The sequence below is a fragment of the Hordeum vulgare genome, chromosome 5H (genome assembly GCF_904849725.1).
Source record: "Hordeum vulgare subsp. vulgare chromosome 5H, MorexV3_pseudomolecules_assembly, whole genome shotgun sequence".
Lineage (NCBI taxonomy): Eukaryota > Viridiplantae > Streptophyta > Magnoliopsida > Poales > Poaceae > Hordeum > Hordeum vulgare.
The window spans coordinates 542,350,013-542,422,101 of NC_058522.1; the positions used below are offsets into that span (position 1 = coordinate 542,350,013).

At 43.5% G+C, this 72,089-nt stretch overlaps 1 protein-coding gene and 2 pseudogenes across 1 annotated transcript; all 3 read left to right on the forward strand.

The window, feature by feature from the left end:
- The first annotated feature begins 2,113 nt into the window (after nt 1-2,113).
- On the forward strand, nt 2,114-10,452 carry LOC123452590 (cullin-4). Its single transcript, XM_045129265.1, has 17 exons — nt 2,114-2,681; nt 4,024-4,139; nt 4,220-4,566; nt 5,452-5,632; nt 5,735-5,857; nt 6,072-6,359; nt 7,519-7,644; nt 8,115-8,216; nt 8,307-8,360; nt 8,575-8,681; nt 8,911-8,971; nt 9,042-9,173; nt 9,267-9,404; nt 9,475-9,555; nt 9,650-9,730; nt 9,982-10,062; nt 10,156-10,452. Exons 1-17 carry the CDS (start codon nt 2,315-2,317, stop codon nt 10,267-10,269), a joined length of 2,499 nt encoding a protein of 832 aa, XP_044985200.1. The 5' UTR covers nt 2,114-2,314; the 3' UTR covers nt 10,270-10,452.
- Nucleotides 10,453-25,404: 14,952 nt separating this feature from the next.
- On the forward strand, nt 25,405-37,517 carry LOC123397202 (annotated as a pseudogene).
- Nucleotides 37,518-41,836: 4,319 nt separating this feature from the next.
- LOC123452591 lies at nt 41,837-44,223 on the forward strand (annotated as a pseudogene).
- The last annotated feature ends 27,866 nt before the right edge of the window (nt 44,224-72,089 follow it).

Here is a 72,089-nt window from a genome sequence, read left to right on the forward strand (position 1 = left end):
CTTGAGCTTCTTGATAACAGTTATGTTTACCTCGATTTGGAATCCTTTTCTTGATCACGATCATTTGGTGAATACTCTTAATTTTCTTCCCCATATTGCAACATTAAAGCCTTCACTTAAGCACATATTCATATGTTCATTATCACCACATGGACTACAAGCTTCAGGCATATAATCTCATGATGCTTATCTTGAACTTGCACTTCTCAAACTTGATGACTATCACCATCTAATGTCATCTTCACGTGGGCTACTTAAAGAAATCAGTTGTTGCAAGTCCATGAGAAACACCTAACCCATACAGACATACCAAACACACAACACAGATTGGTCAATAAAAGCACAATTCATAATTCCTTACTCGTACCACTATATCACTTGATCCCATAAGGTACATTCTTCATGTTTGTGTGTTAACCATCTAGTATACAATCTTTGAGCTTAATCTTGGCAACCAACATATTTTCATGATCCACATTGGTCCCTTGAAATCCACACCAAACTCTTTATTTCACTTTATTGCTTCAATACTAGATTACAAAATAATCTTTCATGGTCACATCAAGTTTTACCATGAATATCATATTTGTCATCACTTGCTCTTCTAAATGCTCCATCACAACCTCTTGAGAGGCACATTTAATTCTCCACTTTTGTTGCTTGCATCAAGACTTGATCAACCAAAACCCACCACATGAGTTCGCTATGATCTTGTCTTGAAACAATAACTTGAGTTATTCTCTTTAATTACTCTCTCAAGTCCTTGATGCGTACAAGATCAAGCGTGTCAACCTTACAATCCCTCCAACGAACTCTATCTCAACATGGTTGGTTTAGACATTGAACTCAATTTTGATGGCTCGAATAGAGGTCTCCAAATACCAAATAGTATCATCACTAGATAGGATACCCTGGTGGCGCGAATTAACCCAACCAAGGATAACCCCGAGGACCCAGGGGTTAAGAGCCCGTAGCTCTTGTGTGTCCAGAGGTAAAACCATCTAAACCCCCGAGTCCCAAAATCCCAGATCCAGAGCTTCGGGGTATCCAGAGAAGGATACCATTGACCATAACATTTCCTTCTTCTTCGAAGACATATAACTTTGAACTTTTATTGCATTATTACCAAAGCCATCCAAAATCCTTCAAGCGTTGCCAATGGAAAATTTATTCATATAGAGAAAATGTACTTGATGCTCCATAGGATTTGCATTCAATACCAAAGCTCGGAGCATACCTATATCTTTATGGCATTCATCCTTGAACCCACCCAATATTCTTAAGACGCCAGCTATGAAAGCTTCCTTCAAGTATATCCCAATTAAACGTGAAGATTGTCTTGATCACCAAAAGCAAACATAGGGGTTACATGCATTTTTAAACTCGAGTACCTCATCCTTCCATGTCATCTTCTTCCTCTCAGCTCCTTCTCCCCCACATTGTTGAATTGGATGGCATGGGCGAAAATGTTTGAATGTATGATTTTTCACTCCATGTGTTTTCTCGGGTTTTGAATTGGATTCAAATATGGATTACTATAGTAATGAAGCCTAAGAGGTCACACTTGTGCATGAGTTACAAAAAATCCAAACCAAACATAGCATACACTTAAGAAAGATAAGTAAGACCATGCAAGCATACGAAAAAATGTATGAAGGTACCCAAGTTGTGTATGCACATTAAGAAAAAAGCCTTATGTTTTTTTTCATGTAATGTTGAATCACGGAAATTACATATTATATACACCACCATTCGGCTGAAGTGCACACAAGTGATGGAGGAAAACTTATAAGGACTTCACATGTTTTTAAATTGAGTTATGAGAGAATGAAGAAAACAAATCCACAATTTTACAATATTGATGGAGAGTTGTGGGCATGAGAATCATCCTATACATTTATGAACGAGAATATGTAACTTTGGTGCACACTCATCTTTTCAAACAATTAATCACAATCTTTCCGCTCTGTTGCAATCATCTTTCTTTTTTTTCTCTACTGGGTGGCGTAGGAGACTCCAGGCCCACATGTAAGCGCATGCACACTCCAGCCGTCCCGTCCGGCGGTCCAGCCTCACATCCCACCCTCCCCTCGAAAAAATTCCAAAAAGAAAGAAAAATGGAAAGGTAGTCGAGCGAAACCCTCCTCCCCTCCCCTCCCCCAACCCGATCTCCCTCTCCCTCGCCGTTCTCTAGTCCCAGGTCCCCTCCCCGTCGCCCCGGCCCCCAAAACCCTCGCGCCGGCCGCCGCATCCCTCCCCCGCTCGCCGTTGCCGCCGCCGCCGCCGCCGCGCGATGCCCTTGGGCATCTGATTCATGTCTCACCCCCACGCCTCCGCCCCCAAGCGGCCCTTCTCCTCCTCCTCGCCCTCCCCCGCCTCCCCCGCGCCGCCGCACATGAAGAAGGCCAAGCTCCCCGCCTCCTCCTCCTCCACCTCCTCCGCCGGGCCCACCGAGAAGAACGGCCTCCACCTCGACCCGGCCGCCGCCGCCGCCGTCCGCGGCGGTGGCCGCACCAACGGCGAGGAGGATGCGGAGATGCTGCTCGCCGACCAGGACGAGCTCCGCGCCCCCAACGCATCGGCCCCAGGGGGTGGCACGGCCAACCTCTTCCGGAAGAAGGCGACGCTCCCGCAGCCCCCTGCCACCGCCGCCACCCGCAAGCCCCTCCGCATCAAAATAGGTACCACCCCCCCTCCCCCAATGGATTTGTTCTGTAAGATATCATCCAGGGGATTGTAGATTTCTAGTGCCAATTGAAGGGTATCCTGTTATTTCTGTTGTTGAGTTCACTTGCTGACTAACTAACAACCATTTTACTTTGCGAACCTACGTGAGTTTAAATTCCTCTAGTAGCAAGAGACTGGCGGTGTCTCTCGGTTGTTCCCCACAAACGGACCACCAAGTTGTAACTTCACTAGTCTGTATTGGTTTTCCCTGATTGGCGTGCCTATGTATCTAGTTGCCCGCACCAATAAAATTAGCTAGATCTGTGTCTGTGATTTTGGGGAAAATTGTGGTTGCTAGGAGAACGTAAATCCTGTGAGCCAGTACCATGCTCGAGGGGCTCTGCACATGTCTATGTCATGTGAAGTATGCAATGATTGTTTGTATTTGATTCTTGCTTGATGTGAATGTATGACGACGAATTGATGCAGTAAATGCGTCTCTTATGTTGTTCTTGATGCATTTGAAGACCGAGTGTGGCTGGTTGATGCCTGCTTGGTTGTATATGAGCTGGCAGATTTGCTGCAGTAGATGTGGCCTTCTGTTGTTCTTGATGCACCTGAAGGGTGAATGTGACTGGATGATGCCTGCTTGGTTGTATCATACTATGTCAGCTGGCCTTCTAGCTAGATTCTACGTGCAACGCGGACACTCCCTTTAACATTAGTGGGCATGACTGCCAGCGTTCATTTGTAGCTATTCTTGGCATCTCCAGTATTCTCAAGAAGCATCGTGTCTTCTTCCTGTGCATTGAAATAAATTTTAACACTGCCTATCCAACCTTCAACCTTCTTTCTGTCCAGTATTCTCCACCATGGATTTTAGTGGTTCTTCAATCTCTGTTATTTTTCATCTTCTTTCTCAGATGTTCTTTCTGAGATGTTCTTTCTGCAACTTTAGTTCATATAAATGTCACATATTTAAAGTTGTAGTCTGATTTAGGCTTCCCGATGCAATACTTTTCTGTCTTGTCCAACCCCCCCTCCAAAATATAAGCTGTATTTTTTGTAATAGTGACCAAGATTATAGAAAGTTTTTTTTTTCAATATCTACAATATCAAATCAGTATCATCACATCCATCATAAAATAATTTTTCATATTCTATTTATTTGGTATTGGTGTGGGAGCTTCTAGCACTGGTTCTGCCCTTTAATTTATTTATTTGGCATTGTAGATGTTGATATTTCTTCTATAAACTTGGTAAAACATAGGAAAGCTTGACTTTGAAAAAACCAGTACACCTTTACTTTGGAATGGAGGGAGTATGTTATATCATCCATCTGCTTTTCATGTATAGGTCAGCCAAAATTGCCCAAAAACTTTGAGGAAGATACTTGGGCTATTTTGAAGGATGCCATTACAGCCATATTTCTCAAGCAGAAGCTTTCCTGCGATGTTGAGAAACTTTATCAGGTTATTCCTTGTTGTCTACCCCATAAGGTCTGATGCTCCCACATTAATTATTAAGCCTGTATTTTTTTTCTTCACAATAGGCTGCTGGTGATCTCTGTCTACACAAGCTAGGGGCAAATTTATACGAGCGAGTCAAGAAAGAATGTGAAATACATATATCAGCAAAAATCTCAGCATTAGTGGGTCAAAGTCCAGATCTGGTTGTATTTTTGTCGTTGGTCCAAAGAACATGGCAAGATTTTTGTGATCAGATGTTGATTATCCGTGGTATCGCTTTACTTCTTGATGTAAAATATGTCAAGAATGTTGCAAATCTTTGTTCAGTGTGGGATATGGGGTTGCAGCTGTTCCGCAAGCATATATCATTGTCTCCGGAGATTGAACACAAAACCGTCACTGGTCTTTTAAGATTGATTGAGAGCGAGAGGTACGCCTACACTTCTATTGCAACCTCTTGTGCTATATACAAATCGGGTATCAGAGGGGGGCTCTTGTGCTATATACAAATCTGGTATCAGTGTGTGTATGTGTGGAGATGAATTAGATGAACTACTAGAGACCTACACCTGCCATAGGTTCTCGTACATAACCAGATGTCTGTTGCTTTCAAATAAATCCGCAATGTTGCCAGCGTACATATATCTGAAATAGGATTCATCTTATATTTGATTGGTTCTGATTAACTTAACTTCAACTATAGTCAACTTAATAATATATTTATCATATACATACCATATGATTGTGTAGATAACTTTTTTGATGAATCCTAAGCAACAATCCTTTGTGTGATCATTAAATCCTACCATCACCCATTTGATTGGAATTTCTATTCTGTGAAATTTTTGGATCAGGCGAATGATTTGTATCATGGTTCACATTGCTACTAATGCAAGTGAAAAAACGCAAATGCTTAATGAGCATATGTTCAATACGTGAAAATTTCAGATTAACAAATGTGTGGCCTATACTTTTTTATTGTGATCCAAATTCATCTTAATATTAATGCGTAAAGGCTAAATATGGTTACTGAATGTATTATGTCTCGCTCATCGTGTTTTCATGTTTTGATTCACTTGGATTTTTTTCACTGCATCTGTTATATCCATGCTCATCAAATAAACTAACACCAGCCTGTGCAGGAATGTAATTGTCTTCTCTTTCCTATTTATAGAATCTGTGTTGAAATCCATTATTCTATTATATGTAACGGGGATTATGAACATGAAGGATCACTGCAATTAAAATTTCATTTCAATTTATTTTATGTTTCCTTGGAAAACTGTTTATTCAAAGATTATTCTTTCCTGATCAGGCTTGGTGAAGCAATAGATAAGACATTGCTTAGTCATCTTCTGAAGATGTTTACTGATCTTGGAATGTATTCCGAGACATTCGAAAAGCCCTTTCTTGAATGCACCTCTGAGTTTTATGCTACTGAAGGTGTCAAATATTTGCAGCAGTCTGATATTCCAGATTATCTAAAGCATGCGGAGGTAATGATTGGTTTCTTTTTTTCTCCATGTACTTTGTTCATACTGAACCATGAAAGTCAGGTATAGCTTGCAACTGATGGCATTGCATGCGAGTTAATGCAGTCAAGGTTGCAAGAAGAACACGATAGGTGCATTCTGTATTTGGAAGCTAACACGAGGAAGCCACTTATAGCAACTACAGAAAAACAATTGCTACAGCGACACACATCCGCAATTATTGAGAAGGTGAGCATCTGCTTTTAGAATCTTAAGACCTTTTTTGTGGCAAGTAGCCTGAACAAGCATGGTAGAACAGTATTCTTGTTGGCTATAAGACCGATAAACCAATAAGGATGTTCACTTTCTCAGTATTATTTTTATCATGTAACTAATTTATTTTAGCTGTTGCTCCACTTATGAATCTTTTTGTGTTTCTCGGCGTTTATGTGTGGGGTCTCAGGGATTTACAGTTCTTATGGAAGCAAATCGTGTAACGGACCTGTCAAGGATGTACACACTTTTTCAGAGGGTTGATGCCATTGAGATGCTAAAGCAAGCACTTAGTTTATATATCCGAGGCACTGGCCAGGGCATTATCATGGATGAAGAGAAAGACAAAGATCTGGTTCCCTTTCTTCTGGAATTTAAAGCATCCCTTGACAAAATATTGGAAGAAAGTTTTGCCAAAAATGAGGCTTTCTCCAATACTATAAAGGAGTCATTCGAGCATCTTATCAATCTACGCCAGGTGGGCCAGATTTTGCCATTCTGCTTCATTATATGTATTTCTTTTTGTTGAGTACTAAGTGGTATCTTGTCATGCATATAGTTTGATGTAGTAGTTCTTTTTCTTTATTTTTATTGTTTGTTGGTCAAATGTTTATTACTCTCTCCAATCATCATGGGAAGTTGTGGTCAGCATTTTCTTCTCTCTCATAACTATTACTATACGGTTGGGTTCTTGTATGAAAATTGTTCGATGAAATTTGCAATAAATAATGTTTTCTTATATACGTCTTCAATTTTTACAGAAGTAGTAAAATACTGATAAGAAATTGATGGTAAAATTGTATCTCAAACTGAACATCAAGCATAAAAAATCTTTGACAGGAGGGCGTAGTAGCATAGACTTAAAAGACTGTCATCAAGAATTGTGCTCAGTAACCCTGTCGCCAGATATTGGTTGTTATCCGCTGTCAAACATTTGAAACATTGGTAGGTTAATGTATGTAAAATATGTAGTAACCCATATGAAAATAATGCTATTTCATTCATCTTGAAAAAAGATGCTTCCAGATCATTCTAATTTTGCTAATATATTATCATTACGGATAAATTATGGATATAGTGATGTGTTAGTAACTTTTTTTTAGATGGGAGTGTTGTTACACATACAATGCTCTCCCGCACTGCAGCACTTTGTACAAGGCAAAATGGAGCTCCATGGGGTATCTGTTCTTTAATGCAGTGTCACAATGTTTGTGTGCTCTCTTTCCTGTCATATCTTCTCTTTTGTGGCTTGCTAAATCCTACAGTTACTTAATTTAGAAATATGGGTCATACTTTTAGTCTTGTACAGCGCTTTATGTTTCAAGTCCTGGAAACAGCCTCCTGCAGAAGACCCAAAGTGGTCGCTCCCTTCCATGGACCGTGCGCAAGCGGGAGCAACGTGCACCGGGCTGCCCTTTTTTTTCCAGTCAGTCGTGAGATTTCATAGGCATAAAGCATGATTCTGGATTTTATGCGGTGCATCATTTTGATGCACGTGTTCTTTCATCACATTGTTAACTGGGTAAAATTGTATGTTGGTCTTGACTCTTGAGTACCCAAATTAGTGTACTTACAATTTCCGTCTGCTATGTTTCTTCTCAAAAGATTAAGGCTGACAGCTTGTCCCCTAACAACAGAATCGACCGGCTGAATTGATTGCAAAGTTTCTCGATGAGAAACTTCGAGCTGGAAATAAAGGTACTTCAGAAGAAGAATTGGAGGGAATACTCGACAAAGTTTTGGTTCTGTTCCGATTTATACAAGTAAGTCTCTGAGCAATTTGATGCAATTATATCCATGGAACTGGTTGGGCTGAGCATGACTGAAAGCACATTCATATCAATTGACGAAAAATGTAGAGATCATCCCAGTTTCTTTTGACACACATGTCTTCAGAACATATCTTAACTAGGCCGCAGTCTGATGAGCTAGGAGCTCAGAAGATATCTAAGATGCAACATGTACAAATCGATACCTAAATGAGTTTAAGCCCTACCCTCAAAGGTGCTATAATTGAGCCTTCCCAGGCAGGGTGCTTCTAAGCCAAATTCCCAGATGGCCCATAACGTACATTACAGAGCTAGTAAGAGAAGCTAAGGCCCTAAAACTACTAGTACATAATGTGATACTCACTGCACAGAACTGTTAACTGAGAATTAAATGTAACAAATCTAAATGTACATCCCTTTATTCTGTAGTGTAAATAATAGCAGTGTATTTTCATCATGGACAGGGAAAAGATGTATTTGAGGCATTCTACAAGAAGGATCTAGCTAAGAGGTTGCTGTTGGGAAAGAGTGCATCAATAGATGCTGAGAAATCAATGATTACAAAGGTAATAATTTCATTTCCGAGGGTTAAGCTACTATTTTACATGTGATCCAAATTATAATGATATATTTAAGCAACATGTTGCTGTTTGCAGCTTAAAACTGAGTGCGGAAGTCAATTTACCAACAAACTGGAGGGAATGTTCAAGGTAGCGTACTTTTTGTTTACTGATGATTCTCTTGTATCCTGTCTTCTCATGCTTGCTTATATACTACTCCCTCCGTCCCAAAATAAGTGTCTTAACTTTATACTAGCTCTAGTACAAAGTTATACTAAACTTGAGACACTTATTTTGGGACGGAGGGAGTATATCCATTTATACTATATATAATCATTTCTTCATATCTCAATTTGGTTCACAGGACATTGAATTATCCAAAGAAATAAATGATTCTTTCAAGCAATCATCTCAGGCAAGGACAAAGCTTCCAACTGGCATTGAAATGAGTGTACATGTGCTTACAACGGGGTAAGTAACCTTTGTCCTCACATTTACATGCATTCTAAGAAGCATATTCCATTGATATGACAGTTGTCTAAGTTTGAAGTCTGAAACTGTTACTTGTACGGGCTTTATTATAAGAAGAGCATGTAACTGGTATATGGATTAGTGTTACCATTTGCGGAGCATTAACATGCACTCATCGATGCTGTCTTGTTCATATATATGCGTTTCTGATAAATCTGTTGAATTGCAGCTACTGGCCGACATATCCACCGATGGATGTGAAGCTCCCACATGAACTCAATGTCTATCAGGTTAGTCTGGGCTGACTTGAAATGGTTGCAGCAAATTTGATGTCTGTTTTTAAACCCTTCTCTTTGACAGGATATATTTAAAGAGTTCTATTTGAGCAAGTACAGTGGAAGGCGTCTAATGTGGCAGAATTCTTTGGGTCATTGCGTATTAAAAGTAGAGTTCCCCAAAGGTAGAAAGGAACTCGCAGTGTCATTATTTCAGGTTGGATTATTGCCCCCCCCCCTCCTCATGGTTTATCATAATGGTAATTATCTGAGAGCAATAACTAAACTCTGATTTTATTCCTTCTATTAGAGTGTAGTCCTGATGTTGTTCAACGATGCACAAAAGCTAAGCTTTGTCGACATAAAGGAGTCGACTGGTATCGAGGATAAAGAATTGAGAAGAACACTGCAGTCACTTGCATGTGGCAAAGTTAGGGTTCTCCAAAAGGTGTGACTCTTTGGTTTATCTTTGACAAATTTTCAGCATGCAGCTTGGCTAATCATCATTTGTGTTTCAGACACCAAAAGGACGAGATATAGATGATAAGGACGAATTCGTATTTAATGAAGATTTTAGTGCTCCCCTTTATCGCATAAAGGTATATTTCCCCTTAATTTTCTTTGGATGAGAAGGGCAGCTTCAGATGCCATCGAGTTTAAGTGTTTAACTAAGGCGCTGTTCTGCATTTGCAGGTGAATGCAATTCAGATGAAGGAAACAGTAGAAGAAAACACAAGCACCACTGAGAGAGTATTTCAAGATCGTCAGTATCAGGTGACTGAACTTGCATTTTTTCTTTTGGAATTATCCCTGTAAGACTAGTAGTTGCATGGTGGATGTAGCTATTATGCTCTACATTTGCTTGCTCTGCTGATATTATGCTTTATTTATTGTTTATGGTAGAAAAGTTAGTCCTCTGTATACAAAACAATTATAAAAATCTTTCTGTAGAAATCTTTGCCAGCCATGTCTTTGATGTCTTACAATCTCATAGTATAACCTGACCTGGTTCTCTTTATATGCAGGTTGATGCGGCCATAGTTCGAATTATGAAGACGAGGAAAACACTCAGCCACACCCTTCTAATAACTGAGCTTTTCCAGCAGGTAACACACGGAGTGATTGACATGATTTTTCTGCACCCTTTCCCCTGCCCAGCAATTTGACATAGTATCTGGTCTCCATTTTCCCCCTTTCAGCTGAAGTTCCCTATTAAGCCAGCGGATATGAAGAAGAGAATAGAGAGCCTGATCGACAGGGAGTACCTGGAGAGAGACCGGAGTAACCCCCAGATATACAATTATCTGGCTTGACAGCAGCATTTCCGTGAAAGAGATGTCATGTTAATTTTATTTTATTGTCAGAAACACACTGTAAAGTAATTGCGTATTGCTGTTCCTTTGTTCTCTCTCTGGGAGTTGTAGCAGTTGCAACGTTTCTGTATACAAATGAGTTTTGAATATGAATGTTTGGCATCATGAGTGCATGCATCCTTACATTTGTGATATTTATCTCTATTATTCCCCATGTCATGCATTTACGGTGAGAACAAAAAGAGAAAGAGAAAAAATCACAGCGAGAACAAAATGAGTAGCAAGTGGAAAAAATCGCAGGGAGAACAAACTGAAATTGATGTAAGAGCCTAACCTGAAATTCCAAACTATTTTGATTTATGTAAAAACTCATTCTCGTGAAAAAAACATGAAATTGTTGAGAAGCAAGGAGAAATAATTAAGAAAAGAGGATAATAAAAGAAAAAAGTGTGGCATTCTCGTGAAAAAACATGACATTGTTGAGGACCAAGTTTTTTTTTCTATTTTTTTTAAGGAAAGATGGTAGTAAAAGAAAAAATGACAACCCAGGCCTCATGCTTGGCTCTGATCATATATAGAACTGCAGCCACTTTATGTTTTGGTTTCATCCCTGGAGACCTTTAAAATTGTTGAGGAGGAAGGAAATTTTTAAGAAAAGAGGATAATAAAAGAAAAGGTGTGGCTAGAGGGTATTACATTATAAAATTGTCTAGGAGCAAGGATTTTTTTTTAAGAAAATAGGACTTCTGTATTAAAAAAACATCATGAAACTGTTGAGGAGCAAAGATTTTTTTTTAAAGAAAATAGGACAATATAATAAAAGTGCAACAGGAGAGAATCGAACCCCGGATCTCACGGATAAGGGGAGGAATAAGCACAGACCAATTAACCACGAGAACATGCCGAGGACTTGGTGTGCGAACAGACCACGGGTCTTAATATACCTATGCAAACCTCAAATTCAAAATCCTTAGGAAGGCGGCGGCTGGCAACGGTGACGGCCACGGCGAGCAATTCCACTTCAAAATTCAAAAGCCTCGCCACGGAAGCGCGACTCGCTCGGCACCGCAGTTCGCCTCCAATCCCAATCGCGGCCGTGTTGCATCGGCCGCACCGGTGGGATTCCGCTCCCAATCGCGCGCCTATCGGGGCTGGCTGTGTTGCGTCGGCCGCACCGGCGAGGCGGGGCGAGCTTGCTGCGGCCTCGCCCAGCGATGCCAGGAGGTGGGACCGCTTCGAGTGCGCTCCGCGGCTTGCTCCTCCTCTCCGCCCCCTCCCTTCCTTCTCCTCTTCATGCCTTCCCCGCCAGCTGGCGTCTGTTACGGCCTCGCCCCCCCTCCCCGTCCCGGTATAAGTACCGGGCTCCTGCAGCGCCGGCGAGCGCAACCGCCTTATTCTATTCTTCATCTTACTCTTCTCTCATCCCTTCCAATCCCGCCTCCGCACCTCCGCGATCGAGCTCGCCGCCCGCTCCTACCGGCTCTTCGTCCGCCTGGTGACGGACGGGATCGACTACCACACGATCAGGACTATGTGGCAGCGCGTCCAGCACGAGAAGCAGCGTCGCGAGCGCCAGAGGAGGGAGCCGCGGCCGCGGCCGCTTCCGTACGTCGACCCCGAGGACCCCGGCGAGGCGACGAGCGTCACCATCCCCCGCGCACCACCCTTCTCAGCCCACGAGCCTGGGTGAGTCCGAATCCCAGCTCTATGTGCATTGGACTGCAATGCGGGAGGAATTGGGTTTCGGGTTCGATACAATCGATCGTTGCTTCTAGTGACGAATCGGGGCTGCATTGAACTTGCAGCACTGCAGCCGGGGTGTTGCGCATCCGCCGCTGGGTGCTTCTCGGCCCGCTCGCCAGAGTTGGGGAGAGCACTGGCTTCGGAGGGCGCGCTGACTTCGACATCAGCTACCACGCTCCCCCGGGACTGTCCACCCTGCACCTGAGTTCGTCGGTTGCAGATGTCCGTGCCTCGTATGATCTTGCATCCTTCGACGGCGACGGTGGCCTGATCCTCCTTCGCGTCAGGTACGCCGACCCCGACCGCGTGCCTACCCTGTCGTACGTGCTCTGCGACACTGCGACACGCAGGGCCACGCCGGTGACCACTTCATTCGCGCCGCACCCGCAACGCCCCGGCCGCGTGGGTGTCATTCGCTGCGCTAACAGCGTCATGCTGGCCGAGCTGGAGGAGGGGCACGGCGAGTTCAGGCTCCGGGTGATAGTCTTCCCCGACCCGGCGGAGCCGTTCGTCCAAGAGGCGCTGGTACCGATTCCAGAGGGAGCTCCTCACCCTTGGGGCAGCCATGCCGTTCTGACGCATGGCGCGTGCATCTACTTCATTGATCAGACGACGGGATTGCTCAGGTTTGTCGTTTGACCCCAACGCTCCCGCTACCCTCAAGTTAACTTGACGTAGAGCGCAATGATTCCCTTTTGTGGAGAATGCTCAGGTTCAATCCCGACGATCCTGAGACCCTCCTCCTCATCCCCTTCCCGGAGGCGCCGGCTGGACAGCAACATGCGCGCTACGTGGGCTTGACGGACGGGGTCATGATGTTGGCCGAGGTCGACCAGGGGAGTCACCTCCGCATCTGGGCTTTCTCAGGGCAGTGGGAGCAGCGTCATCTGGTGATCCCACTCCCGGTTTGTCATCGGTTCGGCTTCCCACACCCTATCGACCCCAAGACGGTGTACCTCATCACCACCACCGGCATAGGCCAGAGGTTGCTTGTCCGCGCACATCTGGAGACTGGCGCGTGCAGAGTGGAGGGTCAGATCCCAGGCTTCAGCGCGTCCCACTCCCGCCTCATCGCCATGGAGTGGCGCTAGTTCCTCGCCCCGCCGCAAGCGACCGAACGTTCTTCCGGTTTCCACTATTCCTGTTTGATCGAACTCTAGCTCGTCAATCCTTCCCGATCGTTGGCAGACTCCAGCCTGTTTAGTTGTTGTTTGTTTGGTGAGTGCGGAATCTGCTTGCTTGGTACATTTACATGCGTGCAGCTTTAGATGCAGGTCAGAACCGTCAGAACATTATGCTCAATAACCAATCGGATGATGCCATGATGCTTGATAGTTCATTTTTTCTTTGCAAAAACATATCCGATCATTCCATCAAACACCTTGCACGCATGTCTCGCGCAGCCCAGCCCCATGCTTGTCTTGCCGCCATGCCTCACCCCTCCGCATCAGGTCGCGACACCGTGCTCCGGCACCTCTGCAAAGCTCCCTGGCACCCGCTCCTGCCACAACTCAGCTCCACCCCGAGGTCGATTTCTCTCCATGGCCTTTCCCGGCGTCTCAATCCACCTCTGTATTAGAGAAGGCTAGCCGGGAACTTCACCGTCTCCGGGGATCAGCACCCTGTCCAACTCTTCCTGCACCCAAGCAGCCACCGCCCACAGGATCCTCATCCATCAACCTCGGTGGAAGCAGGCGAGCGGGGGTCTTTCGCTCTTCGCGGGATAGAATTTTGCGGAAAAAATACTCTGCATTTGGCACGTTTCCAGTCTTTTTTATCTGAACCCTGGAGCGGGTCAACTGGTCAAAGAGTATGCCAGTCGACAGAATACATAGCAATAAACAGTTTTGCTAGAGCTCGTCAGTACATTTCACCCACGATTCTTCTAATCAGTCCCTCATAGATCGACCTCCAAATTGGATGGATTGCTTCCCACCCCAAATCATACTAGATTAACATTAGTGTATTAACTGGCTTGTACTTCAGGTCCAGTATTCTTACACTTAGGGAATTGAGATCTTGTATCCGTCTTCATCCTTGCCTTAGTATATATAAGAAAGCTAAATTGAATAATTCGATTTTTTTATGGAATTTTTGACAGTGGATGACACTTCTGGTTTGGGTCTTTTTAATATACTTCTTGATGCAATTGAGTATTTTGGCTTAAATATTAATAATGTAAGGGGTCAAGGGTACGATAACGATTCCAACATGAAAGGAAACAAACAAAGGGTACAAAGTCGTTTATTTGAATCCCCCCCCCCCAAGAACTCTATATATGCCATGTGCGTGTCATAACCTCAATCTTACTTTGTGTTATCTCGCAAGTTCTTGTAGTAAAGCTATATCCTTCTTTGGAATTATGCAACAAATTTATGTTTTATTTTCAAGTTCCACTAAAAGATGGAAAGTTTTACTCGATCATATTCCTAGTTTAACCATGAAAGGTTTGTCTAATACTCGATGGAAGAGTCGAATCAAAAGTGTGAAGGCTATTAGATATCAAGCTCCACAATTAAGGCTAGCTTTGTCCGAGTTATGTAAACTTTGTGATGATGCCAAGTCAAAAGTGACGCACAAAAATTATTTGGTGCACTTGGTAGTTTTGAGTTTTACTTGGCATGATGTATTATTTGCTGTAAACATGGCGAGCAAGAAGTTGCAGTCTGCATCTATGTGTTTCGACTCATGTAATGCAATTTTTTGATAAGTACAGAGATGAAGGATTTGCATCTTGTTTGACTATTGCCAAAGGTCTTGCAATTGATATGGGCATAGAACCATCATTTCCAATAGAATGTAATGTTACTAGGAAGAAATAGTTTGATGAACCTGATAACGATGAAGCAGTTCTAAAAGCTGAGAAGGCGTTCAAAGTTGATTACTTCTTAGTTGTTGTTGATATTGCAAAGCTCTCTATGAGAACTAGATTCAAAGAACTCAAAGTGTTCAAAAGTATATTTGGCTTCTTACTTAGCTCAAAAGGCATGAAGTTATTGGATGATGTCGAACTACGCAAATGTTGTGCTAAGTTCGTAGAAACATTTTCACGAAATGGTTCATGCGATGTTGAGTCAAATGGTCATTTTTCTGAATTAAGACTGCTGCAAATGACTTTACCGGAATCAGATTTGCCATTTTATGCTATGGAGATTTTTGAGTTTGTTAGTGATATTGACTGTTTTCCAAATGTTTCAATTGCTTATCGAATTTCGTTCACTGTACCAATGACCGTAGCATCAACCGAGCGTAGCTTTTTCCAAGTTGAAATTGTTAAAGAACTACTTGAGGTCAACAATGTCACAAGAAAGATTAAATGGTCTTGCTACTTTATGTATTGAGAAAGATAAGTTGAATGAAATAAATGTTGATGCAATAATCGATGACTTTGCTTCTAGAAGTGTTAGAAGAATTTCCAAGTTCTAGTATAGACATGGAATGCTCAGTTTGCTTTACTATGCCTTGAGCACGAATGTTTGGAGGAATTGAGTTACTATCCGGGTGAAGAATTTTGGAGTGAAGAACATGGCCGACTCAGGAGGATCCGGAAACAAATGCAAGTTCATGCCTACCTTTGTACATGATGGTAACACAAAAGATCTAGGGATTTTTATTTTTGTGCCCCTGGTTCCTTAGCTCTACTCATTCATCCCCACTCTGTTAACTTTTGCTCACTTTTCCCCACTCCCTTGCCCGAAACCCTGAGAACAGGTTATAACGGACGTTGCCGTCGGGTCAATGCCTTTGACTGTTAGCTGACGAGTGGGGCCGCGTATACGTGGGCGCATGCGAGACCGTGGTCGTGGGGTAGCACGTGTCCATGGACATGCCCGAAACGTCCCATCATATAAAGAGGGCAACCACCTCCATCGCCCCTACCATTTCCCCCAAATCCCCTCCCTGCCGCATCGCCTTCCTCTCCCCCACCGGCGTCGTCTCGCTCTCCTCCACTGACTCCACGGCACCGCCTCGCTGTCCCCCACCGCATCCTCTTCCTCACCTTCATCGCCTCCATCTGTAAGATGGCGGAAGCTCATGGCGACGCCGGCGCAGCGGCCGGACATGTAGTGGAGTTGCAGGGCGCGGTGACCGCGAATGAAGTGAAGGATGTTGGTGGCATCCACGGCGGTGCGGGGAAACTCGCAACCACTGCGGATGTGGAGAAGGAGGTGGCGGTCTCCACCTCAGTGCTGCGGGAGCAGAAGATGACGGCGTCGAGCGGCGCAGTCCATCCCGATACCCCCGATGCGCAACCTGGCAATGAGCTGGAGGTATTTGCACTTGCTTGTTAGTTGCAATATTTAGGATATTAGCTTGTAGAGTTAGTTGCATTGGTTAAATTGTGATTCATATGGTTGTACAGATGGTTAGAGTAGTTGGTTTGACGGATGGGCCGGGGTTTCCTATATGGGGGATGGGGTTTTTTTCGTTGCAAAATGCTAGATAGATCTGTATGAGAGATAGGGATCTGTGTGCTTCAATGCTACACATATGTATGCTTAGTAGATTTGTTTTTAATGCTACACAAATTGGGTTTTTTAATGCTACAGACATGTATGCTTATAAGATTGGGTCCTATTAGATTTGTTTTCGAATGCTACGCAGATTGGGGTTTTGAATGTCATATGCCCAAATGGAATCCATTGATTAAGAAGTTATTTGATTCATTAGTATATAAATTTATCCACAATATGTAGTTATATTAGCTCTGTTGTTCAATGTGTGTGCATGACAATGGAAAATGCAAATATGATCATAGTATATTAGCCCTATGATCAATGTGTCATGTGTGCATCTCTAAATTTTCAATTGGCTTCTGTATTTACTAGTGATGGATGTAACTGTATATTCAGGAGGATGATGGATGGGGAAAAAAGAGGAAGCTGGTCTTTACTGGGTTCGACCCGTACGATCCAGAGTATAGTGACGACGAAGAATATGAGGTAAGCCTACTTGAAATTTAGATTGTTCATTTAGTTCCTTCGACATGGTGTATATGAATCTATAATGTATTAATGCAATTCATTCATGTATGCAATATGATTCTGGAGAAGATGTGTACAAGGGCAACTTCGCGTCCTTCACAACGAAGGAGGTGGAGAAGATCAATGCCAAGGGAGTTGCTTCCTTCTACAACCGCAAGATCAAGAAGTGGCGCTGCCCCTACTGCACCACCAAGCCAAAGCTAAAGGATGGCCACTTCGATCACCTTGTGTCTCATGCAGAGGATGTAGCGATTCGCGGGGAGGACTACATGATCAGGGGGCAGCATGCTGCCCTCGCGAAGGCAGTGACTCCGGTGTGATGCGATGATGTGATGAACTGAATGTGGCAGCATGTTTTATCTTTATCTTTTGGGTTAGTTTTGCTAAACTGAATGTGGCTGGTTATGATGTGATGAACTGAATCTATGGTAGTAATGTATTAGGGTACCCAATGTATTATGCTATCTATATTTGCCTGTCCTTAAGTTTGCCTGTGGTGTATGGTTACTTCTGTTTAGATGTTGTGAGCTATGAGTTTAGGTGTTGCAATGATCACACATGTTGTTTCAGTGTTGCTTCACTGATTAGACATGCTGCAAAAAAAAACCTTGGCAAACTATCTATGTTTGTATAGGAGATCATGTGTGCAAAATTTGAGGTGATTTAGAGGATGTCAAAGAAATTTCAATTTGAGAAATGTGCTCCAAATGAGCTCCGAGGCTAGGGTAAACAACCCCATTTGTAATCAAGTTTTTCTAAACCTACTCTAAATGAGCCAAATGTTTTTATTAACACCTATTGAATCTATATAGTGTAGATTCGAAGTCTCACTATTTTTTAATTAATCTTCATATTTTTACATTTTCTTTTGAAAAATATGCTTTAATATAAAACTATTAAAAACACGTTTAAAATATGAAAATGTAAAACTAAGTTCAGATCCTTCTTATTCACTTTGAAATAAAGCTACTCAGATTGGGGTTTTGAATGTCATATGCCCAAATGAAATTAAGAAGTTATAAATTTGATTCAATGTGTGTAAATTTGTCATATTGGGTTTTTGAATATGTAGTTATATTAGCTCTGTTCTTCAATGTGTGTGCATGACGAATGATCAATGTGTTATTTGAATGTCATATTGTTTTTTTTGATCAATGTGTGTACAAATCTAATACATTGATATACTAGTGATGGATGTGGTTTTTGAATGCATAGAGCTAAGGGGCACAGAAATAAAAAAACCCACTTCTAAAATATTTATAATATTGGGAGTATATTAGCCCTATGATCAATGTGTCATGTGTGCATATCTAAATTTTCAATTGGCTACTAGTGATGGATTCAATCTATATAGTGTAGATTCGAAATATGCTCTAAATGAGCTCCCAGGCTAGGGTAAACAACCCATTTGTAATCAAGTTTTTTTGGACCTACTCTAAATGAGCCAAATGTTTTATATTAACACCTATCCAATCTATATAGTGTAGATTTGAAGTCTCACTATTTTTTGAATTAATCTTCATATTTTTACATTTTCTTTTGAAAAATATGCTTTAATATAAAAACTATTAAAAACACGTTTAAAATATGAAAATGTAAAACTAAGTTCAAATCCTTCTTATTCACTTTAAAATAAAGCTTTGGCGATTTTTTTGATTTTTTGAATTTTTTTCAAAAATAGAAGGTAACCCTACCTCATCTCCTTGAACTCTATGAAATCTTATAGGTGATAGCTGAGATGTGTGAAGGTTTTCTGATGAAAATGACCATAGACCAACTTTATGATTTTTGGTTGGTAACATGTCACATAAGACAACATTGTGCGCAGGTTTCATATTTTTTTGATTTTTTTTAAATTAGTGGTGCTCATTTGACCTCGATCGTGCCAGCTAGGTTTTTTTTCATGAAAATGACCATAGACCAAGGTTAGTATTTTTCCTCGTTAGTGTGTCTTATAAAACAACGAACGGCGAAGGTTTCATATTTTTTAGATTTTTAAAAATTAGTTATGCTGAGTCAAAGCTTTCGTAACCCCGTTGACCAGCTCAAAACCCCTCTAAACCCCGCGGGGTTTCGCCTAACCCTAGCTTCCAACGTCAGCCGTCCGATCACACCCTGGCGCCAAGCGACAACCCTCGGATGTGGTCTTCTAGAAGGAATTCGGTGGGCAGGCTGTGTGCAAGCTCCGGGCTGTTGGATCACAAGGACGGCTCCGCATCGTTGGATCGTGGGGCAATCCTCGAGAGGCGATCCCGTTGGTTTTGCTCGGCTGCTCGCCCACCACTGACTCCGCGAAAAAAAACGATGGTGTTGGGCCCAAAAGGAAACCAAGCTCTAGTTGGGCCGTCGAATCGCGTCATTTTTCGCATCGTTTTTTGCATCGTGTGTGAACGTGCTGGCTCTTTCACATTTTGACCCCGATCACAGTCCACTCATCAAACCAACCACAGTTTCCCACGCGTGTACACTCCTGATGCCGCGGTGGGTGTGAAAATGGGGCGGTTTAGGGTTTAGGTTACAATGGCTATTTAAGTCGGACGAACACTCCCCGCCCCCAGCCGTAGCTCATTTGCGTGCTCCACTTTCCCACCGGGACCCGAGCACTCCCCTCTCCCAGCCCATCAGCCATGCCACCACGCCGCCAGTACTACACGATCGAAGAACTTCTCTACCTCCTTCGGCGGGCCCAAATCTGGAGGCAAGCGAGGATACCTCTAGAGGATTTCGAGGAGCCGGAGGAGGAGGCGCCGCCGCAGGAGCCGGAGGTGGAGGCATCATCGTCGGAGGAGGCGGCATCGCAGGAGCCGGAGGTGGAGGCGCCGCCGCAGGAGCCGGAAGTGGAGGCACCGCCGGTCTACTATCTGTGGCCCGACCAAGTGGTGATCCACAACTCCATCCGCTCGGAAGCAGCTGCGTGGGCCCGACGTCTTCGTCAGCAGCACATGCAGGCAGCGCGGGCGGCGCAGGAGGAGGCACAGGTGGTGGCCCAAGAGGACCAGGCTCCGGCGCAAGCGGATCAAGCCATCTCCGACTACGAAGACACATAGCGCACTATGCAGTACATAGGATATACATCGAAGGCTTCCCTATATTGTATGCTTTCGTTATTATGCTCTCCGAGCTATGTTTGTTGATGCTTCAGCATGTACGCTTTTGTTATTATGCTCTCTGAGCTATGTTTGTTGGTGCTTCAAAATGCTGATGCTTCAAAGCCCTAAACCCTAAAATACCTAAACCCTAACCCTAAACGTAGCACTGCACCCTAGCCTTGGTCTATGGCACTTGGAAGGTGGAGACGCGTGCGAGAAGAGAGGAACCAGTGGCAGCGACTGTCGCTGCGTCCGTGACGGCGCGCATGCAGGCAACCTAGCTCAATCACATGGCATGCACAACAGGCTTCGGTATCATGGCGGCGCACGTCGATCGGTATGCCCTAGAGTTTAATTGCCATGCTGAATTGATGTTGCGGTGGTCAAAGGCTGAGACGGTGTGAACTGTGAATCGATCGAGGAGGCGATAGACTCTACGTCCCGTGGCGGCTCATAGGAAGACTACATCTGTTGCGGGGCGCATCGACGCATGCTGGCAGGCAGGTATGCGGTTCATGTCGCGCATGCATAGCAGGCTTATCGTGGCGGCTAGCGTGCAGAAATTATGGCGGCTCGCCACTTTAATTGCCACGTTGAATAGATGCGAGTGGATGGGGGAGACAAGCGTGTGACATGAGACGAACCAGCAGCAGCGACCGTCCCTGCGTCCGTGGTGGCTAGCATGCAGAAAGAGGCCGGTCAACGTACGTGGCGGCTCGTGTGCAGAAAGAGGGGAGGCAGTGTTGGAAATATGCCCTAGAGGCAATAATAAATTGGTTATTATTATATTTCTTTGTTTGTGATAATCATTTATTATCCATGCTATAATTGTATTGATTGGAAACTCAAATACATGTGCGGATACATAGACAAAATACTGTCCCTTGTAAGCCTCTAGTTGACTAGCTCGTTGATCAAAGATGGTCAAGGTTTCCTAACCATAGACAAGTGGTGTCACTTGATAACGGGATCACATCATTAGGAGAATCATGTGATGGACAAGACCCAAACTATGAACGTAGCATATTGATCGTGTCGTTTTATTGCTATTGTTTTCTGCGTGTCAATTATTTGTTCCTATGACCATGAGATCATATAACTCACTGGCACCGGAGGAATACCTTGTGTGTATCAAACGTCAGAACGTAACTGGGTGACTATAAAGGTACTCTACAGGTATCTCCGAAGGTGTCCGTTGAGTTAGTATGGGTCAAGACTGGGATTTGTCACTCCGTGTGACAGAGATGTATCTCGGGGCCCACTCTGTAATACAACATCACACACAAGCCTTGCAAGCAATGTGACTAAGTGTAAGTCACGGGATCTTGTATTACGGAACGAGTAAAAAGACTTGCTGGTAACGAGATTGAAATAGGTATGCAGATACCGACGATCGAATCTCGGGCAAGTAACATACCGAAGGACAAAGGGAATGGCATACGAGATTATATGAATCCTTGACACTGAGGTTCAACCGATAATATCTTCGAAGAATATGTAGGATCCAATATGGGCATCCAGGTCCCGCTATTGGATATTGACCGAGGAGTGCCTCGGGTCATGTCTACATAGTTCTCGAACCCGTAGGGTCTGCACACTTAAGGTTCGATGATGTTTTAGTATAGTTGAGTTATATGTGTGGTTACCGAATGTTGTTTGGAGTCCCGGATGAGATCACGGATGTCACGAGGGTTTCCGGAATGGTCCGGAAACGAAGATTGATATATAGGATGGTTTCATTTGGTTACCGGAAGGTTTTCGGGCATTACCGGTATTGTACCGAGAGTGACGAATGGGTTCCGGAAGTTCACCGGGAGGGGGGCAACCCACCCGGGGGAAGCCCAATGGCCTTAGGGTGGTGCACCATCCCTTAGTGGGCTTGTGGGACAGCCCAATAAGGCCTTGGGGCCAAGAGAAGAAAAACCAAAGAGAAAGAAAAAAAAGGGGAGGTGGGAAGGAAGAGAAGGACTCCACTTTCCAATCCTAATTGGAGTAGGATTCCTCCTCTCCTCCTGGCCGGCGCACCCTTGAGGGCTTGGCCCTCAAGGAAAGCCTCCTCCCCCTCCCTCCTATATATAGTGGTGATTTAGGGCTGATTTGAGACAACTTTTGCCACGTGCAACTCAGATCTAGACACCATAGTTCTTCCTCTAGATCGTATTTCTGCGGAGCTCGGGCGGAGCCCTGCAGGAGTAGATCGTCACCACCACCGCCGCGCCATCACGCTGCCGGAGAACTCATCTACTTCTCCGTCTTGCTTGCTGGATCAAGAAGGTCGAGATCATCGTCGAGCTTTACGTGTGCTGAACGCGGAGGTGCCGTACGTTCGGCACTAGATCGGAATGGATCGTGGGACGGATCACGGGACGGTTCGTGGGGCGGATCGAGGGACGTGAAGACGTTCCACTACATCGACCGCGTTTCTTAACGCTTCCTGCTGTGCGATCTATAAGGTACGTAGATCTAATCTCCACTCGTAGATGGACATCACCATGATAGGTCTTCGTGTGCGTAGGAATTTTTTTGTTTCCCATGCAACGTTCCCCAACAGTGGCATCATGAGCTAGGTTCATGCATAGATGTTATCTCGAGTAGAACACAAAGGGTTTTGTGGACGGTGATGTTCGATTTGCTGCCCTCCTTAGTCTTTTCTCGATTCGGCGGTATTGTTGGATTGAAGCGGCCCGGACCGATATTATTCGTACGCTTACGAAATACTAGTTTCATCGATTGACATGCAACCTCGTTGCATAAAGATGACTGGCGGGTGTCGGTTTCTTCAACTTTAGTTGAATTGGTTTTGACCGAGGCGATCCTTGGAGAGGTTATATAGCAATTTGCACATCTCCGTTGTGGTTTTTGCGTAAGTAAGGTGCGATCATACTAGATACCCATAGGAAGCCATGTAAAACATGCAACAACAAATTAGAGGACGTCTAACTTGTTTTTGCAGGGTATGCTTGTGATATGATATGACCAATAACGTGATGTGATATATTGGATGTATGAGATGATCATGTTGTAATAGTTAATATCGACTTGCATGTCGATGGTACAGCAACCGGCAGGAGCCATAGGGTTGTCTTTAAACTAACGTTTGTGTTTGCAGATGCGTTTACTATATTGCTAGGATGTAGCTTTAGTAGTAATAGCATAAGTAGCGCGACAACCTCGATGGCGACACATTGAGGAAGATCATGGTGTGACGCCAGTGATAAGAAGATCATGCCGGTGCTTTGGTGATGGAGATCAAGAAGCACAAGATGATGGCGGATCGAGGGACGTGAAGACGTTCCACTACATCAACCGCGTTTGTTAATGCTTCCTGCTGTACGATCTACAAAGATACGTAGATCTAATCTCCACTCGTAGATGGACATCACCATGATAGGTCTTCGTGTGCGTAGGAATTTTTTTGTTTCCCATGCAACGTTCCCCAACAGTCAGCGCATCGTGGCGGCGGGCATCAACGCATGGAGGCAGGCTATCTACGTGCATGCATTGCACACTTATGTCGTTACGGCGCGCGCAGGGCCCAGCAGCGACCGTCCGTGCGTCCGTGGCGGCTAGCATGTAGAAAGAGGCCGGTCAGTGTACGTGGCGGCTCGTGTGCAGAAAGAGGGGAGGTCAGCGCATCGTGGCGGCGGACATCAACGCATGGAGGCAGGCTAGCTACGTGCACGCATAGCAGGCTCATGTCGTTACGGCGCGCGCAGGGCCCAACAATCTAACCACGGCCCAACGAGCGAATAGCGACATCGTTAGACGTGGCCCCAATTGTCAGGTCCAACGGACGACACAGTCCAGCGTGACCCCACTCGTCAGAGTTAACGGTCAAAGCATTGACCCGACGGCAACGTCCGCTGTGACCAGTTCTGAGGGTTTCGGGCAAAGAAATGGGGAAAAATGAGCAAAAGTTAAGAGCGTATGGATGAATGAGTAGAGCTAACGAACGAGGGGTACAGAAATAAAAAACCCAAAGATCTAAGTAGCAACCAGTTTTGACATGAGTTTCTGTTTTGCAAAACTAAATGAAGTCTCCATTCAAATTTAGGAATGCAAGCTTTTGTCGAACAACATCATCTCATTACTATCATGATGTAGTTCACTTGATCGATAAATAAATTATACTGTCAGTTTTTGAGTCCAAATTAAGACCATCGAACTATGCTATGTACTGAATATTACTACTTTGATATTGAAATATAAAATATTTTGAACTTTTGAGTAAACAAGGGCCCCTTATTGCTATCTTGTTCCAGGACCGTATATCTATGGCCCGTTCCTGATCAGACTAGTCAAAATAAATAAATAGTTCAGCATCTCTAACACCCAATTCACGAGCTGATTTGGCTTGCACACGTTCTTTCATGACACCCATGTTGGTTTACGTTGTCCCTTCGTGTCGCCCCACATAATTTCGGAACAATTGAGTAACATGCATACATAGTCCACGTGGTAACTTGAAGCCTTATAGGAACCACCGGCAACAAATTTGATTAGGGCCTCCTTTGTAGCCCCGGACATCATTGTCCCCATCCATCCTTGAAATGGGCATAGACACACCAGGGCACCATCAGAATGTGTAGCTACAAGCTTAAGGGCATATGAAATGCCAATGCTCAAACCATCCCTAACCGTTTGGACCGCACGGTCCAACACGTGTTTTACCATTCTACGCGGTGATGTATCGGTTTACTGATCGGTTCAGATATACCTTTTTCCACAATCTAGAAAAAAATCGGCGTGTGTGTGTACGTGGTGGGGTGGGGTGGGGGATGGGGGTGGGGGAGGGGGAGGGGGCTTTGACGTCATCCGGACCTCTCTCATGTCCGTTCCTGATTAACTTGGACCATCCAAAACACTTCACCCATGCCCCCGCACATTCCCACCGTTGTTAGCTGCCCACATTCATTTTCATTGTAGAGCGTCCGCTCCGCATTGACTCCGATCCAGAGCAAACACGATCTCTTTGCCAGCATTGAAGCAACGCGCCGGTCGAGAGAGCCCCGCCGGCGACGCGCCGCCGGTGTCCACGCGTGTACAATGTAGGAGTGAAATTTACTGGACAAGACGGATATCTACCACACTCGTTCAATGCCCGTCCGTCCACATCGCCATTAAGCAGACTCGCCGGTCAAGAAACCAACTCTGGCGCTGCGCATTAATGCACCCGGTCGCTTGATCTCACGAGAACCCCCTATTTAAAGGCGACCACACCACTTCTGCTCCACATCCTCCTCCCTTGAACCGCATCCATCATGATCACAAGCTCTAGAACTTTGTGGGAGAGCTTCTCATCGAAGTAGAAACACGACATGTCCGCTCTTGCTGCTGTCTGGCAAACCCGCCATTCCTGGCTGATCGAGCACGACATGCTGGCTAGGTTGCCCGAAGTCTTCGACGACAATGCCACGATGGGGATGGGCTCCGACGACGACACTACGTCGGACCACGAGCCTAGGCATGCCGGCTTGATCATGGAGCAGACGCACTTCGACTCCGCCATGATGGAGGACAAGCAACATACGCCGTTTCCTATGTTGGCGTTTCGGTAGGCGTAGGAGGAGCACCGGTACAACCTCTTCCTCCTCAAGCATCACCGACCAGCGGAGGGCCAATATGGCTAGCGCCCAAGCAAGGAGGCCGTGGCCGCCATGGTCGCGACAAACTCGAACTTCATTGCGGAGCAACGGGCGGTCTACGAGGCTGCGTGTGACCAACGGGCCGCTGTTAACGAAGCGGCGGCGCAGCCGAACACAGACACAACAACACACCCACAAGCACGACACAAGTGGCCTAGGACGAGACCGTCGCCAGCCGCGCGTCCTACGCGCTACCATCCAACTTTCGGGGCCACATGTAGAAGGTGGACCATGACGACCCTTCCACGTCAATCATCGACCTCACGTCCACCGACACCAACGACAGACAGGTTGCAAACTCCTTCGAGGATGATTAGGGCATGAGAGGCGAGAGGGCTTGGTGTCCCATGTGGTCCGGTCCGTCTCCCATTGATGGGGAACGTCGCATGGGAAACTAAAATTTTCCTACGCGCACGAAGACCTATCATGGTGATGTCCATCTATGAGAGGGGATGAGTGATCTACGTACCCTTGTAGACCGTACAGCAGAAGCGTTAGAGAACGTGGTTGATGTAGTGGAACGTCCTCACGTCCCTCGATCCGCCCCGCGAACAATCCCGCGATCAGTCCCACGATCTAGTACCGAACGGACGGCACCTCCGCGTTCAGCACACGTACAGCTCGACGATGATCTCGGCCTTCTTGATCCAGCAAGAGAGACGGAGAGGTAGAAGAGTTCTCCGGCAGCGTGACGGCGCTCTGGAGGTTGGTGATGACCTTGTCTCAGCAGGGCTCCGCCCGAGCTCCGCAGAAATGCGATCTAGAGGAAAAACCGTGGAGGTATGTGGTCGGGCTGCCGTGGAAAAGTCGTCTCAAATCAGCCCTAAAACCTCCGTATATATAGGTGGGAGGGAGGGGACCTTGCCTTGGGGCTCAAGGAGCCCCAAGGGGGTCGGCCGAGTCCAAGGGGGGAGGACTCCCCCCCAAACCGAGTTGGACTTGGTTTGGTGGGAGGGAGTCCCCCTTCCTTCCCACCTCCTCCTTTTTTTTCTTTCTCTTTGATTTTTATCTCTATGGCGCATAGGGCACTTGTGGGCTGTCCCACCAGCCCACTAAGGACTGGTGTGCCTCCCTCAAGGCCTATGGGCTTCCCCGGGGTGGGTTGCCCCCCCCCCCGGTGAACTCCCGGAACCCATTCGTCATTCCCGGTACATTCCCGGTAACTCCGAAAACCTTCCGGTAATCAAATGAGGTCATCCTATATATCAATCTTCGTTTCCGGACCATTCCGGAAACCCTCGTGACGTCTGTGATCTCATCCGGGACTCCGAACAACATTCGGTAACCAACCATATAACTCAAATACGCATAAAACAACGTCGGACCTTAAGTGTGCAGACCCTGCGGGTTCGAGAACTATGTAGACATGACCCGAGAGACTCCTCGGTCAATATCCAATAGCGGGACCTGGATGCCCATATTGGATCCTACATATTCTACGAAGATCTTATCGTTTGAACCTCGGTGCCAAGGATTCATATAATCCCGTATGTCATTCCCTTTGTCCTTCCGTATGTTACTTGCCCGAGATTTGATCGTCAGTATCCGCATACCTATTTCAATCTCGTTTACCGGCAAGTCTCTTTACTCGTTCTGTAATACAAGATCCCGCAACTTACACTAAGTCACATTGCTTGCAAGGCTTGTGTATGATGTTGTATTACCGAGTGGGCCCCGAGATACCTCTCCGTCACACGGAGTGACAAATCCCAGTCTTGATCCATACTAACTCAACTAACACCTTCGGAGATACCTGTAGAGCATCTTTATAGTCACCCAGTTACGTTGCGACGTTTGATACACACAAAGTATTCCTCCGGTGTCAGTGAGTTATATGATCTCATGGTCATAGGAATAAATACTTGACACGCAGAAAACAGTAGCAACAAAATGACACGATCAACATGCTACGTCTATTAGTTTGGGTCTAGTCCATCACGTGATTCTCGTAATGACGTGATCCAGTTATCAAGCAACAACACCTTGTTCATAATCAGAAGACACTGACTATCTTTGATCAACTGGCTAGCCAACTAGAGGCTTGCTAGGGATGGTGTTTTGTCTATGTATCCACACATGTAAATGAGTCTTCATTCAATACAATTATAGCATGGATAATAAACGATTATCTTGATACAGGAATTATAATAATAACTATATTTATCATTGCCTCTAGGGCATAATTCCAACAGTCTCCCACTTGCACTAGAGTCAATAATCTAGCCCTCACATCATCATGTGAATTACATTGTAATAAATCTAACACCCATAGAGCTCTGGTGTTGATCATGCTTTGGCCGTGGAAGAGGTTTAGTCAGCGGGTCTGCTACATTCAGATCCGTGTGCACTTTGCATATATTTACGTCCTCTTCCTCGACGTAGTCGCGGATGAGGTTGAAGCGTCGTTTGATGTGTCTGGTCTTCTTGTGAAACCGTGGTTCCTTTGCTAAGGCAATGGCACCCGTGTTGTCACAGAACAAGGATATTGGATTCAGTGCGCTTGGCACCACTCCAAGATCCGTCATGAACTGCTTCATCCAGACACCCTCCTTAGCCGCCTCCGAGGCAGCCATGTACTCCGCTTCACATGTAGAATCTGCTACGACGCTTTGCTTGGAACTGCACCAGCTTACTGCACCCCCATTAAGAATAAATACGTATCCGGTTTGCGACTTAGAGTCGTCCGGATCTGTGTCAAAGCTTGCATCGACGTAACCTTTTACGGCGAGCTCTTCGTCACCTCCATATACGAGAAACATCTCCTTAGTCCTTTTCAGGTACTTCAGGATATTCTTGACCGCTGTCCAGTGATCCACTCCTGGATTACTCTGGAACCTACCTGCCATACTTATGGCCATGCTAACATCCGGTCTAGTGCACAGCATTGCATACATGATAGAACCTATGGCTGAAGCATAGGGGACGGAGCGCATATGCTCTCTATCTTCATCAGTTGCTGGGCACTGAGTCTTACTCAATCTCGTACCTTGTAAAACTGGCAAGAACCCTTTCTTGGACTGTTCCATTTTGAACCTCTTCAAAACTTTATCAAGGTATGTGCTTTGTGAAAGTCCTATCAGGCGTTTTGATCTATCCCTATAGATCTTAATGCCTAGAATGTAAGCAGCTTCTCCTAGGTCCTTCATAGAGAAACTTTTATTCAAGTAACCTTTTATGCTCTCCAAAAACTCTACGTTGTTTCCAATCAGTAATATGTCATCCACATATAATATTAGAAACGCCACAGAGCTCCCACTCACTTTCTTGTAAATACAAGATTCTCCAACCACTTGTATAAACCCAAAAGCTTTGATCACCTCATCAAAGCGTTTGTTCCAACTCCGAGATGCTTGCACGAGTCCATAAATGGATCGCTGGAGCTTGCACACCTTGTTAGCATTCTTAGGATCGACAAACCTTCGGGTTGTATCATATACAACTCTTCCTTAAGGAAACCGTTAAGGAACGCCGTTTTGACATCCATCTGCCAGATTTCATAATCGAAAAATGCAGCTATTGCTAACATGATTCTGACGGACTTAAGCATCGCTACGGGAGAGAATGTCTCATCGTAGTCAATTCCTTGAATTTGTGAAAAACCCTTCGCCACAAGTCGAGCTTTATAAACGGTCACATTGCCGTCAGCGTCAGTCTTTTTCTTAAAGATCCATTTGTTCTGAATAGCCTTGCGGCCCTCAGGTAGTACCTCCAAAGTCCACACTTTGTTCTCATACATGGATCCTATCTCGGACTTCATGGCTTCTAGCCATTTGTTGGAATCTGGGCCCACCATTGCTTCTTCATAATTTGCAGGTTCGTTGTTGTCCAACAACATGATTGACAAGACGGGATTACCTTACCACTCTGGAGCAGCACGTGACCTCGTCGACCTGCGTGGTTCGACAGAAACTTGAACGAGTTTCATGATCATCATCATTAACTTCCTCCTCAACTGGCGTCGCAACGACAGAGGTTTCCCCTTGCCCTGCGCCACCATCCAGAGGGATGAGAGGTTCGACAACCTCGTCAAGTTCTATCTTCCTCCCACTCAATTCTCTTGAGAGAAACTCCTTCTCGAGAAAAGCTCCGTTTTTAGCAACAAACACTTTGCCCTCGGATTTGAGATAGAAGGTGTACCCAACTGTCTCTTTTGGGTAACCTATGAAGACGCACTTTTCCGCTTTGGGTTCCAGCTTTTCAGGCTGAAGCTTTTTGACATAAGCATCACATCCCCAAACTTTAAGAAACGACAACTTTGGTCTTTTGCCATACCACAGTTCATATGGTGTCGTCTCAACGGATTTTGATGGTGCCCTATTTAAAGTGAATGCAGCTGTTTCTAATGCATAACCCCAAAACGATAATGGCAAATCAGTAAGAGACATCATAGATCGCACCATCTCTAATAGAGTACGATTTCGACGTTCGGGCACACCATTACGCTGTGGTGTTCCAGGCGGGGTTAACTGTCAAACAATTCCACATTGTCTTAAGTGAGTACCAAACTCGAAACTCAGATATTCACCCCCACGATCAGACCGTAGGAACTTGATCTTCTTGTTACGATGATTTTCCACTTCACTCTGAAATTGCTTGAATTTTTCAAATGTTTCAGACTTGTGCTTCATTAAGTAGACATAACCATATCTACTCAAATCGTCAGTGAAGGTGAGAAAATAACGATATCCACCGCGTGCCTCCACACTCATCGGACCACACACATCGGTATGTATGATTTCCAACAAGTCACTTGCACGCTCCATTGTTCCGGAGAACGGAGTCTTAGTCATCTTGCCCATGAGGCATGGTTCGCACGTGTCAAGTGAATCAAAGTCAAGTGACTCCAAAAGTCCATCAGCATGGAGTTTCTTCATGCGCTTTACACCAATATGACCTAAGCGGCAGTGCCACAAAAATATGGCGCTATCATTGTTAACTCTAACTCTTTTGGTCTCAATGTTATGTATATGCGTATCGCTATCAAGATTCAATATGAACAATCCTCTCACATTCGGTGCATGACCATAAAAGATGTTACTCATAGAAATAGAACAACCATTATTCTCTGACTTAAAAGAGTAACCGTCTTGCAATAAACAAGATCCAGATATAATGTTCATGCTCAACGCAGGCACTAAATAACAATGATTTAAGTTCATCACCAATCCTGACGGTAACTGAAGTGACACTGTGCCGACGGCGATTGCATCAACCTTGGAACCATTTCCTACGCGCATCGTCACTCATCTTTCGCCAGCCTTCGTCTATTCCGTAGTTCCTGTTTCGAGTTGCAAATATGAGCAACAGAACCGGTATCGAATACCCAGGCACTACTACGAGAGCCGGTTAAGTACACATCAATAACATGTATATCAAATATACCTGATTTTTCTTTGGCCGCCTTCTTATCTGCCACATACTTGGGGCAATTGCGCTTCCAGTGACCCATGCCCTTGCAATAGTAACACTCCGTTTCAGGCTTAGGTCCAGCTTTGGGTTTCTTCGGCGGATTGGCAACAGGCTTGCCGCTCTTCTTCGAATTTCCCTTCTTGCCTTTGCCGTTTCTCTTGAAACTAGTGGTCTTATTCACCATCAACACTTGATGCTCTTTACGGAGTTCAGACTCTGCGACTTTTAGCATCGCAAACAACTCGCCGGGTGACTTGTTCATCCCTTGCATGTTGTAGTTCAACACAAAGCCTTTATAGCTTGGCGGCAGTGATTGAAGGATTCTGTCAGTGATAGCCTCTTGTGGGAGTTCAATCCCCAGCTCAGCTAGACGGTTTGAGTACCCAGACATTTTGAGCACATGTTCACTGACAGACGAGTTTTCCTCCATCTTGCAAGCATAGAATTTATCGGAGGTCTCATACCTCTCGATCCGGGCGTTCTTCTGAAAGATAAACTCCAACTCCTGGAACATCTCAAATGCTCCATGACGCTCAAAGCGACGTTGAAGTCCCGGTTCTAAGCCATACAAGACTGCACATTGAACTATTGAGTAGTCCTCCTTACGTGCTAACCAAGCATTCTTAACATCCTGATCAGCCGTAGCGGGTGGTTCATCTCCTAACGCAGCATTAAGGACATAATCCTTCTTCCCAGCTTGTAAGATTAGCTTAAGATTACGAGCCCAGTCTACAAAGTTGCTTCCATCATCTTTCAACTTAGCTTTCTCTAGGAACGTATTAAAATTCAGGATGACTGTCGCGTGAGCCATGATCTACAACACAAATATATTCAAAGTGGACTTAGACTATGTTCAAGATAATTATAGTTCAACTTAATCGAATTATTTGCTAAACTCCCACTCAAAAAGTACATCTCTCTAGTCATTTGAGTGGTTCATGATCCACCTACACTATCTCAAGTCCGATCATCACGTGAGTTGAGTATAGTTTTAGTGGTAAGCATCCCTATGCTAATCACATCATCTATATGATTCATGATCGACCTTTCGGTCTCATGTGTTCCGAGGCCATGTCTGCACATGCTAGGCTCGTCAAGCTTAACCCGAGTGTTCCGCGTGCGCAACTGTTTTGCACCCGTTGTATGTGAACGTTGAGTCTATCACACCCGATCATCACGTGGTGTCTCGAAACGACGAACTGTAGCAACGGTGCACAGTCGGGGAGAACACAATTTCGTCTTGAAATTTTAGCGAGAGATCACCTCACAATGCTACCGTCGTTCTAAGCAAAATAAGGTGCATAAAAGGATTAACATCACATGCAATTCATAAGTGACATGATATGGCCATCATCACGTGCTTCTTGATCTCCATCGTCAAAGCACCGGCACGATCTTCTTGTCACCGGCGCCACACCATGATCATCCATCAACGTGTTGCCATCGGGGTTGTCGTGCTACTCATGCTATTACTACTAAAGCTACATCCTAGCAAAATAGTAAACGCATCTGCAAGCACAAACGTTAGTATAAAGACAACCCTATGGCTCCTGCCGGTTGCCGTACCATCGACGTGCAAGTCGATATTTCTATTACAACATGATCATCTCATACATCCAATATATCACATCACATCGTTGGCCATATCACATCACAAGCATACCCTACAAAAACAAGTTAGACGTCCTCTAATTTTGTTGTTGCATGTTTTACGTGGTGACCAAGGGTATCTAGTAGGATCGCATCTTACTTACGCAAACACCACAACGGAGATATATGAGTTGCTATTTAACCTCATCCAAGGACCTCCTCGGTCAAATCCGATTCAACTAAAGTTGGAGAAACCGACACTTGCCAGTCATCTTTGAGCAACGGAGTTACTCGTAACGATGAAACCAGTCTCTCGTAAGCGTACGAGTAATGTCGGTCCAAGCCGCTTCAATCCAACAATACCGCGGAATCAAGAAAAGACTAAGGAGGGCAGCAAAACGCACATCACCGCCCACAAAAACTTTTGTGTTCTACTCGAGAAGACATCTACGCATGAACCTAGCTCATGATGCCACTGATGGGGAACGTCGCATGGGAAACTAAAATTTTCCTACGCGCACGAAGACCTATCATGGTGATGTCCATCTACGAGAGGGGATGAGTGATCTACGTACCCTTGTAGACCGTACAGCAGAAGCGTTAGAGAAAGCGGTTGATGTAGTGGAACGTCCTCACGTCCCTCGATCCGCCCCGCGAACAATCCCGCGATCAGTCCCACGATCTAGTACCGAACGGACGGCACCTCCGCGTTCAGCACACGTACAGCTCGACGATGATCTCGGCCTTCTTGATCCAGCAAGAGAGACGGAGAGGTAGAAGAGTTCTCCGGCAGCGTGACGGCGCTCCGGAGGTTGGTGATGACCTTGTCTCAGCAGGGCTCCGCCCGAGCTCCGCAGAAATGCGATCTAGAGGAAAAACCGTGGAGGTATGTGGTCGGGCTGCCGTGGAAAAGTCGTCTCAAATCAGCCCTAAAACCTCCGTATATATAGGTGGGAGGGAGGGGACCTTGCCTTGGGGCTCAAGGAGCCCCAAGGGGGTCGGCCGAGTCCAAGGGGGGAGGACTCCCCCCCAAACCGAGTTGGACTTGGTTTGGTGGGAGGGAGTCCCCCTTCCTTCCCACCTCCTCCTTTTTTTTTCTTTCTCTTTGATTTTTATCTCTATGGCGCATAGGGCACTTGTGGGCTGTCCCACCAGCCCACTAAGGACTGGTGTGCCTCCCTCAAGGCCTATGGGCTTCCCCGGGGTGGGTTGCCCCCCCCGGTGAACTCCCGGAACCCATTCGTCATTCCCGGTACATTCCCGGTAACTCCGAAAACCTTCCGGTAATCAAATGAGGTCATCCTATATATCAATCTTCGTTTCCGGACCATTCCTGAAACCCTCGTGACGTCCGTGATCTCATCCGGGACTCCGAACAACATTCGGTAACCAACCATATAACTCAAATACACATAAAACAACGTCGAACCTTAAGTGTACAGACCCTGCGGGTTCGAGAACTATGTAGACATGACCCGAGAGACTCCTCGGTCAATATCCAATAGCGGGACCTGGATGCCCATATTGGATCCTACATATTCTACGCAGATCTTATCGTTTGAACCTCAGTGCCAAGGATTCATATAATCCCGTATGTCATTCCCTTTGTCCTTCCGTATGTTACTTGCCCGAGATTTGATCGTCAGTATCCGCATACCTATTTCAATCTCGTTTACCGGCAAGTCTCTTTACTCGTTCCGTAATACAAGATCCCGCAACTTACACTAAGTCACATTGCTTGCAAGGCTTGTGTGTGATGTTGTATTACCGAGTGGGCCCCGAGATACCTCTCCGTCACACGGAGTGAAAAATCCCAGTCTTGATCCATACTAACTCAACTAACACCTTCGGAGATACCTGTAGAGCATCTTTATAGTCACCCAGTTACGTTGCGACGTTTGATACACACAAAGTATTCCTCCGGTGTCAGTGAGTTATATGATCTCATGGTCATAGGAATAAATACTTGACACGCAGAAAACAGTAGCAACAAAATGACACGATCAACATGCTACGTCTATTAGTTTGGGTCTAGTCCATCACGTGATTCTCGTAATGACGTGATCCAGTTATCAAGCAACAACACCTTGTTCATAATCAGAAGACACTGACTATCTTAGATCAACTGGCTAGCCAACTAGAGGCTTGCTAGGGATGGTGTTTTGTCTATGTATCCACACATGTAAATGAGTCTTCATTCAATACAATTATAGCATGGATAATAAACGATTATCTTGATACAAGAATTATAATAATAACTATATTTATCATTGCCTCTAGGGCATAATTCCAACACCCATGTCCTACTCTTCCTTGTCGGAGGCTGCACCTTTATTTTACGGGTCTTGAACCTAGCCGATGCTCATGAAGAAGATAGATGAAGGACGTGGTCGTCGATGTGAAGAACAAAGGAAATTGAAGTCGGCTGACGTCGTAGGATAGGTTTAACTCTGGCCGCACTTTTTGAATGAAAAATTTCAGAATTGTAATGAATGTGCTCCGGTTTATATGAAAATCAGCCGATTTACATGAATTATATCCGGTATGTTTAAACCAATGTTTGAATTGTATTCGAGCATAGTTGAATAGCCAACTCTTACATTAGTGTCCGCCGAATATCCCCCTGTCCACGAACGGATGCCGGAGCAAATTTAGGGTCAGTTGAAGATACCCTTAATAGGGGTATTTAACATATAAGGTCTGTCTAGGTTTAAGTCGAGAAGTCTAAGTCGGATGACATAATCTAAAGTAGATTAGACCCCTTTTTTGCCTTGGCGTCTGATGGACTTTATCCACTTCTGGGCTTTTCTTGTTTGTTTGTTTGTTTATTTCAGCTGGGCTTCCTTGTTTGTGTTTTTTTGTGTTTTTGGGCTGGTTGTTTCCTTCACACGGAGAGAGGTGTTCAACAAAAAAGCATAGGTCCATGATATCTTTACCTCTCCCCTAATAATAAAGCGCGCAACGCTTCTGCCGTACGTCGTGGATGTTTTGCAGAAAAGCCCCTGACGTTGTATATATTCAACCCGCACTTCTAATTTAAGTGAAGAAAACCGTTTCAGTTTTAGAAACACCCCCACCCACCCCCAGTTCATCGCCGCGTCTTATCCATCTATCCTCCACCGCGGGAACCGTCTCCGGCGATTTGTCGTGCCGCCGCTCGCCGTCGGCGTCCACGCCACAGGAACAAGGAATGGGTTAGGCGTTGTTGCGCCTCTTGCCAGCAGCGAGCCTCCGCAGGAGCCAAGGAAGTGGTGAGGCGGCATGGACGGCCTCCTCCACCCCAGGCGGCTCTCTCCGGCGAGGTGAGCCCAGGCGTGGCCTTGTCGCTGGCGACGCGAGGCCGAGGGGGCGGCGCGCGGGCGTGAGGAGGCGGGGTCGAGGAGGCGCAGGAGGACGCCGACCGATAGCCGAGGGCTTGGACAGGGCGGCAGCGGTCACGAGGGCTTGGCGGCGGCCAGCGTGCTCGCCTGGGAGGATGCAGGCCCCCTCGCTGGGCTCGGGTGCGACAGCACGGTGCCGCTGGAGCCGGGGCCGGTGCGGCGGTGTCTGACTCGAATTCGTATTACACAGTCCTGTCGTTCCCCATCTTCTGCTTTGTCCCGAGATGGCCCAACTGGGTGCTGCTTCGACAGAGGCTCCCCCCACCCAGGCCCTCCACCCCGTAAGCTATCTGAAATATTTGAAAGTTTTGAAGAGAATCCTGTAGCTTCTGGAAGCACTGCACAAATACATCGGGCCACATTAAAAGATCGTCCTGACTCGAACTTGATCAAAAAAAGAAAAGAGATCAATATACTGTAAAGCATGTTGCAGTTAAGGTGAGGCATCCTGGTGTGGGGGAATCAATCAAGAAAGACTTTTTACTCACCAATTTTATGGTGAAAGTTTCGAATGTTGTCCCTGGATTGAGCTGGCTAAGGCTGGATGAGAGTGTCCGCCAGTTTGCCGTTTTCATGATGTCTCAAGTTGACCTTTCTAGGGAAGCTTCTAATTTGCATCGTTTCAGACACAACTTCCGTAGATGGAGACATGTTTCATTCCCAGAACCATTGTACCCACTTGTCCAGCAGTCCTCATCGAGTCATTTGAGAATGGAGAAAGTGTTGCTCGTTTTGTGGATGAAACTGAAGGAAATTCTCGGATGAAGAAGGACCTTGCCCACATTGGAACATATGCATTCTTGAAGGTGCTTCTGGTATGCACATCTTTTATTTGTTTATACTATTTTTCTCTTTTCCCCTGATTGGTGATTTACTCGTGATTGCTATAGCCATATAGCATCATGGTTAGCCTTAGTAGTATGATCTATTGTTAATTGTTTATCTGATATATACCCAGTATAATTCAGCCACTGAAAGCTTCTTTATCATCTTCCCTGTTTCTACAGGAGAACAATTTTATTCATGCATATATGCACCCGGGAAACATTCTTGTCCGTTTAAACGAGAGCAAGAATAAGAGGAAAACGTTTTTCAGATCTAAGCCCCATATTGTTTTTCTTCATGTTGGCATGACTGCTGAGCTCTCAGTAGCTGACCGTGATAACTTAAAACAATTCTTCAAGGCGGTTGTTATCAGAGATGGTCGTACAGCTGCTAAGTGTACGTTAAAATTATCAGAAAACCAGAACTGTCCAAACCCAGCAGCCTTTACTGAGGTAAACCATGAATCTTTTAGGCAATATTTAGATCTTAATCAGATTTGATAGTTCTTTACTTGATATGTGATGCCATCAGATGTCATCCATCATATATTGTATGTACATGTATTCATCTTTGTACATAACATCTGGGTGCCTGCATATCCAGATATTATGATTTGTACAGTATCGTGGATATTCATGGAGAGTTCGAAACTATTTATATGCTGGAAAATATGTCAAATTTCTAATAGTAGGATTTGGGGTGTTTTAACACAATATTTGATTGGTTTGCTAGGGTTATTTTTGCGTAACCTGTGCCAATATAAGGGATTTTGCTATGTACGAAAAATTAACTGATGATGGATCCTTGCCCTCTTGTTATGCTAGCTCAGGCATTTTAGGTTCATGCTTTCTTTCTTCAACTTAGATGAAGTGCAGCACAAATATGTTGGCTTCAGTACTACCTTTTGTATTTATTATCTATATTTTCGTAACGTATTTTTCATCCATGCAGTCTAGCTTCAGTTAGTATATGTGATAAGTTATATCCCAATTTTGTATCCTTTGCTCCTTGTACTTTCCTTAGAAAAAATACAACTATGTATTTTGCAAAAAGAATGTTTTACGGGAACAAGGTCCTGAGATTGTGATGCACACTGGCCATTAATTTCTACAACTTAGGCTTTCCTTGGACAAAACTAGGGGAATTAGGCGGGAGTCACCTGTTATCGACCAGTTAGGAGGATACTCAGCTTCCATGCTCCCATCCATTTTGGAGGAATGGAGGATACTGAAGCTTCCTATTTTTTCACAATTTGCAAAATCCTTGCAGAAGGTAGTCTAGGAAAGCAGCCGAATCAGTCTTATTACGTGTGGTTTGAAATTTGCCCGATTGTATGTTATCTGAACAAGACGCTTCTCTTTTCTCAAAAAAATAAAATAAAATAAGACACTTCTCTGAAAAATACATGCTTGCACCATGGAGTTTACATCCTTTGTGCTGTACCTCTGTTCTAAATGCCATGTTTGCATGCTAATTCAACCAGGTTTGGGCAAGCACATGAATAAAATATGAGACTAGGATCAGCGATAGACGTGTGCACTTATTACACTATATTTAGATACAACAACAAAAGTATGTTTCATGTATTTTCTGTGCATATTAACATGTTGGAGCACATATACCTTATATTTTCTTCAAACTTAATTCATGATCTCCCAACCAACAGAGGACAAGAGCAGCCCTAAAGCTTCACGGTTAATATCTAGGATGTATCTACATGTTAAAATATTCATGTCAGCGATTTAGCTTAATCCTGAGAAAAGAGGATCATTTAAAAGTCAGCCAGAAAGTTTGGTAGGAGTACTCTGCTGATGAGCCTTTGGCCTCCCTGCTTGTGGATTTGATAAGGCAATTTCCTCCAAGTGCTTCCATGTAGCCTCATGTTTTTAATTGGATCGCAGCTTATTAAAATTCATTGTCCTAAAACTTCTTGAGGCACGCCTCAAATAGTACATGGTCCAACAATTTTTTGAGAATGTTAAGCCTCAAGCTTTGAACTGTCTGATTGGAGTGACCTTTTGTATTTCATTCTAATGCAGGAAGGATTATGGGCACTAACACCTTGCTGTTTTGTTTAATCAAACCCTCGATATGAACATTGTTTCACATAAACATAGCTCTCTGTGCCACCTGCAAAATGAAGAAAGAATATGCATACATACCTTATATATTGAATAAGTAGCAAGGGAGTATTAGCTTGATCCATCCCGCTGCTAGAAATTACCACATTACAAACTCACTAGGTAAAATACTAGTACATATGATTGTTCCTGAATGTGGGCTGAAAATGCATATACAATGACACACAATAACCAACAAATAAAAATGAAAGAGTCCACCTTTCCGGCCTCAACAGAAAGCAAACAATGAATATACTAATTTAAGGATATATTTTATTGGAAAAGGAGGAAAATCTGCTTGTTTAATTGATATTAGGACAATGCCAGCTTCGACACAGGAGATAGTGAGGAGAGGAAGTATGATAGTGTTGACAATACCGTAATGTGCATGAAAAACCTAAATATATATGTTAGACATAATTAATATTAAATAATTGTAATATATGTATACCCGTTGCAACGCACCCGGGCGTGGCGACGCGGACGGCCGGGCTGAAGTGGGGCGGCGCGGGAGGCCAGCGTGTAGGGGCGGTGCGGACGACCGGGACCGCATGGGGCGGAGTGCCGCTGCCCGATGCCCGGATTCCTACTACTACACGTGATTGGGGAGTAGGTGCTCGTGAAGGTTCAGACTCCAGTTTTAGATACCTGCGGATTTAGACACTTCTATGAAGTCGGATACCGGAATGAGTTTCTTGTTTTTTATAGAAATGAATTAGTTTCTTATTGTGTTCAAGTGTCTAGCATCTTGCAACGAACTGTGTCGCCGAGCCAAAGTCTTTGCTTGCGCTGCGCAGACGTCCACTTCTTTATCTGTGACGAACGAGATCTTCAGGAGATCCCAGGTTCATGCCTTTTTCAGTCCTGATTTTTTCTTTCGTTCTGCAGGTTCATCTGATGGTTATTGCACCGTTCTCAACTTTGATTTGAGTGTTTTGTGCTGACTGCTGCTACTTTTGGTTGTGTCTGGTAGGGGAAGTTCTGGGGTATAGTTGTTTGTTTTTTCTTGGAAAATGGAAGCCTATTTGCCTACAGTATGCTTACTATCGGGGATTACTATGTCTCTCTGTTCCCGGTATTTGTTTCTTTGTGAAACTCAGTTGATATTTTTGATTGAAATCTATATGCAAAAATGTGTCTGGTCTCCTTTCTGTGAATGTTGCAATAGATTATTTAATTGATGATCTGAATGAAGCCAGTAGTACTTAGTAGCATAATTCTAGCACTTCTTTTTATATAAGCTAAAGCATCCTTCTGGATTTCCTTGGAGTGTTTGGGCCAATTAAGAATTAGTAGTTAAACTCATTTAATGACAGGGCTTATCATTTCTACCTTACACTGTCTACCTTCTTAAACTGAGATGCCTTCGTTTTGCAGCATTTGTTGTGTTCCAAACATATTCAGATTTTATTATGTACATTGTACAATGACAACTGATCTACTATATCTGACTGCAGGATTACCATCTAACAAGAGTCGGCGACAGTGACAAAGAGGGCAAGTGGTAGCATAGATGACTCGCTAGGGACAAGATTGGATTTGGGTTGTTTCTCCCTGCAATTGAAGTTGTCGAATAACATGTATTAATTTGTTTCTTGATCCATCCTGTATGAGATTAATCCTTAGTGTCTTTTCACATATTTTCTCTTGATATCGGATGTGATATGCATATATACGTTTGTCTATGGTATTTTCTCGCAATGTGAAACACCTGTAATGATTAGAATTCGCTCAATAAAAGATGATTTGAATTCATGCACGTAAATTACGAATCTTGCCATTCAATATATAACGACCACCGTAAATATTTGTCACGGTCGGTGAGAAATTTTCCAATTACTCGCATCGATATACTAATCTAGATACAGTCAACAATCTAGATATTGTCCCTCATCTGATTGTTTTGTTGGACTCATACCAAGATATGTGCCATATGTGACGTGAATCAGATGTTGCCAACCTGATATCAGCTTGATGAGGTCATTGAAATGTCGTTCCTAAGTAAAAGTTTTCTATAATTTTTTTAATCATTTTGTTAGCAGCATCCTTACAAGTTTAGAGAAGCAACTTTACCAGATGTAGCGTTATATGTATTTGTTATATTCCCGTTGCAACGCACGGGCATTTTTACTAGTATTAATAAAGCACGTATTGCTTCTGTCGTACGTCGTCGGCATTTTTGCATAAACCCCCCTCCACTTTTAGGTATTCAACCCGTAGCCCCTTCACAAGTGGATCTGACGGGAGCTGGGAAACGAAGCTCACCTCCCGTGCTCCCGGCGGCTGTTGGCCACGGCCCCCGCGGGCCACCGCGCCCACCACACGCGGCTCCCGGGCGCGGGGGGCGCGATGGTGCTGGAGCTGGACGCGGCGGGGGAGTCGCCGGCGACCGGGGAAGGCGCGGGCGCGCTCAAGCGGCGGCTGGAGGAGGCCATCGACGGCGCCATGGCCCGCATGTCCGAGCCCGAGTGGGCGCCCTTCCGGCCCGACACCTCCTACTTCGCGCCGCCCCGGCCCGCGGGCGCCGCCCTGGGCCTGCTCGAGGTCGTCACCCGCGGCGGCGGGATCGTGGTGCTCCCGCCCATGCTCTCCGACGTCGAGGCCCGCGTCGTCGCCTCCTCCTCCCGCGGCTACCCCTGCTCCGCCTACTTCGTCGACGGTGAGCGCCGCCCCCAGATCCCCCATTTCCTCCCTTCCCTTCCTTCCTCGATCGTGTTTGGTTGGTGAATCGTGGATGGATTCCATCAGGTTCGACGCCAGGAGGTTCATGGAGAGGATGCGGGTGAAGCGACTCATGTTCGTGGGGGACTCGCTGCATTTGTATACATCTGCTTGTCCTTCAGGATGTAGATGCCTGTAGTGGAAGTGCGTAACCATGGGCTATGGCTTTTGGCTAAAAACGTAAGTCTATATTGCTATGTGTTTATAATGTTTTGTTTTACAACATGTGCACATGCAATCCATTTTTGTTTACAATCTCTACTCATATTTATCAGGTCAACCAATATATTCATAGAATACTTGTCGAGGCTGATAGCAGTGCTGATAGTGGTGATGATTTATGGTCTGCTGTTCGAGAAGATTTATGGTCTGATGTAGGGGAAGCTGGTGCAAACATTTACAAAAGAGGTGATTTCAAAGAATCGGAGATGGCAGATCTTGATGTCTATTTGTTGAAGAAGGTTGAGAGATACACCTCAGTTTGTAACTACTGAGTTTGAGGACAAGTATCTTTAGTGATATCTTGCTGTAGGTTGGACTCTTTCCGGATATTCTAGAAAGGAAAGCATCACGCCACCTGGAAAAAGGAGATCATGTAAAACTCTTTCCTTCTCCCGATATTTATTATTAATGTTTATCCGACGAGATTTAAATTGTACATTGTGTTTGCCCTTCAGGTTTCCGCTCTTATTACTGGAGAATTCTATACAAGAGATCAATTTCCTGGATTGGAAGACCGTTTGTGTTCAACTCAGAAGTTCAGAAAAGGTACTGATGTGTAATTAGTTGTATAGTATAACTATATGTTATTTCATCAGATGTTGCATCTACTAGGTTGTTTTGACCGGAGATATCTACTAGGTGGGTGACTGATGTTCTATCAATAGACACTCACTGTGTAGTTACACTTTGCATGAGCATAATGAGCGCTGGTGAATGATGATCCCTAGCAAACTATGAGTCGAGCAATTCTTCGACATCTTGCTGCTTGGCTGCATCTTCAGTTGTGCTGTATTGGACCGGGTAGAATTCATTTGTAGTAAAATATCTATTGATATAAGATTGCTAATACTTTCAACTGAGTTTTGAATTGAGAATTATCTGGTTCTAGTGTAAAATTCCTAAAAGAAAGTGATCTAAGTAGTTCTCCAAGTGTTGTGGACTAGCAGCTCAACACTAACGCTGCGAATAAATAACACAGTAATAACGTGCTAATGTTCGGCAACTGAGCTGACATACATGATGTAAATCGGATAACATTCCATCTATATAATTGTCTGAATAAAATCTGTGGTGTACATGTGAATCGTCGGGGTTCCTAATTTTGCTTCTTGTGTGGTTTTGTTTTCAGAGTTGGATGTACATCTGAGGCCAAAGAGTCAGCTCGAGTGGCTCTGAAGTCACCATAGTGGACACTGGGCTGTAGATACGAAGTATGGTTTCCCCCTGTTACCTCCTCCCCTTCGCTTCCTTGCTTCTATGCCTGAGCCGGGCAACCTTTGACCCATTTTTGTTCCTTTTCATCATTCCTGTGTAATAGGAGGCAGCTGAATTAGTTGGGTGGGAGGATGAGCAGATCGAGTTCATAAGAGAGAAGGTATCCAAGGAGGGCAAACAAGACGATTTGAAGAAAGGAAAAGCTCCAGAGCAGGTCTGTAATTACAAACCGTCTACCATCCCATCATCGACGCCTAGTTGCTTCCCTGCACCTTGTTACATGCCCATGGCATTAGCAATAATACAGAGTCAAAACTCAGCATCTTACACAGATGAGAGACAGGTCCGTCCATTAAGCAAGGCTTGCGGCTAAGTCAAGAATCAGTATTTACAATCAAATCAGATTTATTAATTACAGGATGCATGGTAATACTGGGATACCACTTGAGTTGGGGGAAATAATACGAGCAACTCCAATCCAGATCTCTGCAGATGGTGGTGATGCATCATCAGTTCATCACCATTACAGGCAGAGGCCATGGCGCTTCAAGTTGCTGCTCCAACTACATATCAGGTTACCAACAGGCCAATTACTTTCTGGGTGGACAATCTCACTTTGCCAAAAGTAGCAGTTTTCCTCTGCCATGGGCACTAAGAAATTAGAAGCCAGTTAGCAAGTTTCTTTGCTACAACGACCACTCTGAAAACTCAGGTTCTTCGCATATCGACCATCCACACACACAAAAAAAAAGGTTCTTCACATATCCAGAGATAGGAACACGAATGTGCTTCAGGATGCTTGTTGTAGCCCAGCACATAGTGGAGATCAATGCCTTGTTTCTTTTAAAGCTAGGCAATCTTGTCGTAAAGGATTTCCAAATCCTGCCAATAAACTGTGGTGGCGCTGCCATTTGTTGCATTGCATCCTGTGTTTGCTTTGCGGCAAAGTTCGGTGTGTCGATCCATTTTCTGTGTACATAATTCGTCATATGTTGTACTGTTTGCTTCCAGTCGTTTACGATTTCTATCATTGGCAAACGTCGAGGCGGCCCTTTCGAGAAGGTCAACTACACAGAGGCACGCGAAGAGGGAAACATAAAATGTTTGCAAATTCAAAAATTGTTCGGGATTTTTGTAAAAATATTTACATATTAAAAAAATCTTAATTTTTGAGAAAACATTCATGAATCAAAAAAAAGTCCATCATTTTAAGAAATTACTTTAATGCAATTAAAAAAATGTTTGATAATTCCAAAAATGAATTATTCGCCAATTCACAAGAAAATACTTGAAAACAGTTTGTAATATAAAATATTGTTTGTAATTTAAAAAAATGTTTATAAATAGTAAAAAATGTTCTCGATTTTAAAAATGTTCCCAGATTTGTAAAAATGTTCATGAATGATCGAATGTATATAGTTCAACAATAATGCTTCTGAGTCTTTTTGATTATATACCTGAGTGAATTTTGAATAATAAATTGTCGGGGTGGATCAGAATATTACAATATATTTTTAAAAATTATTCTTAAAATTCAGATTAATTCTTTCAGTTGCCAAGTTTTTTGACAATCATTATATATTTTTAAAAAAATGAACATTGTTTCAACTTCTGGATTGTGAATAAAATTAAAAGAAAAAATATATTTTCTTGCATTCGTGAACAAGTTATTAAAATCATGCGATGAGATATGAGCATAATGTGGTCATCGTCATTGAAGATGGTGGTTTTTTTTCTTCCATTGCAACGCACGGCCCTTTTGCTATAGACAAAAAAGCACAGAACAAGTGCTTTCGGCTGACGATTTTCTATTGCCATGTGATTTTTCCGGGTGCTACTTCTTGTAGCGCACTAGCTTATTCGTTAGGTCTTTGTATGTTTTCCCCGCGTCTAGTTTTCTGTTTGTTTTTGCCTGTTTTTTCTGTTTTATTTTGTCCTTTTGTTCGTTCAATGCTTTTTTCCTTTTCATTTTGAGTTCCTTGTTCACCAAAAACAGAAAAGTAAGCACTTGTTTACATATGTCGTGATATTTCACAAAAAATGTTTTCGTATTTTCAAAATCTCCATTTGTATTAAAAAACATTAATTGTGTAAATGCAAAATGTTCAATAACATATAAGAATATTTTCCATATATTTTAAAAAAATTAAAATGTTTTTTCAAAAATGTTCAATGTATATTTGAAAAACCAATGAAAGTTTAGGGAGTGGCTAGTTACATATATTTGTACCCCTTATCATTGTGTTTCATGTTACACCAACTGCAATTGAGATATGGCATGTGCATTAATTTTCTTGATAAAAACCGACAAAACATCACTAAATTGTACTACTGCCGCAATCCCATAATTGAAGAGCATTTTTGACGCTAGTGTAGTGTAAAAAACGATGTTATAATATGGGACGGAAGGAGTAGTTGTGTTGAAGACATGCAGTAATGACATTGCAGTGGCGTGTCTAGTGACAAACATACAATTGCTTCCTTCGCCCAACACACACCACTAAGTTATAGTCGGAGGCGATAATTATAGTTGCAATCCAAGTGTAGGGCATGCAATTGCCCCCACCTCCCACCGACCAAAAAAAGGTTAGGTGCAGGTTGGTGTGTAGGCATGCAGTTGCAGTCTGGGGCAACACTTGCAGTTACAACCCTAGTGTGAGACATGCAACTGCCCGCTCTCCTGCCGCCCATCAAAACAACAAAAGGTGAGTTGCGGTTGGGTCTATAGCCATGCAATTGCAGTCATGGGTGACACTTGCAGTTGCAAGCATAGTGTCAAGCATGCAATTTCCCCTTCCTTTCTCGCGAGCGTCGGACAAAAAACACAAGGCCAGTGGCAGTGGGGTGGGAGCCATGCAATTGCAGTTGAGGGCGACACTCGCAGTTGCAAGCCTAGTGTGGGACATGCAAGCTCCCTCCTCTCCCACCGCCCTCCGACAAAACAAAACATCAATTGCAGTCGGGCGTGTCGACATGCAATTTCACACAGGGCGACACCTACAACTGCATGATTATTGTCGTACATGTGACTACCCCCTACGTCTCCCATGGACCACAGACAAAGCAAAAGATCAGTTGCAATCGGGTGTGTAGGCATGCACTTGCAACCGAGGGCAACAATTACACTTGCAAGCATAGTGTCGGGCATGCAACTACCCCCCTTTCCCGCCACCCACCGACCAAAAAAAGGTTGGTTGCGATTGGGTGTGTAGACACGCAATTGCAGTCTAGGGTGGACACTTGCAATTGCAACCCTACTGTCGGACATGCAACTGCCCCTCTCCCGCTGCGCACCAAGAAAACAAAAGGTCAGTTATGGTTGGTTTTGCAAGCATGCAGTTACAGTCAAGGGTGACACCATCGGTTGCAAGCCTAGTGTTGGACTTGCAACAACCCTTCTCTCTCCCTCCGCACTCCGACAAAAACACAAGGCCAGTTGCAGTCGGGAGGGAGGCATGCAACTACAGTCTAGGAAGATGGTTGCAGTTGCAAAAAGCTAGTGTCGGACATGTAACTGTCTCTCCCCTCTCCCGTCATGTCAAAATGACCCCTTTCATTGCATGGCGCAACCTATTTTGTTGAACATGCACCAAACAAAGTTACTTGAAAGAGGGTGGTATCGTGACAAAAACTAACAAGAAAACACGGATAAAAAATGAGAAAAATAAAACACAGGCTGTTGAGTTACCCCTGTGTTTTTTGAACTCCTCTCATACATACATGCTCAGGCTGCTTCCTGGCCTTCGTGGTTACAATGGTTCAAATAAACTCCAGAAAATCATCTCTTGTGCACATAAAAAAGTCACAAAAAAATTGGGCGGTGAGTAGGTCAAATAGGAAATATAAATATTCAGTAACATCATACTACAACTAAATGGATTTAAAACAGAAATATCTAGATAATGGTTTCAAAGAGAATGTCTAGAGTCAACATACACACACACACACACACACAATTTAACAAAGTAAAAATGTTGGCTAACATTTAACTGACCTAAAAAAGCAGTCTACATCTACTACAAATATAAATCTGAATTTAAACAACAGTTTAGATGTCGGTGAGCAAAAAGATATCCATTGTTCATGGGTCAAAAATGCCCACACTATATATTTGTAACACATGGCGTACGTGCTAGAAAAACACAGACATGAATACAACAAACATGGTTCTAAATAAGTGTTCAATAAATCTGCTACCCAACGCAATCATCTTTTTAGGGTAACAATCATTTTTTATACTTGCAAACTATGCATGCGAGTCCCAAGCTGCAAGAAAATAGATGAAAAACAAAAGATAAAAGCAAAATAAAAGAACACATCTTAAATATAGAACTCAATTTAACACATCACCTTTTTTTTTGGGTAATGATTCAATAGGAAACTGACATGTTAAATGTAAATATTTCCAGCGTTTAAAACGGTCCAAAAACAACGACAAAAAACAAAAACAACAAAGGAAAAGGCCGGTCCAAACAACCTGCCGAGGTCACAAAGCAAACACTCGACCACAGCCGAAGAATGATTCAGTTGGAAGGCCCGATAAAAAAAAAGAAACGGGCTGGTCCGCACGTTACAGTGGCCTAAACAAGGACAGACACACCAGCACGAATCTTAAAGCAAACAAAAGATCCAATGGTTGACTCATCGACTGAGACTTCGCCAAGTCTCAGTCTTTAGCAGCTCCGTAACATATATTAGTTCATTCTACTTTACCAGGATAACACTAATATTTAACTCTGTACACCCATTCCTCTAAACATGGCTTGGTCAATCCTTGAACCTTATTCCACACTCTGTCTTCAATCAACTTGAAGACACAATTTTTGGACCTCCACACATCATGTGTCTTAAGCCAAGATATTGTCTCAAGAACTCATTTTGGACATGCACGATTACGTTGATATCTTTTTTCCTCGTGGCCGAACAGCCCCTAACACTAGTACAGAATCCTCCTAAGATGACACGTATATCACACACCTTTGGACCGAACTGTGTATGATATAGGCATCAAAACATCAGGAAAATAAAATCGCCAGACAGAAAAAGATACGGCTGATCCAAGTCACGATTCAGAAACGGTATGTATATATGATATACGACATACATTTCAGTTGGCATAACTGTTTTGCGATGAACTTGCATAACACAAAAGATTTCCTCAACCTTTGAGATACCCCGCCGTTCCTAAATATAAGTCTTTTTAGAGGTTTTCATTAAAATACTACATACTGATGTATGTAGACATACTTTAGAGTGTAGATTCACTCATTTTGCTTCGTATATAGTCTCTTAGTGAAATCTCTTAAAAGACTTATATTTAGGAACGGAGAGAGTATAAGACAACCAATTCAGTCGAAAGAACTGTATGGAATGGCCGGAAATAATAATGATGATTCCCGAGTACAAACCGAGTGCGTTACTGGCGGTTGCTACGAAGAAATTGTTTGTGATTTTGGTAATCACCACACACGTGTTCTTTTGTTAAATCGTTTGCAATGTTACTCTGTCTGCGTAATGGATTATCAGTGTATATAGTTTGATTTACAGTAGATAATATATTAAGCAGGAAAAATGATAGAAATATAAAATTCATAATATTTTTCAATATCATCACGTCCCGGTGGCCAGTGTGTTGTTGGTGCCTTGTTAGGGGTGTGTTGTCGTGTGAGTTTTCATTAATTAACCGAACAATTCTCTTCTATATTTGTAATGAACTGGATCCTAAGGAACCGCGTTTCAAAAATAAAATAAAAATCAGATACACGTAATGATACAAATTAAGTGCTACAATACATAAAAATTTAAAACAAAATATAGTAAAAAACTAAAATTAATTACCCGTCCTTAGGGCCTTCTCGTGAGGCGCTTCACCAGTTCCCGCACGCTTCTGAGAGAGGCAGGAGTTCTCACTCTCCTGTGCCAATTTGGCCATGTCACTAGCCGCCCATTGGAACTCTTCGTCGGTGACAAGCTCGACCCGATCGGCCAACCTCCATGCATCGATGAAGTGCATCGAGGCTTTGGCCATCATGACGTCTGACCGGGCATCTTCATCCACCCACTACGCATGCCGATGGGCTTGCTGCCAAAACTCTAGATCATCCTCTTTGTTGGCTGCCATAACGCCCTTGCGGTTCTCCTCTTTCTCCTCCACCTTCTTGGCTGCAACTTGCTTGCCTTTCTCAGTCGGCGGCAATGTCATCCAGTTGGCTAGATCATACTACCCCCCCCCCCAAAACCACTTGATGGTCACTACTCGAAAAACTACTTTACGTGAGATACTTTAGTCCCGGTTTGTAAACGGACCGGCACTAATGTGACCATTAGTGCCGGTTCCAATGGTTAGGGAGGCGGGCATCATTAGTCCCGGTTCGTGTTAAACCTCTAGTACCGGTTCGTGACACGAACCGGGACTAAAGGGGTGGTGGCAGGCTGGGGCCCCACTAGCACCTTTAGTCCCGGTTCATGGCACGAACCGGTACTAGAAGCTCACATTTAGTACCAGTTTGTGCCATGAACCGTGACTAAATGTTTTCCTATATAAACCCTTCGTCCAGCCCGCGTTCGAGCTATCTGTTCTTCCCCTTTCCTCTCCTCTCTGTTCTTCCCCAAAGCTCGAGCCCATCCTTCATTTTGCCCAAAATTTGTCAAGATTTGAAGGCCCCCCATCCATCCAAGTGATCGCAAAGGTTAGCAACTTTGTTATTTTATCTCTCATTGCTAGATTAGCTCTTGCAATGCTCTATAAGTATAGTGATTTGTGGGTTTTACTTTGGGAGTAATTATATGTGGTAGTTTATTTGATTTATATGCATTTTGAGCTCAAATTAACTCTTAGTTTGCATATGTAGGTGTGGTTTACTTAGTGTTTTCCCATCCCCGTCCTAACCACCATCGATCTCCCGCACCGTCCCGTCGCCGACACCACCTTGGTGAGCCTCTTGTTCTTATTATCTTTTTTATAAAAAAAATCATGTTTGTGTGATTTAGGTATATAGTTACTTGTATAATTTTCTTACCCGTACGTTTTTTGTTATACATAGTGGCATGGTTTTGATATCCGTCCCCGTCGGCCTCATCCGATTTATGATTCGGACGTGGTATATTCTCTTTTAAAACTATTTGTTGCATTTCGTGTTTATGACAAATTATGCCCATCAAGTTGACATAGATATTTTTATCTAGGAGGTATGTAAACCGGAAATTCCAACCGACCCTCTTGTCGAGAGGTTAAATTTAGTTGAAAAAGAAAACGAGTATTTGAAAGAAAAATTGAAAAGAATTGAAGAAGAGAAGATGAAACTGGAGTTGTATGTTGCCGATGTTGTCGATGATCACAAGATCAAGATGGAGAAAATGCGCTTGAAGATTAGAAAGATTAGAAAATATGCCATTGATAGTGAGGCTTGGTATCATTATGCTGTTGGATCAATTGTTACCTTCGTTGCGATCTTGATCGCATTTATTGTTGCATTTAAATGCTTTAGCTAGAGAGTTGGTATGTCGTTTTATGAGAATAAGTGTGTATGAACTTTATGTATGAACTTGTATTAATTTGGTATTTTCGGTGTTGTGTAACGAAGATGAGCTGGCAATGGATGTACGATGACCGATGCTCTCCCTAGTTTGTTAAAGACGTGAATACTTTTCTGATTGCGACTGAGGCAAACAAGCGGGCGAATGGATTTATGTGTTGTCCATGTGTTGACTGTAAGAATGATCAGAATTACTCTAGGTCAAGAATCATTCATGTCCACCCGTTTGAGTCCGGTTTCATGCCCCACTATAATGTTTGGACAAAGCATGGAGAAAGAGAGGTTATGATGTAAGACAATGAAGAAGAAGGGGACGATGAGAGCTATCCTAGCCATGGGTTCCCTAAATATGATGGTACAACAATGGGGGAAGAAGCTGAGCCAGCAATGCGAGAAGAAGCTGAAGAAGAGGCATCAGATGAACCCGCTGATGATCTTGGTCGGGCTATTGCCGATGCAGAGAGAAACTGCAGAAGTGAAAAGGAGAGGCTGAAGTTGCAGCGCATGTTAGAGGATCACAAGAAATTGTTATACCCAAATTGCGAAGTTGACAAGAAAAAGCTGGGCACAACACTGGAATTGCTGCAATGGAAGATAGAGAATGGTGTATCTGACAAGGGATTTGAAAAGTTTCTGATAGTGTTAAATAAGATGCTTCCAAAGGACAACGAATTGCCCGACAGTACGTACAAGCAAAGAAGACTGTCTGCCCTCTAGGTATACCGTGCATGCATGCACTATTTGGATGATACCGTCAGTATATATTTGGATAATTGTAAGAAGCATGTTTACCTGGGACTTCGTCGATTTCTTCCAAGCATGCATCATGTAAGAAAGAAATGCAAGCATTTCAAAGGTGAGGCAGATCATCGGAAGAAGCCTCGCCACTGTACTGGTGATGATGTACTTGATATGGTCAAGGATTTAAAAGTAATCTTTGGAAAGGGTCCTGGCGGACAATCTGTTCCGAATGACGCTGACGGACACGCACCCATGTGGAAGAAGAAATCTATATTTTGGGACCTATCCTATTCGAAAGACCTAGAGGTCTGCTCTGCAATTGACGTGATGCATGTGATGAAGAATCTTTGCGTGAACCTGCTAGGATTCTTGGGCGTGTATGGGAAGACAAAAGATACACTGGAGGCACGGGAGGACCAACAACGTATGCACGGAAAAGACGACATACTTCAGGGTCGTGCCAGCTGTGCTCTTACCAAAGAAGAGAACGAAATCTTCTTTGAATGCCTGCTCAGTATGAAGGTCCTGTCTGGATTCTCATTGAATATAAAAGAAATAATAAATATGACAGACAAAAAGTTCCAGAACCTAAAGTCTCATGACTGCCACGTGATTATGACGCAACTGCTTCCGGTTGCATTGAGGGGCCTTCTACCGGAAAATGTTCGATTAGCCGTTGTGAAGCTATGTGCATTCCTCAATGCAATATCTCAGAAGGTAATCGATCCATAAATCATACCAAGGTTAGATAATGATTTGGTGCAATGTCTTGTCAGTTTTGAGTTGGTGTTCCCACCATCATTCTTCAATATCATGACACACATCCTAGTTCACCTAGCCGAAGAGATTGCCATTCTGGGCCCTGTATTTCTACACAATATGTTCCCCTTTGAGAGGTTCATGGGAGTCTTAAAGAAATATGTTCATAACCGTGCTAGGCCAGAAGGAAGCATCTCCAAGGGCCATGAAAATGAGGAGGTCATTGAGTTTTGTGTTGACTTTATTCCTGACCTTAAGCCGATTGGTGTTCCTAAATCGCGGCATGAGGGCAGACTGGGTGGAAAAGGCACGCTAGGACCGAAAGCAATAATATGTAGGGACGACATTCTCTCACTCAAGCACACTACACGGTTCTACAAAATTACTCCTTGGTGGCTCCGTATATCGAGGAACACAAGAATATTCTACGCTCCAAACAACCGGAGTAGTCTGACGACAGGATTATACGTGAGAAATGGGGACTTTCGCTGGTTGGATGTAGACACGTCTCATGCATGACGACGCTGTTGAAGATGAGCTGTACTTGCTGTCCAAGTTCCCATCTTCGAATATATTGACTTTCAAAAGGTACGATATAAATGGGAATACATTTTACACGATCGACCAAGATAAAAAGAGCACCAACCAGTGGTGTGCGCTTTGATGCAACAAACACCAATAGGCCAAAGGACACATATTATGGTTACATAGAGGAGATATGGGAACTTGACTATGGACGTGATTTGAAGGTCCCTTTGTTTCGGTGCAAATGGGTCAATCTGACACGAGGCGGGGTAACGGAAGACCCGCAGTATGGAATGACAACAGTGGATCTCAACAATCTTGGGTACACAGACTAACCATTTGTCCTAGCCAATGATGTGGTGCAGGTTTTGTATGTGAAGGACATGTCTACCAAGTCGAGAAAAAGAAAATATAAGGAAGCAAATACATCATTGTTAGAGCATATTTCTCCATATGTGGTTTTGGTAATTAATGACAATCCCTATGGACTAATGGTTGCCTTAAGTTATATTTATAGGATTTGTCCATAGACGCTTGTTGAAGTCCATCTGTTGGGTTCAAGGAATTTATATGATGACCAAGGTGGTATTCAAGGTATTATCCAAAGAATGGTCATAGAGACACAAGGTTGATCAAGAACGTCATACAAAGAGTAAATCAAGATGATCAACACACAAAGCATACAAGATGTACCAAGAGGGATCAAGTGATCCCATGGTATGGTAAGCATTGTCCATTACGTGTTTGTGTACTAACCCATGGTCTTCATGAGAGTTCTATGTGGGATTAGGTGTGTTTCCATGGGCTTGCGTCTAGAGGAAGATCTCATACAACCCATGGAGGATGACGTCAAGTGGTGGAGGATGGTGGCAATGGACTTGTGAAGATATGTTGAAGAGCGGCTCACTCATAGTGTGTATGGGGAGCAATCAACTAGTCTTCATCAAGCCAACGCAATCAAGAAAGGTGGTCCATCTTGACGAAGCCAAGATCATCGTCATCTAGCTCAAGAGGACGAGGTGCAAGGTATATGTTTGCCCTTGATAGGTTTTCTGTTTTAGGATAAATTGCCGTACTGTCAAGGGGGAGGGGCTCTCAAGTGAGTAGCTTGATCGTATCGTTCGTTGAGAGCTCAAACCATTTGCATCCTTGCATCATATTTCTTGGTTCTTGTTTGGTGTTTCTCTTTATGAGTTTTAGAGCTATGGTCATCTTCATGACAAGCTCGAGTTCATCGAAAACGGAGTCCATATGCATCTTCTATGATGTTTTCGATGCTGAGAGTTTTTACCGGTCTTATTCGAAGAAGGGTTCTCACCATTTTCTTATGGGACTTTTATCACTTGCTTATTATTGATATTTCTATCAAGATTGTGTTATCCCATGTCGTTAGCTTTCCAACAAACTTGGTTTCGTTGAATTCGGAGTCCGTATGCGAAAGTTACAACAGTTTCAATATCCAGCGGTAGTACCGCTCCTGGTGCCAGCGGTAGTACCGCTCCTTTAGCGGAAGTACCGCTCCTGTAGCGGTAGTACCACCCCCAGAGATGTAGTACCACCCCCAGAGCGGTAGTAATTTTTTACTACCGCTCCCTAGCGATAGTACCGCTCCATCGGACTGTTTTTTGCATCCTTTTTGGCCTCAGCATGGTTGGTGAACCTACCGAGCGGTAGTACCGCTCCATGAGCGGTAGTACCGCTTTGTGCGGGCTGTGAGGCTTAACGGTTGGATTTTTTCCCACCTATAAAAGGGGGTCTTCTTCCCCATTGAACCTTATCTCTTTAGCTCGTGTTCTTCCCCCATTGTTGACCTTCTTCGAGCTTGCTAACTCTCAATCCCTCCAATGATTCTTGCTAGTTCTTGAGGGAAAAGAGAGAGGAGATCTAGATCCACATTTCCACCAATCACTTTCTCCTCTAAGTGAGGGGAACCTATTGGGTCTAGGTCTTGGAGTTATTCGTCTTCTTCTTCATTTTTCCTCTCATTTTCCTCCCTAGCATTAGCTGCTTTGGTGGGATTTGGGAGAGAAGGATTTGGGCACTCCGTGTGCCCTTGCCATTGCATTTGGTGCATCGGTTCGAGTTCTCCATGGTGATACGTGGAAGTGAGAAGTTGAGAAGCTTATTACCTTTGGGTACTTGGTACCCCTAGAAGCTTGGTGGTGCCTCGGAGCTCAATCATTGTGGTGTAAAGCTCCGGGCAAGCGTCGGGGTCTCCAATTAAGTTGTGGAGATTGCCCCGAGCATTTGTGGTCACCTCGAAGCCATATGCCATTGTGGTGAAGCTTCGTGGTGTTGTTGGGAGCCTCCAATTAAGTTGTGGAGATTGCCCTAACCTTGTTTGTACAGGTTCGGTGACCGCCCTCAAGGGTCCCTTAGTGGAATCACGGCATCTTGCATTGTGCGACGGCGTGAGGAGATTACGATGGCCTTAGTGGCATATTGGGGAGCATTGTGCCTCCACACCACTCCAATGGAGATTAGCATCCGCAAGGGTGTGAACTTCGGGATACATCATCGTCTCTCCGTGCCTCGGTTATCTCTTACCCGAACCCTCTACTTATGCACTTTACTTTGTGATAGCCATATTGTTTCTTGTCATATATCTTGTTATCACTTAATTGTTTATCTTGATTAGCATAAGTTATTGGTGCACATAGTTGAGCCTAGTTGTTTTAGATTTTGTGCTTGACGAATTAAACGTTAGTTTTATTCTGTATTTGTTCAAGCCTAAACCGTAATTATTTTAAAGCGCCTATTCACCCCCTCTAGGCGACATCCACGTCCTTTCAATTGGTATCAGAGCTAGGTATCTCTTTATTAGGTTTAACCACCTAGAGAGTAAGGATGTCGACTAGGGTTTAGGATTCACTGACACTCTTTGTTTCGATGGCACAAATTTTGATGTTTGGGTAATTCGCATGCTTAATCACTTTCGGGTCTTGGACCCAAATTTAGAGCGAATTGTAGATATGGGATTTTCTCCTCCAAAGGATTCTCAAAATATATCTTTAGAGGATGAGAAAAACTCTTATCTCGATGCTCAAGCTTCTAATGTGCTTTTTGATGCTTTGAGCAATGTAGTTATATTTCAACTCATGCCATTCCGGGATACTCATGAGTTCTGGACAAAGCTTCAACATAAATATGGTACGTCCAAGATTTGTGGGAATGATTGTTCTCCCTCCACCTCCGGTCGTGTGGTGTTCTCAAATTCATCTACTTCACCTACATGTGGTTTGCCACAAGGTAATGATATGGTGAGTAGTGGTGATCATTGCAATGATGATAGTGGGTTTATTGTTGATGATCCTTCATCACTATATTATTGTAATGCTTCATCTTTGGGCATTAACACTTCGAGCACTCTAAATGTTTTACATGCTTGTGTTGATAGTCCTTGCATATCATGTAAAAACTGCTTGACTAAATCTCATGATGATATGCTTCCTATATCTTGTTGCCATGATAAAAATGTATATATTTCCTCGAGTTGTTGTGCTAACAATGTAGAGAAAATTCATCACTCCATGGAACAAGATGTGGCCTTTAATGATGCTTCAAGGGATCCTACATCATCATCTATTGTTACTCACTTTTGTCTTATGGCTAAGGCTTCAAAGGTATCTCCTACTTTGAATCCCAATGTATCTCATGATGATGATGTTAATGATAATGAGGATGAGAATAATGATGAAGAGAGTGATATTATTTCATCCTTAAAAATTAAGGGTGAAATGATTTTTAAATCTCTTTATAAGAATAAACTTGCTTGTTCCAACTTCTTGGAAATCATGTCTATTGCCACTGAGTGCAAGATATACATTGAGGAGTTGGAAGCTCATCTCGAGGAGCATGAGGCCACCATTGAGACAATGAAAGGTCATGAGCGTGATTACGCTAACGAGATCGCGGAGCTATCTCAAGCTCTTGAAAATGAACAAACCACCAAGGAATCTCTTGAGAAAACCTTTGCTATAGAATTATCTAGATTAAAGGAATCCCATGATAGAGCTCTTGAGGTGGCTAATGATTTTAGAACTAAAAATGACAAGCTTGTAGTTGCACATGCTAAACTCGTTGAGGACTATGAGCACCTCGAAAATGGCTCAAGGGCTATTAAGAGTTCGCTCATCGAACTCACCGAGTCTCATACTCAACTTGAAGCTTCATATGCTAAAGAGCTTGCCAAGTTGCGTTCTCCTCTTATTTTTAATAATGATGCTTGTGCTACTAACTCTACTTCTTGTGAAGCTTCCATTTTAAAGGAGAATGTTGAGCTAAGGTCTCAACTTGAGTTGCTATCTAGCAATTATGGGAAATTGGAAGAAAGTCATGTAATGCTCACAAGCTCTCATGATGATCTTCTAGTATCCCATAATGTGCTAAAATTAGCTCATGAGGCTACTACCACCAAGGTAACATCGAGTGAGCCTCATGTGGACATTAGTACTACTTCTAGTCAAAATGCTATATTGCCATGTGCTAGTCGTCGTAATTCATCTACTCATAATGTTGCTACATCTTGTGATGAATTACTTTCCATGCCTTGTTGCTCTAACAATTAAGCTTATACTTCCTCTAGTACTTGTGTTGGTATTAACCATGTAAGGGAAATCAAAGAGCTCAAGGCCCAAGTCACTTCCTTGAAGAAAGACTTGGAAAAGAGTCATGAAGGAATGTCCACACTCAACAATGTATTGTGTAGGCAAAAATCCCCAAATGACAAAGATGGACTTGGATTCAACTCCAACAAAAAGAACAAGTCCAAAAGCTTCAAGAAGAAGGGCCAAGAACAAGTCAAGAATTCGGCCAAGATTATTTGCTTCAAGTGCAAAATTGAAGGACAACATGTTAGATCTTGCTCACTAAAGAAGAAGCCCCAAAGTCACAAGGAACAAGGGAAGCCGCCACAAGTTCAATCGCATACTCAACTATAAGTTGAAGAAAGGCCCCTTCCCAAGAAGACCCAAGCCAACACTCCTCATGTTGAGAAATCAACAGGGAAGAAATTAAAGGGTAGATGTTGCTACTTATGTCGTGAGTAGGGTCACTTGGCTTCTTCTTGCACGAGAGGTAATTTATCCAACCCAATCATTATTGATGATATCTATTCTCTTGGGAAGGATAAGGTTGGCAATGTGTTTGCCAAGTTTGTTGGTACTCAAAGTGGTGTCATGAAAAGTACCATTTGGGTTGCCAAGCCTATTGTGACTAACCTCTTAGGACCCAATGTGGTTGGGGACCAACAAGATCAAACTTGATCAATAGGTGAATGTGGAGGACATTAGAGACTTGGGTACATAATGAATAATTAAGGGGTCTTCATCATTCATATTATCTCAAGCCAAGTCATTTGGATTATCGAGTTTCTATCTTATATCCAATGTGCCTCCTTAAGGTAACTTGTACTTAAACTGTTTACATTGTTAGTTGCTTGCCCCTTTGCATGTTTTGGTTTTGTACCTTGCATGTGTTTGTATATGTTGTGCTTCCAACTTGCGTATCTTGAGTAATCGAGTATGTGTATGTTGGTTTGCATATCATGTACATGTGAGTCTTGTATTGAGCCTTTTTGCATCTTGTTTGTATATTTGTTGGCTCTTGTGAGAGATTAATGGATTATCCCATTGTGGGGGAGTGATGTGCTTTGCACACCTCACAATCCTATAAATATGTATACTTGGGGAATACCACTTAGTATTGATATTTAAAGATTATCTAGTTTCTATGTGGTATGTCTTACTCATGAGAAATTCAAATTCTATATGGTCCATTAATTATCTCTTGTTGGTTTTAATTTGCCGCTTGTTAATATTGTTGGGTTATCACATTATGGGGGAGTAATATGTTATGTGCATATTACAAGCCTAGAAAATGTGTACATTTGAGGTATTGCCACTTAGTGTTGATATTGAAAATTATCTTGTTCCTAGGTGGCATGTTAGCTCTACAAGTGTCATTTGCTTGCATTTTATGGGTAAAGATGATCTTGGATATATTTGCGATCTACCAATGAGTATCATTTCCAAAATACTTCTTGTCCTTGACAATTGGTATTCCCATCATGTGGTAGGAATTGCTAATCGTCTTTACATTGGAGTTTGTGTTTCGTTTGTCTTCCTTGCCTCTTGTGGATCTATTTTAACATGTCTAGTGTTTTTATAGATATAGAGAAAGTGATGATCCCATATTGTGCATTTTGTATTTAAATGCAAATTCTATATAATGCACGTCCCTTGGGGGAGCTATCCTATTTTTTTTTAGAACACTCTCTTTATTCTCCCATCATCGTTCATATTATCTCATGCTCACCATCTTGAGAACACTGCAGAGAATGCGGTAGACAGACCGAGGTGTGTACTTGAGCTCATGGACGAGGAATGTGGTTCTTGAGGGTTTTCCTGCAGCCAAAGGCTTCATGAGGACTTCCATCATTCCATTTGGCAGCTCACGCTCAAAATAAAGCTTCACTGCCCCGTGTGATGTAATTGGTACAGGCAGTTCTCTGAGGAGTTCAGAAGCAGGAGCCTTGTAGTGAGTGTTTTGGGTCATCCAATCAAACACCCAAGTGTTGATGTCTTCAGGGTTGCCAGATATATGAAGAGTGGCATAGAACTGAAGAATAAGCTCACTGTTCCAGTCTGATATGTCGGAGCACATGGGAAGCAAACCTGCATCGTGGAGTACACTGAGGACTGGTTCCATGCAAGGTATTGCTTCAAGCTCAACATGAGGAATGTGCGTGTGCTGGAATATCTTGTTGCGTCCACAGAGCACAGAAGCATAGTAGTTCATCTGAGTCCTTGTCCAAAACTTCAGATGCCTCATTTGAGGCTTGTCATAAGGGTTCTCTCCGATGAAATACATGTGTTCCTCAAAGAAATCTTCTTTCTGAAACTTTGGACACTTGGAGAATGGCTGGCGCTGAACTGGCTTGAGATTGTGCTGAGGAATAGGAGGGGAAACAACCATGGCAGTCTCTGGGTTGAGAACAATGAATTCATTGTCTTGGGCGGGAACATTTTCTTCAGCATTTTCCTGAGGTTGAGGAATTTCATCAGCTGGTACTTCTTTCTCTGGCTGAGCTTCAGGCTGAGGAATTTCTACTTCTTTCTCAGCATGAGGAGTTTGGTCAGCCTGTTCAGAATGAGGAGTCTGCTCAAAATGTGCATTTTCCTCAGCTTGTTTTTCTTCAGCTGGCTTTGTGGCAGAAGGAGATTCATCAGCTGCTGCAGCTGAAGCTTGAGCAGTCTGTGTCTGAGGAACAAGAGGTTTAGGACTGTCATCAATCTGGATTTCCTCATCAGTATGTTCTTCAGAGGCGACATCCTTCATTTCCTCATCTGCCCTTGTATTCGGGTCACCAATGACGACCATCTCATATGAAGGGGCGACATTTAGAGGCACTGGATCTAGAGGAGCAGTTTCTTCAGTTTCCTTGAGGCGCTTTGCCTCTATCTTTTCTTCTGCTGAGGAAGCTTTTCTCTTCTTTGCTTCCTTCTCAGCAGCTCTTGTCTTCTTCGCGTCTGATGCAGACGGGATTATCTTCTTCACCTTTGAAGCTTTTGGTGAAGGTGTTCTTTTTGCAGATTCTTCAGCTGGTAGTGAGGAACGAGCTGGAACAGAGTCATCAGCCTGCTTTGATGAAGCAGCTGGATCAGGAGCAGTCTCATCAGTGGTTGCAATTTCATCAATTGCAGTTTCCGTGATGATTTCTTCAATGGCCGGTTCATCAACACGGCGCTCTTGGTGTTCTTCCTCAGCTTGAGGAGTTTCCTCCTCAACAGGAGATGCATCTTCTGGCTGCTCAACCAGGGGCTGAGGAGTTGGTGCTGGTTGTGCGGTTCTCTTGTTGTAGTCATCAACATCACTAGTGGCTAGCTTGATGAAATTGCGCTTGATGCTTTTGCGATCTGACATTTTTTCACACTTGTCAGTCAGTACTTGCAGCTCTGCCTGGGTTGATACCAGTGCATCAGGAGTCAGCTTGAGGAGATTCTGCCTGAGGAATTTCTCCTTTTTGGCCTTTGCAATCTTTGCCTGCCTGGCCTGCTGTTCCTTCCACTTGGCTTCATTTATGAAGGTGGCCACCATGTGGCTGATGCCAGGAGGAAGTTTCAAATCATCAATGGGTGTGTTTGGGTCCTCATACCATATATTGATGTAGTCGAGGAGGACCTTGGGGTCCATGGCCAGAGGAATAGCACTGCCTGATGCCTGTGCTATCCGTTCTTGCTTGTTCCTGATGATGGCTTGCAGGATTTCATCATCATAGTCATCACTTCCCTCTGATGCAAACGGGACTGCGATGATTTTGCTGGGGCTGGGCAGAGGTGCATGTTGAGCAGTTGTCAAAGTCTTCACAAGTGGTGTTGAAGACTTTGTCTCCGAGCTAGTTGCAGCTAGGAGTGAGGAGCTGGAGCTGGCGGTCGTAGGCTTCACGACATACTTTTGTACTGGTTTTTTTCTTGAGGCTTTGGAGGTGGAGCTGAGGATTTTGGTGCAGAGGGTTTTGGCGCTGATGGTTTTGGTGTTGAAGGTTTTGGAACTGAGGGTTTTGGAGCTGAGGATTTTGAAGCTGAGGGTTTTGTGACAGAAGTCTGAACAGACTTCTCTTGAGGCTTTGGAGCCCTTTGCTTTGATGGCACAGACTGCGTGTGAGGAATTTCTGAGCCTGAGGTTTCTGCCGCTGAGGAATTAGCAGCACCGTAGGCAGCAACTGAGGATTCATTAAATTTCCTCACTGCAGCTTCTGCTTGCTTCTTGAGCTTGGCCAGATGCTTTTCCTTCTCATCTGGGTAGTCATCAATTGTCATGAGACTTGAGGGATGTGCTACTTGATTATCCTCAAGTGGGGCCCTTCGGCCAGGAGGCTTCAAAGCGAATTTCTTCGCATATTTTGGAGTCACAAACCTGTACTCCTTCCATTCCTTCGCCCATCTGCGTTCAATCTTCTGCAACCTAATCTTTCTCTTGGCCATTGTCTCAGGTTCTTCATCAGGCGTACAATAGTCCAAGTATAAGTCCTCAGGAATATCAGCAGCTGTGTTCTGCTCCAGTTTCTTTCCTCCCTTCTGTTTTCTCTCTTCCTCCATTTTCTTTAGTTGAGGAATTTGCTGATGATTTTGAACTCTTGAGGATTCTGATGAGCCTTGAAGAGTTTCTTCCAGAAACGCTGCAAATGAGTTAATGTGATGAGAACCGAGAGATTCATCAGCTGACATGTGTGTACGTGTGAACAGAGTATAGTTGCGAGGAATTTGGAGAGGTCATATGCGTTCTCAGATTTGAAGAAAATGAAGAAGTTTGACAGTTTGAGGAATATAACCAGTGGTTGAGGAATTTGCCTAAGCATACTCTTCTTGGGTTCCAGAGTTGTACAGATCCAAAAATTCGCACAATTGAGGAATCTCGTGAAAATCTTAGATGCTTAGCTAGTTCATCAATGATTGCAGTGATAGGTAGTGTTTGAGGAATCATGTGCGCATCGTATCTTGAGAAAAAACATATTTCACATAGAAGAGGTAAAATTTCAGATCTACTCTGCTGTAAAAATGGGATATATTTACCATGTAAGGTGCGAACGAAGAACACAGAAAGTAGTGTTGGAGAGGCTCTTCGGTCGAGTGTCCAATGCACCCTAACTTGGCGGCAGAGGACATCTACGGCGGCGGCGGACGAAGATGGTCCGACTCCGGCGTGATCCTGGCGACGAAAAGGTCGAGGCAGTGATGCTCTTCCTTATCGGCGACAAGACTACCAGCGGTGGTGCTAGGGTTCGGTGGAGTGTGCGATGGCAGGAGAGCGATGAGGCGAAGAAGATGATACCGAGGGGGATAAGGACATATTTATAGCCCGAAAGTTACTGTTTGGTGCGAAAGTTTCGGACCAAATAGCCCCTGCCTCTATGTGTCCGCAGGACACGTGTAGCTCCCGTACGATGTGGTGGAGATAGTGGAGATCGTGGTTATCCGATCGTGGGAAGTGGGGGTTCAGTTACTGTCCCTTTAAAGAATTTTTTTTTTGAAGATTTGAGGATTTTTGTTACAAAATCATCAGCTGACAAGGATGCAGTGAGGATTTTGAACAAAGTTTCAAGTAGAACGCATATGAAGAATTGAATAGACTGGATAAGTATAGCATAGAGGGAAAGTAGGGTCCGATCACATTCACTTAGCAGAAACATCAACTTGAAGAAATAGCAATAAGTGAATGCTGTTGAGGACTAGAAATCACAGTCTACCTAGGCAAACGAAAGTCATCAAGTGTTTTTGAAGATTTTGTAATAGATCATCACAATGAAGAACAACTGTTTTGAAGAAAAAAAAATGCATTGTGAGGAAATTGATCATTTGAAGAAAATCAACTTGAGGAATTTCACATTGGGCGGTGGTGTTACCCACCATATAAGAATGTTGATTACAGACACCGTGTACAATTGTCGTAGGGCCCTGAGAATCAATTTCTTCGTTAATTTCTTCAAATTCAGAGTGACTTTCTTCATCAGTTGAAGAAAATTGTTTCATCATGTGTTGCACATCTAAGTCATCAACTTTGCATAAGTGTTAGGATGTGTGCATGTTTTTACAAAACATTCGAAGACTCTAAGATATTTAGCTCACACCGCAACTTGCAAAACCTTTTCTCATCCAAGGGCTTAGTGAAGATATCTGCCAGTTGATTATCAGTCTTCACATGGTCGATGAGGATATTGCCCTTGAGGACATGGTCCCGAAGAAAATGATGACGAATCTGGATGTGCTTGGTCTTCGAGTGCTGTACTGGGTTGTATGCAATCTTGATAGCACTCTCATTGTCACAATAGAGAGGCACATTCTTCATGTTGATGCCGTAGTCCTTGAGGGTTTGCTTCATCCATAGCAATTGAGCACAACAAGAACCAGCAGCAATGTACTCAGCTTCGGCAGTGGAGAGTGATACGCAGTTCTGCTTCTTTGAGGACCAGCAAACTAGTGATCTTCCGAGGAAATGGCATGTGCCAGAAGTTGACTTGCGATCCACACGGTCACCAGCATAGTCTGAATCAGAATACCCTACCAGATGAAGATTGGAGCACTTGGGATACCATAATCCTAGTGTTGGTGTGTGAGCTAAGTATCGAAGAATATGTTTCACAACCTTATGGTGTGATTCCTTCGGTTTTGCTTGAAAACGTGCACACATGCAAACACTAAGCATTATATCTGGCCTAGATGCACATAGATACAATAAAAATCCAATCATAGAACGGTATACCTGCTGATCGAAATCTTCGCCATTTTCATCAGTGCCGAGGTGGCCGTTGGTAGGCATTGGAGTCTTGGCACCTTTGCATTCGTGCATGTCGAATTTCCTCAGAACATCCTTGAGGTATTTCTCCTGTGATATGAAGATTCCATTGCTCTGTTGACGAATTTGAAGACCTAAGAAGAATTTCAGCTCCCCCATCATGGACATCTGATATTCTTCACTCATCATGTAGGCAAATTCATCACTGTATCTTTTGTCAGTACAGCCAAATATGATATCATCAACATATATTTGACATACAAACAGTTCATTATCATAGGATTTTGTGAAAAGAGTTGGATCGAGTGAACCAGGTTTGAAGCCTTTCTTCATGAGGAATTTCTTCAATGTATCATACCATGCCCGAGGGCCTTGCTTGAGGCCATACAGAGCCTTTTTGAGTCTGAAGACTTTGTCTGGATTCTTTGGATCCTCAAAACCTGGGGGCTGAGCAACATATACTTCTTCCTCAAGCTTACCATTGAGGAATGCACTTTTCACATCCATTTGATATAAGGTGATGTTATGATGATTAGCATAAGCAAGTAGTATTCGAATAGCTTCAAGTCTAGCAACAGGTGCAAAAGTTTCATCAAAATCTATTCCTTCAACCTGAGTGTAGCCTTGAGCTACAAGTCGTGCCTTGTTCCTCACCACTTGACCGTCCTCATCTTGCTTGTTTCGGAAGATCCACTTGGTGCCGATGATGTTATGCTTGCGAGGATCTGCTCGTTTGACGAGCTCCCATACGTCATTCAGCTTGAATTGAAGAAGTTCGTCTTGCATGGCTTGGATCCACTCCGGTTCCAAAAAAGCCTCAGCTACTTTTGAGGGTTCTGTGATGGATACAAAGGAAAAATGCCCACAAAAGTTAACTAAGTGTGAAGCTTTTGAGCGAGTGAGAGGACCTGGCGCGTTGATGTCGTTGAGGATTTTGTCAAGTTCTACTTCGTTTGCAATCCTCGGATGAGCTGGTTGAGGATTTTGTCTGAGCTGAGGAAGTGGTGCTGTTGCAATTTCCTCAGGAGCATCTTCTTGGTTTTTATCAGCGATGGGGATTATTTCTTCACCAATTTCCTCAATGGGGACAATGTCTTCAGTAGGCTTAAGATTTATCGCTTCCTCAGGAGACAGCTTATCTGGATCAGAAGGCAATTGCTCTCTTTGCGAGCCATTAGTTTCATCGAACCACACATCTACAGTCTCAACAACTTTGTTGTGATAGTTGTTGAAGACTCTGTAGGTGTGTGAGTCCTTTCCATAACCGAGCATAAAACCTTCATGTGTCTTAGGTGCAAATTTTGAGCTATGGTGAGGATCTCTAATCCAGCATTTTGCACCGAAGACTTTGAAATAACTTACATTGGGTTTCTTGTCAGTGAGGAGTTCATATGAGGTTTTCTTGAGGAATTTGTGAAGATATACCCTGTTGATGATATGGCATGCAGTGTTGATTGCTTCAGGCCAGAAGCGACGAGGAGTCTGATATTCTTCAAGCATAGTTCTTTCCATTTCAACCAGAGTCCTATTCTTCCTTTCGACGACACCATTCCGCTGAGGAGTATAAGGAGCAGACAATTCGTGAGTAATACCAAGTTCATCAAGATAATCATCAAGACCAGTGTTTTTGAACTCGGTTCCATTATCACTCCTGATGTGTTTGATCTTGATGCCAAAGTTAGTCGAGGCCCTTGAAGAAAATCGTTTGAAGATTTCCTGCACTTCAGTTTTATACACTATGATATGCACCCAAGTATATCTGGAATAATCATCAACTATGACGAAGCCATATAAAGATGCTGCATTGGTTAGTGTGGCATAGTGAGTAGGTCCAAATAAATCCATATGAAGCAATTTGAATGGACGTGTAGTAGTCATGATGGTTTTAGAGGGATGCTTGGATCTGGTCATTTTCCCAGATTCACAAGCACCGCAGAGATGGTCCTTGAGGAATTTGACTGATTCGATGCCAATGACATGCTTCTTCTTTGCAAGCGTGTGCAAATTCCTCATGCCTACATGACCTAGTCTTCGGTGCCACAACCATCCTTCTGAGGTTTTTGCTAGTAAGCAAGTGGCTGGTTGAGGACCTGTAGAGAAATCAACAATGTACAAATCCCCTCTTCTTACACCTTCGAAGACTTTTGATCTGTCAGATTCCATGATGACTACACATCTATATCTACCAAAGATAACAATCATATCAAGGTCACAAAGCATCGAGACTGACATGAGGTTAAAACCAAGGGATTCAACAAGCATCACTCTGTCCATATGCCTATCCTTGGAAATAGCTACTTTGCCAAGTCCCAATACCTTGCTTTTACCTTTGTCAGCATATGTGATTTGCTTCAGAGGTGATGGAGTTAGTGGCATATTCATCAGTAGGCTTTTATCACCAGTCATGTGATGTGTGCAGCCACTATCGAGAATCCACTCAGTATTTTTGGGTTTGTCATCCTGCAGATGAATTAGTACAGCTTACCATCTCATATGCTTCAGATTTGAAGAATATGATACTAATTTCATCAGTTCAGTAATTTCATCATAACAGAAATGTAAGGACGTGTGAAATATTTCTATTTCATAAATCATTAGCTTGCGTCCTATCAAGCATTTCCTCAGGTCTCCAGCAAATTCTTCAGATGATGATTTTCATCTGGAGACCTGACCTGCAGAAGTGATTAGTTTGATTTCTTCACCACCCACATCTGAAGGGGTGGCAAAGCATTCATCATCCTGCGAGCACCATAAGAAAGGTGGCATTGAAGCTAATGCACTTCTCTTAACAGTAGGGGGGTTAAAGTACTCATATGAGTATGCAGAGAACTGGTTTGAGGATTTATGAACATGATGATTTGAGGAGTAATGCTCATATTCATATTCCTTGTAGTTTCCCTGCATGTTAGACGCATAAGCACGGGTACGAGCATAGTTTTGACCAGTTGAGGATTTTGATCCTCTTGAAGACTTTGGTCCTCCTGAGGAATTTGATCCGGGGTTCAGATTCTTCAGAGGTGGTGTCATGAGGACATTCACTTGAAGATTTTCAAGACAACTTTTGGGAACCCAGATTTTCCTCAGAGGAGGGCCATTTCTGCAGTTAGTTCCAACATATCGAGCAAATACTTCACCAGATTGGTTGTTGAACAGTTTATAGTTGGAATCAAATGACTCATCCGAGGAATAGGATAATTCACATGAGAAGCCTGTTAGATTAGATGGATCAAAAGGAGGCCCAGTAGCAGCAACCCATGAGGTTTTGGGATACTGCTCAGGTTTCCAATAAGTTCCATCAGCATTTAATTTCCTCTCAAAGGCAATTCCTTCTTTCCTCGGGTTCCTGTTCAAGATATGCTTTTTGAGCACATCACAAAGGGTTTGGTGTCCTTTGAGGATTTTGTACATGCCTGTCACATACAATTCCTTCAACCCTGCATTTTCATCAGTGACATTTGTGTTTTCCTCAAGTGAGGAAATAGACACAACAGGTGCAGTTGAAGAATTTGTAGCATTTGATGATTCTGGTGAGGAATTAGCAGTTTCACGTTCAATGCATTTAAGACATGGAGGAATAAATTCAACTTGACTAGCGCTGATCTGTTGAGCTAGTAATGAATCATTTTCCATGCGAAGATCATCATGAGAAATCCTCAGTTTCTCAAGATCAAGCTTCCTTTGAAGAAATTCGTAGGAAAGCTTCTCATGATCAGTGAGGAGTGTATCATAACGATCCTGAAGAATATCAAATCTAGGCTGAAGATTTTTCATGTCATTAGCGAGGATTTGATTAATATTCATTTCATCATTCAACAGATCATCACTTTTGTCTAGCAGTTTTTGAAGCTTTTCGAGAGCAGTTTGTTGTTTAGTGGCAATGATGGCAAGTTTACTGTAACTGGGTTTTTTATAATCATTATGTTCACAGTCACTTGAATCAGAGGAGGAGGCATTATTTGATACCTTTGAACCTTTTGCCATGAAGCAATAGGTTGGAGCGATGTCATCAGCATAGTCATCAGTATGGATGGTGCAATCATTTTCTTCAAGATTGAAGATTGACTTGCTGACGAAATTGGTTGCTAGTGCAAGACTAGCCTGTCCGGATTCTGAGTCTTCTCCAGAGCCTTCTTCTTCATCACATTCCTCTGATTCTGCCTCGGAATCCATTTCCTTGCCAATAAGTGCCCGAGCCTTTCTGAAGCTAGTCTTCTTGTGTGAAGAGGACTTTGAAGATGAGGATTTTGAAGATTTCTTCTTCTTCTTCGAGTCATCAGAACTGTCATCCTTGTATTTCTTCTTCTTTGATTCCTTTCCCCAGCGGGGACAATCAGCAATGTAATGACCTGATTTCTTGGACTTGTGACAGGTCCGTTTCTTGTAGTCCTCAGATGCAGATTCTGATTTCCTCATGTCTCTTCTTGATGATTTACTGAACTGGCCTCGGCGTGCAAATTTCTGGAATTTCCTCACAAGCATTGCAAGCTCCTGTCCAAATTCTTTAGGGTCACAACTGCTGTCATCTGTGTCTTCTTCTTTAGATGAGGAAATTGCTCTAGCCTTCAGTGCACGTGGTCTGGAATAGCTTTGTCCATATAGATCTCTCTTTTCTTCTTGCTGGAATTCATGAGTATTTAGCCTTTCAAGGATATCAGCTGGATCTAGCATCTTGTAGTCTGGTCTTTCTTGAATCATCAGAACTAGAGTGTCAAATGAAGAATCCAAGGATCTCAGCAGTTTCTTCACAACTTCGTGATCAGTGATGTCTCGAGCTCCCAGTGCTTGCGGTTCATTTGATATATCAGTGAGGCGATCAAAGGTGTCTTGGCAGCATTCATTGTCATGTCTCTTGAACGATTGAAGAGATTGTGAAGAATATCAACACGAGAGTCACGCTCGGTTGATACCTCTTCATTTACCTTGCACAGTCTCTCCCAGATCAGTGTTGCAGAGCCCAAAGCACTTACTCTTCCAAACTGGCCCGGGCTCAGATAGCCACAGATGATGTTCTTCGCTTGAGAATCAAGTTGCTTCAATTTCTTCACATCAGCTGCAGTGACACTGGCAGAAACGATGGGGACGCCATTTTCCACAATATACCAGAGATAATTGTCAATAGCTTGTAGATGTAGTTGCATTTTGTTCTTCCAGAAAGGAAAGTTCTTCCCTTCGTAGGTGGGACATGGTGCAGTCACCTTGAACATGCGTGCAGTCGACATAACTAAAACTCCAGGTGGTTAAACTAAAATCACGCAGAACAAGGGAGTACCTTGCTCTGATACCAATTGAAAGTGCGTTATATCGACTAGAGGGGGGGTGAATAGGAGATTTTTAGAATTTCATCACTGAGGAAATTCCTGTTGAGGAAATTCCTCACTGATGACTAACTTACAGTGGAAACAGTAAAGGATCAGACGTGCAAGCGTTCACACCAGCAGTATTTCAGAGTGAAGAATGTGAAAACAGATCGCACAGTAAGGAGGCACGCAGAATACAGATGATGATTAACTATTGTGAAGAATTTGGGGTTGAGGAAATTCAGAGAAAGTCTTCGGCAAATTCTTCAAACAGTCACAGTGAAAGTCATCAACACATAATACAGAGAAAGTAAAGAGTTGAGGAATTAGAACCCGATTCTCAGAGACGACAGTCGTTGATGACCGAGTTCCAACTGCTGTGACAGTTGTACATCTCGTTTGGAGCGGCTTGGTATTGAAACCAAAGGACACCCAGTCCCGGGACACACAGTCCCTACCGTATTCTCCTTGAGCTAAGGACACACAGTCCTCGCCCAACACTCGTGGTAAGTCTTGAGGGCAGACTTCCAAACCCTCACAAACTCGGTCACCCGGCGATCCACAATTGACTGCTGGATTGCTCTAGACCATGACGCCTAACCGTCTCGAGGATGCACAGTCCTCAAAGGTAAAAGGCTTCAGTCCCACACAGGAACAACTTCTTCAGTGATGCTCAATCACTAGGTTTGGTTTGTGGTATCGGTGGGTGGTGTATTTCCTCACTGATGAATTACTCTCGAAGGCTCTGAGGAATTTGGGTTGCTCTTATGACAAGTGTCAGTTTCTAACGGAGCAGCCAACCAACTAGTGGTTGTGGGGGGTGGCTATTTATAGCCTGGGAGCATCCCGACATGATTTGACACTAATGCCCTTAAATAAAATGACCGTTGGAGTGGATAAGACCAGTGACTTGGTGTGGTTATCGAAACGGTCGGGACCCTCAACTGTGAGAGTCCTCATGTCACTCATATTCCTCACTTGAGGCTTTTGGTAGGATTTGGCTTGGGTTGAGCATCATGAGGAAATCCATTCCATAGTGTTACTTTGACCCCCTTTAATAGTACGGTGTTCCTATTCATCAAATGCGAAGAAAGTAAAACAGAAAACGTAAATCTTCACACTTCAATTTCTTCAGAATGATTTTTTTCACGAACCACCGGTCTTCTCAATATCAGTGTCTTCACGAGGAATATCAATTTCATCGCAGATTCCTCGTCATTCATTTCTTCAGCTTCAGACCAATTTCTTCAACTGAAGATATACATTTTTAGGGGTCGATATTCTTCAAATATCTCAAACTCCTCAATGACTTATAGATCCTGTGTACACTTATAAACACATTAGATACTTAACCTATAAGTCTTCAAACCACCAAAATCACTAAGGGGCACTAGATGCACTTACAAATCGTTTGATCCCCATCAAGTGTGTGTTGATGGGAGGCAAGTCTTGCTCTTTATGATGCTTTGTGCCATCATGAAAATTTGTCGAGGGTTTGGTTTGTTGGAACCTAGATCTCTTTTGGAAATTAGATATCTCATGTTTGTTTTCCTTCAATTGGTATCTTGTTTCCTTCTATTTGGCATGTGTCAATGGATATCTCATTCCTTGAGGTATCTTTTAATTGATATCCCTCAAGTGATAGTTTTTGTTTGGGATCTTATTATCACTTGATACCTTGTCTTTTGGTGACTTATCAACTTTGTGTTGAGTTGATTCTTGAGAGTCTTGAGCATGCATATCTACTATATATAGCTTCTTTTGCATGCTTTATTTCCTTGACCCAATATATAGGGGAAACTCCACCTTGTCATAAACTGGCTAAAGCGTGCATGAAATTCAAATTGATATCTATGTGCACATATGTATGTGGAGTTTGTCCTATGTATTGTTGGTTATCTAACTCTTTGGTCCCAATGAGTTTGGGCACCATTTTGTTTGTTTTGTTGTTCCAGGAACAATTGGAGATGCGTCAGATGCTCGGCTCACCTATAAGGAAGGTGTTGAGACCATGTTATTATTGGAGCCAAGTTAGGATGATCAACGAACAACTATCTACTACATCAATCCAATTTTGTCTCGGCAAGAAGTATCTACTTCATGCATTCATTTCTTGCAAAGTCCCAAACCTGTCTTTTCTTTTCCAGGTTGCATCATGGCATGAATCTCTTGATTCGTTCTTGTAGTACTTGTTTCCTTTCTCAAAGCATCCGAACGATGATGGCTTATTGCTAGTTGGGATGTCTTTGATGTTCGTATGTTGGAAGTTCATATTGTACAATAAGAAAATATTAGGCCATGTGCTATGCTTCCAAGCAAAGATCTTATTGATATAGTTATGACTTCCTTTAGGATATCTTGTTTGTTCCTTCTTGTAACCATTTCGTGTGTACATCCTTCTTTGTGGATATATATCATCATGATTGTCTTCTACTTAGAATCTTTTACACATGAGAGAAGTTACATCTCTAATTGATATCCTCTTTTATTTAACGTCCACCGTTGCATTTCCTATTTCAGTTTTGGTGGCTTCGTGAAAGGATTTGTCTTGAGTGCGTATCTTATTTTCCTACATCTTGATGCACTCTTTGGCCGTGAAGATTATTTTTACTCATGCTTGTCTTGATGAGGGTTTTGCCAATTCGATTGGTATCCCTCCTCTTGACAAGGTTCTTATTTCCTATCTTCACCATGGGTTGTCACAAGCGTTGGTTCTTATTTCGTTTA

Excerpts from the sequence above, each read along its gene's own strand:
- LOC123452590 (XM_045129265.1), top strand. The coding sequence starts at position 2,315 with ATGTCTCACCCCCACGCCTCCGCCCCCAAGCGGCCCTTCTCCTCCTCC. Across the intron at positions 5,858-6,071 it reads CATCCGCAATTATTGAGAAG|GGATTTACAGTTCTTATGGA; the intron begins GTGAGCATCTGC and ends GTGGGGTCTCAG. Across the intron at positions 8,361-8,574 it reads AACTGGAGGGAATGTTCAAG|GACATTGAATTATCCAAAGA; the intron begins GTAGCGTACTTT and ends TTTGGTTCACAG.